General features: G+C 42.3%; 1 protein-coding gene across 1 annotated transcript; it reads right to left on the minus strand.

Moving 5' to 3' along the window:
• Window positions 1-990: 990 nt before the first annotated feature.
• Window positions 991-30,055, minus strand: C6 (complement C6). Its single transcript, XM_040540083.1, has 18 exons — window positions 29,949-30,055; window positions 28,510-28,667; window positions 27,612-27,768; window positions 25,030-25,174; window positions 24,206-24,347; window positions 23,152-23,290; window positions 20,314-20,514; window positions 16,189-16,429; window positions 15,021-15,143; window positions 13,919-14,085; window positions 13,472-13,697; window positions 11,045-11,216; window positions 10,009-10,120; window positions 9,333-9,465; window positions 8,178-8,369; window positions 7,726-7,816; window positions 6,560-6,801; window positions 991-4,662 (listed from the first exon to the last, which is right to left on the minus strand). The coding sequence occupies exons 1-18, from the start codon at window positions 29,952-29,954 to the stop codon at window positions 4,481-4,483; spliced, it is 2,829 nt and encodes a 942-aa protein (XP_040396017.1). The 5' UTR covers window positions 29,955-30,055; the 3' UTR covers window positions 991-4,480.
• Between the last annotated feature and the right edge of the window lie 20,883 nt (window positions 30,056-50,938).

Below are 50,938 nucleotides of genomic sequence, written 5' to 3' on the forward strand. Positions count from 1 at the left end.
CAGAAAATGAATCTCTCTTATCAGCTGCACTATTTACACCATGCTCACAGAAGGATCTACTAAAAGGGGAAGAATTTTTATTATTTTTTGTCAAGCTCTTGGCAGCACAGACCAGTAAAGGGAGAAAGTTCCCAGAAACTAGGTTTTGATCCCCCATACAGAAAACAGCACCAGAATTTTGCACTTGCTGACATGCTTATGACTTTGAGCTAAATGTGTCCGTATGTACTTTGGTGCCAGGGTGCAGTGAGGGCCAGGGGTTTCCTGGGGCCTGCCGAGGCTCCCTGGGGTAGCAGAGCAGGGCCTACCACCGACCAGGCCCTGGGCACCTCCGTGGGGACAGGGATGGCCAAGAACAAGTTGTCAACCCAAGGGTGGGGGTCCCAGTCAGCAAGGGACGTGGCCAGGCAGGGCAGGCACTGATGGTAGCCCTGTGAAGGCCAAAATGTGCTCCTGGGACAGGGGCAGGGTGGGGGAGGCCTGTGTGGGGCTGGCCTGGGACATAAGTGTTGTTGGTGCTCTCAGACCCTGACACCTGAGATGACCTTTATGCCCTCTTAGAGGATTTGATTTGTCACCTGAATATTATTCTAGGTGAAAGCCTGGAAGTTATGGAAGAAACAACTTCCAAAATCAAAATGGGAATGTTACAATATCTCTCTACAGTATCTTCTTGGTTTCCTATGAGCTCATTTGTGTCCTATTAAAGACTTCTTCACCCTCAACTTAGCACATAGCTGGGCTCTAGGAAGAAAAAAGTAAAGGCAATGAAGCTTCATGTAAAAAGTAATGTTCTTTATGTATCGAGCTCAAAGCATTTTCAATTATTCCTGAAAAGTGTCAATATGGATGGTTCTGATCTACAAGATCAAACAATGCAGTGCTAGAAATTAAATATTAGGATTTTATTTATATATATATATAAAATACACACACATGCAGAATTTTAAAAATAGAAGAGGTAGGTTTAATTTAGCCTGCTTTTAGACATCTATAACAACAACAACAACAAAATTGTATCTGGCCTAGTCACATCCCACTTCTTTACAGTCAGCTCAGGAAGACAGGCACCTTTAGGGCATGACTCACCTGGCCTGTTTTTAGGAGTCTGCTTAAGACAAAAGAAATCATGCCTTCTAAGGGTTGGTTTCTCTATTCCCCTGACTAAAAGGACAGTCAAATATGACTACCATAGAATCTGACATACACCTTTAGAGGCATCTCACTCCCAGAAATCAAGGAAGATCAGCTTACCCAAACCCCTCAACAACAGAAGTCTTCAGACCTACCCACACAAAAACCCTCAGAGCCATTAGAGCTGTCTGAAAGACCCTTTTTTAATAAACTCACCCCTCTGAGCAGAGAGTTTGTTAAATACACTTAAGTTTTAAGTGACAGACAATATTATTAGTAGCATCTTTATCCCATAAAATGTCATCAGAGCTGAATCAGTTCTGTCACAGATGCACCTGAAGCAGCTGTTTTCTGACACAGCTACCTAAAGCCTACTACTCAGGGCTCTCTAAGCAGAAAATGTAATGGATCTTTTCTCCCAAATATGTTGAACTGGAGCTATCATGAACACCACACCTCATGCTGCTGTTGGAGGTGCATCCCTGAGTGTCAGCTGAGGAGCATGTTGGATGGCAGTGAGGTCTGCAGGAACCCAGCAGGAACAAGCACCTGATGTCACCTCCTGTTTATCACTCAGTGGGAAAATGGCACTAGGAAAAGCATTGTTACTCAATCTACTGTGCTGGCTTCATGCGCTTAACTTTCCATGCACATGTATCTTGCATATGTGTTTGATAGTCACCATTTGTTTTGTACCAAATTCTTAAGAGATACCTACCTCTCATATAACAGCTGAAATAAAGACAGCAGGACTCAAACATTTAGTGCCTTTTTTTTTTTTTCTCTTGTAGCTGTAATAGGAAACTGAAACTGCAATAAATATGCAAAGGCTCTCTCTTAAAAGTTATCCAGGTACAACTGAAACCTGCACCTACCCCACCTTCAACTTCATGGAAGCAAACTCTGGATTACCCCTTTCTGGAGATGCATAAGGACAAACTTGAACAATATATATATATATATATATATATTCAGTTCTATTCTATATTTGGTCAAATTTTGCATTCTACATTACAATTGCAATGACTATTTATACAAAAGCACAGAACAGCAGCTGCTAATTGTCCAGCCATTGAATCATGCCTCAGCTGTTAAGCTGTGGTAAGTGTATTCTATGTACACTCCACATACTGTTGTGCTAGAGAAAAATTAGATATGCTGGGACGTTGTATGGAACTTCTTGCGTCAGTGAAAAGGCTCATTATATTCATTTTGGATAATGCCTCCCTCTTTGACATTAAGAACAAACAGGCAAGATTTTTCTGTGCAGTGGAGAAGTTGTATTACTGAAACAGCTGTCCTTTGAGAATTGGTAAGGTCCACGTGACCCTGGTTACCCTGACAGATTCAGTTCAGGTGTTGCTTCATCTTCTCCAATTATAATTTATGACCCAAGGCAACAATCCATCAAACCAGATAATGTTACTTGGAGCTTAAAATGGCAGAAGAGGGTAGGCATTTCCTACCACCAGTGAACAGGAAAGCTCTATCATTACTGAATATGTTATCACAGCAGCAGAAGAAAGCTTATTCCAATAAAAAAAGATGTATGTTACAGGAAACATTCAAAAACTGCAGTCTTTGATGTGAGGGTTGGGGACCCCGTCACAGAACATAGCAATGAGTCTCAAGTCATTGCAAGTGCCATCCTGACTGCACAGAAACCAACAGCAAAACTCCCACTAATTTCAGCAAGCTGAAAATTTCCTTTGGATTCAGGTTATGGCTGAATCACCACCTTATTAGTGATCAGCAGGTGATGTCTCCCTCTGTGCAATAATGCTCAGCTGTAAAACAGAAACTGTGGGAGTTATCCCCATCAGCAAGAGATAACAATGCAAGTCTTAATATGAACGCTCACACAGCACACAACCACTCTGAGACTAGAGGTGTCAGAGAAACAGGGGCAGTCAGGGAGCCATCATTTGCCTTCTGTTTGCCAGGAAATAATTTTATCTGGCAATTTGTTATGGTGAGAAGCATCAGGGAATAAAAATCCCCCCATTGCAGCAAACACTGCTAGACAGTCACACTGAAGTCATAGTCCTGTAATGAAAAGCCAGTACTGAGGTTAGAAGGCCATGAGCAAGAAATCTTCAGTGCTTGTTGAGGGTGAGGAAGTCATTCTGAGTGATTATTTCCCTACAAGATGTGAACAGCAATATGAAATAAGGGTACAAAAAACAGAAGCCAGGGACAATCAAATTTGCAACCCTCCCCCAGACCATTGCCATCATATTAGTATAAATCTTCCATTGGGAAAAAAAAAATGTACAGAACTACAAGAGCAAATCTATCTTTTTATTAAAATCATTTTTAGTACATTTTAAGCAAGAAAATATAATGCTTCATTGTATTTAGCTGAAGGATTCATTGCTTCTCTTCCTTGAGCTCCATCCAGTTGAAATTAGCTACTGTAGATTTAGGGAGATTGGCAGCATCCCAAATGCAGGGGTATAATACCTTCTTAAAGGGGAAATAATCGTTTCATATACAGCCCACTCCCTGCTTCCAAGTGACTCTGCCCGGCTTCTGGGTAGGTGTGACAGTTATGCATAAGGCACATTATTCATGGATGGACACTGGATGCTTCCCCCCCCCCCCCCCCCCGATTTTCATTGTTTTGCTGACTGCTGGTGGAAAAAAACTGACTTTCAGCTTTCCCCTGCTTGGAAGGCAGGTTTCTAATCCTCTGTTTTGTAAAATCCTGAGCCTAGGGCTCAAAACCAACAAACAAACCCAGAAAGCAAACCCTTCCTCCCTTCAGTTACACCGATTTAAAAAAAAAAAACTCACACTTTTGAAGAAGACTTCGCTCAATCACTGTGTATTTGTGGTTTTCAGTATTTTGTATTGCTCCCTGAATCTGCATGGTGAGTGCCCATACGTGTAGCCTCTGTCAAGAACCTGTTAGGTGTCAGAGGGAATGTGCAATGATGCTGAAGTGCCTGATTTGCCCAGCAGGCACTCAGCCAGCAAAATGACCAGGGTGCAGAGCAGTCACCAGTGCAGAGAGGGAGCAACAAATGGCTGAGGAAAGGAAAAGTCTAATCCAGCACCAGGGAAATGAGAGGCAGCACTCCCCTTCCTCTGTGCCCATCTCTCACTTGCCTCCCTCTGCACACGCAGAGTTACTGACAGTGAGAGCAGTATCCCCATATCTCAAACCCCACATCATCTTCTTGAAATAAAAAACCCACTGCCACCATTTTCCCACTAAATGAGCTCTATTTTTTTGCATCCTTTTTGATCCATTTGTCCTTTCATAACCAGTCAAGTTTTCCCCAACGTGGCTCAGCCCATGCGTAGTGGGATGTTGGTGGTGGCCACCAGGAGAGACATCGGTTTACCCCAGGCAGCGCCTCTCCTCCAGCACCTCCAGTTTGATGCCAGAACACTTCATGGCTGCCAGCATGCAATAACCAACTGTCCTCCTTCTCCCTGTTGACTCCATCTGGATGCAGTGAAGCCGTCTGTCTTCTTTGGGACACTGGTAAGGCATCAGGCAGGAGCACTGGGTCCGCGTCTCTGGGAATGAATGTGTTGGAGATTTAGCTGCAAACATCATAACTAAAAACATTTTGTAGTGTGACAACATTTCAAAAACAAACAGGAGGGCCTATAGTGCATGCACTAGGTGATAGGGTATTAGGAGTAGGGACAAGAAGTTTTAAATACCAGGTTTTGCAGCAGTGGCCTATACAGGAGCAGAAATATACTATCTAACTATTTTTATCCACTGGTTTTCCCTGACCTTTCTTCTAAACAAAAAGATATTAAGTTGACTTTCTGTTCCCAATTATCTTTGCACACAATGTTGCTGTGAAATGGAGTCTTAAGGTCCGTATTGTGTCAGCTCCTATTTCATTACAGCTCCCTTTATGAATGTTAAGCTACCTGCTGCTGGCCTGTGGTAAACTCAGTCCTGCCGGTTATTTCATTACCCATTTCTGATCTAATCAGATTCTGACTCTTTATATTCTTTCCCAGAAATTCCCTAGGCAGGAAACCACCTTTCTGCCTTTCCTCTCTGAAAACATATGAAAAACATGCATTTCCCTCAGTTTAGCTGCTTTCATATGGTACCACAGTATTTTCTGCCTCTATGTTGATACTAACTACTCATTCTCAGGAACCCCAAAACTTCCTTTTGCTAAATGTTTGTGCATATTCATGGGAAAGAAGACTTTTGTGAAGACAGTGAGGAGGAGAGTCCAATTCAAACCTCTTGAGTACCCCAATGAAAACTTATTTAATGTATTTTTTCTCCTGGTAGTCTTGCTCACCATCATTTTTGCTTGCTGAACTGGGCTTCTCTGTGAGTCTTTGGAAAAAAAACAAACAAAAAAAACTGAGGTAATGCCACAGGATCCAGCCTTAAGCCAATTTCACAGTGGGAACAGATCTAGACTTCTTACAGGCTCTGGAAGAAGTAAGCCCAATGCTTTTTTAAATTATAGCCACCTACCCAAGAGCCCAATGTGTCTGGAGGCTCCACCACACTGTGCCCCTTGAGTGGCATGCCTGGTCCTGACCCCTGCTTCAGCCCCACAAGGAGCAATACTTTGTGTAGTACCTTTAAGCCACCTACTTCAAATCCTGTGCTGCATAAATCATTTTGCAAAATGGGGTTTTAAGATTGCTTCCCACCGCTGTTGCTTGTTTTTTCTTGAGCAGCCAAGGTGTGATAGGGATCGTGTTTGTCTCTGGAAGCAAGTGGAGGAATGAGCGTGGCTGCCACTCAGACTTTTCCTGGCAAGTGTGTGATATGCGTGGAGCCAGCCAGCACCTCAGACATTTACAGGAAAACCCACTGCTCTTATCACCCGGTTACAAAGTAAATAGCCAAGTTGCACAACAGTGTTTATAAAATAATCCTCTTAGGGGTTTCACTAAACAGCTTAGCTAGTTCACTAAAACTCCTAATAAACACAGCTTTCATGTATGGGTATTCGTAATTTTTACCATTAAAAACGCATTAAGCCTGATGGCCCCTGTCTTGCTAAGTAGTTTTATGATTTAATTTTATAATTTAATTATATGGTATAGAGGGTGTGGCTCAGGTTTACTCCTGAAGCACAAGCTGATGATTTTAGTAGCCTCACAGGGAATAGGTGATAAAATTGCTGATTACATCTCTGTGATTGCAGATTAAGTTCCCTTAATCTTCAAGTTCCTTTTGTCCCTTACTGATAGGAAGTGGCAACACTACACCACTTGTGCCTAAGGCAAAAGGCACATACCTGAGTGTAACACACGTTAGCAGGGACATGGGACTGACCACACTTCCACACTCCTCTCACCATAAATTGCTGAAATAGACTGCAATGCCTGTAAATTCTGTTCTTAGAGCAGTGAAGGAGCCAACATGTTTTATTTTCAGTGCCTGAGAGCTGGGATAAATGCCATCATTCAGAAGCCATACCTGGACAGTACTCCCAGTCATAGCAGGTGTCATAGCCGCAGGGCACTTTCTTCATGCTATTTGTGGAGAGCTTTGCCCTTTCAATAGCCCAGTGTATGTTGGTATTACCGAGGCAAGGGCCAGCATGCAAGAAATGAAATGACTGCTCTCCAAGGCACATTTCAGCTGAATATTGGCAGCTGGACTTCGTCATGTTCTGTTCAGAAACAGCATGTAGTACACAGATGTCTTCTGAGTAGTGGCTACCCCAAGGAAAAAGAAAAATTATTTTAGTAGGCTATGGACCAAGTCCATGCTTCTAAATACTCCACCAACATAAGATGAAACACAGAAAAGACATGGCCAGGTTGGATATCTGTCTAAAGACCTAAGGCTGTCCTAGCTACTGCAGTAACTGGACCTTGGGAAGCCCCTGACACAGGACAGTGCTGCAAGCTGAGGAAGGTTTGGTCCCATCCAAGAGATAGGAAGTGAAAGACATTCCTGCGCAAGAAAACAGGAGATGCTGTTGCCTCCTCAAGGCACAGGATACCTGCACAGACCCTATGTTCTCAGCCTGATAGTAGCCCAGCTCATATTCAATACATGCTCTTCTTTCCATCTCCAGCCCCACACGACCTCCACTCTGGCCAGCCATTTACTAAAAATCCTCCAGGATAATCCTCTATTAACTTAAAGGCTCAAAAGTCTGTGCAGATTGTGTTCTGTGAGAGACAGTAAATCCAAGTCTTATGTGTTTTATATGATTTTGAAGTCTGAAATATGCAATGTATTTTGCAGCATGTTCACCTGAAAAATGTGAATTTAAAGCACAAGGAGTAAGACCCATTATAGGGAGGTGATGACAGTGCCTAGGAAATTGGAGGAAAAAAAGGAAGAAAAGAAAGAGTGGGGATTTCCAGTAGCAGGTGACAGTGGCAGCAGAGTAGAAGGACAGACTATGGTGTGCCATTTGGTTAATGTCATTGTTCATTTATTTCATAAACCTATAAAGAAGGCTGTAATTTGAATATAGAGGCATAACTGGCTAGTATCTGAACAGAGACCAGTAAACTTGAGTTTGCTGTTGCCTTTTGCTAGTTTTTGTTTTGTGCTCACAATGGACTCTCTGACTGTCACTGGGGAAACGGTGACTTTTATATTTCTAATGAAAGCAGTTAACTTACCCACAGTCCTCTTCTGGAGACATACAAACACATTCAGATCCAACCTGTTTTTGACCTGGATCGCAAAACCCTCTAATCTTAGTTTGTTCATCTGAAACAAGGGAGAGTTCTTGTAACTAGCAACAAAGTGAAACAAAGCTCTTTGCAAGAATCACTGCAAAAACTTGTACAAGAAGTTTCAACAGAATGAATTCTCCTACTTTACTTTCACAAAGCCATGTTAATACAGCTGTTTTTTTTCCCCAATAACAATGTCAGCATCTCAGCTCCACGATTAAAGTGTACAATACATTGCAACCAAGAATTTTGAAAAAAGTAAAAGCAAAATTAATGAACAGTTGCTATACATCTAAAGAAACAGTCAGTTGCTTCCTAGTTCTAGCTAGCTATAATACAACATTATGTGGATACCAGCACTATAGGAACAGTAATGCATTTGCAGAGATACTAACCTTTTTCACAGGTAATATGTCTCAAAACAGGTGGGATCCACGACAGGTCTTTTCCACAAGTGTACTGTTGTTGACCAGTGACTATAAACCCAGCCTGGCAGCTTAGCCTCATGGTTTCACCAATGTCATAGTGTTGCTTAAATGGGGAAATTGTGACACTGTCAGATATCGGTGGCCTGAGGCATACTGCGGCTATAATAAACAAGAAAAAAATATCTTGTTTTCATGGTGTAGGGATATTTACAGCAAGTCATAATGCCTCAGTTGAAGAGCCATGAAGGCACTCACAATAACACCTAACAGCTGACTGACATTCCAAACTAATATTTATCATAATTAAGTCTAGAAATTTTCAGTGCACTGTCATGTCAATGTATTTTGTAAAAATACTTTTCAATCAATTACTGAATAATTACAATGAACTTCTAATGTATGCCAGTAAGAGTAATTTAATTTTAAAGTTTGTTAAAAATAAGGCTGGCATTTACAGCGTATTTTAATCTTTCTTTTATAAATTAAGTTATAAACAAAATAATTAAAATGAATGGCATTAGAAAACTCAAAAGTATATTCAGGGAAATTATTTTGATAAAATGAACACTAAATAATCAAATTACACTGAGTTCCAGCAAGCTGTTGGAATCTTTTCATTTAACAAGATCAGCTCAGTTCTGATCCATAACTGTTGACTGGACTGTAAATACTTCAAGGCATTGATTTATTGTGGGGATTTTCAAGGCAGTGTAAGAAACATCATCCATTTAATATAAAAAGTGGTAGTAAGATTCCTCCAAGAACACTTTCTTCAGCATAACTGTCAAACTTAAAGATTATCTATGGAAGTCTGGAAACAAGAGATGAGTCCTCGCAAAGATACTTAAAGCTAGATGAGAGAAGGGCCTTGCAACATCTGAGTGTTTTCTGAAGCAGTTAACATTGCAATATTCTTACAAGGCACATAACAGCAACACTTTTGAAAGAGGAATGATGTAGTGACTCAGCAGGCTTTTGCCAAGTCTAGTGTGAATGATTAAAATACCTTCTTAAAATGCTACCTCTTCAGATATCATTACAGATTCTTTTGTTAAAACAAATTTTGTGTATTTTTCTTCCACCTGTTTTGTTGCAGGGCCAAATTACTTTTCTATTTCTTACGTTGGCATTCAACTACTTGTTGTGTCCAGGTTTGGTCAGGCAGACACCGAAGGAACTGATAGCCACTGAGGACATGACCACTCACACAGGCTATTTCAGCTTCTTCCCCGACATCATACTGGTTCTTTTCATTCTGCCAGAACAAACAAATGAAGTAAAAAGCCTACAGTAATTAAAAATAAAAAATAAAAATCTGCAGTAATAAAAACAGACATTAACAAAAGAAACAATGACAAAAGCCTGATATTATGCAATTGAAATAAGTGCTTGCTTTTCCCTCTCTCAAACAGGAGTCATCCATTCACCTAAAGAACGTTTGTCTGGCTACACTAATTAATGCCATGGTTACAAAAGAAGTATTCATAGACCACTGTTTGAAATTGATTTCGCCTTGCGTTTGGTTCAGTTGATAGTGGACCCTGGTGAACTGCAGTCCCACAACACACCATGTACACAACATGCTCACTAGCACACTATGTAGCTTGGGTATTGGCCATTCCTAGCAAAGAAACTATAAAACTATATATTAAAAACAAAACAAAACAAAACAAAACAAAACAAAACAAAACAAAACAAAAACTATAATAAATAAAATAAAGTAAAATAAATAAAATAAAAACTATAAAATTTGACAGCACTGCAACTACTGCATTTTCCTTCCATCTTTCATTCTTACCCTTATAAATCCATTTTCTGGTGCGTCTGGCCTGGAGCATCCAGACTCAGGTTCACCAGTTATGATATCCTCTTCTCTTCTTGCCTCATCATCATTAATACAGGGAGCCCCTCTGAAAAGTAAAAAATTGCTGTTAAGGATACATTTTAAGCAGTCACTAAGAAGCAATGGCAGAATGTCAGAAGCTTTGGACAGGAATGCTCAGAGTATTTTCCCTGTAAAAACAACAACTACAAAGCAGATAGCATGGTCATAACCCAGCTGCTGCTATCAGACAATGGTTAAAGGAGGCTGGTTTCTATCAGTGTGGAGCTGTAAAGCTTGGTGTCTGAGATGAGTTAAAAAGAATCACACGGTCCATTGCTTTTCATCCTCTCCTGTCTGCTCCAGAACCTCCTCTGTAGTCATTACAGCAAGAATGATGAAAAAACGTGAAAAACCTGACTCATTTTCTCATTCTGCTTTTTTTTTCCAAGTAGAGAAGATGAACCTGTATAAAGTCTTGTTCTTGAAGAGGTAAGAAATTCAGCAACTTTTGAGGCTAGTTATGATTTCAAGTAGAGAACTTGCAAAACTGGTACATCAGACACAATCAAAGCAGGAATATGAAAAGTTTGGTAGTTTCAGTGGAATTCTCTGAGGCATTGAGCTCAGACCTAAACTTCTAAGAGAAGAGGATGTGGTATTAAAAAAAAAAAAAAAAAAAAAAAAAAGAAACTGCAAACTCCTGTGAGTGGAAGTAGATGAATTCTCCATGACTTTGGACAGGAAGTCATACAAAACAGCTTAAGAGAGCTACAGTCATACTTTAGTATGTAATTCATCAGCCATTTTCTATGAATAAACAATTAATAAATCCAAACTTGAAGCAAATTGCAATGATTTTCAGACATTTCCTTTTCTCAGCTCCTTCCACAGATGTTCAGACAGAAGATCTGCCTGTCTCCTTTCTTCTTAGTAGTCACAAAGCTGCCCTGGAGGGCTCTGTAACTCTGCCTCATGACTACGGAGATCTTTTGATCTACCATCTCCTTACTTGTCCATGAACACAGAGACATGACAGTCCTCCTCTTCTTCTTGTTCACCCTTGCAGGGCTTTCCACCATTCATCGGGGATGGGTTATTACACTCCCGGGTCCTTCTTCTCTTGAAGGAAGTGTCACATGGGCTCCATTCAGACCAGCAACTCCAGCGGCCATCTACAGCAACTGCAAGAAATAAAAGAAAATCCCGTCTTTTGAGAAATCTGTATCATACTTCTTAGGTCACATATGAGAGGGTAAATTCATGACAGCCATTTCCAGAGGATTCAGCCAAATTCCAGGTGTTTCATAAGAGCCTAAAACACACCTTCCCTTTCAGTTGTGTGTGCAAATCACATTTAAACCCAGAAGCAGCTTGTTTTCTACTTCTATTGCACACAGAGATGTTTGAGTTTTAATGGTACCAACTACCATTTTAGATAACTCGTGAAATGATGAGCTATCAAATTAGATATGAGTTCTAACACCAAGTCTAAACCCCAAGTCTACCTCCCACACAAGCTAAATTAAAACACTACTGTCTTTTTTTACCCACCAGGGTATTTCGTCTGTGCCATCATGAAGGATTATATAAGGACTTTTATTTACATGTCATTTCATTTCTGCATAATATATATTATCTACATTCATATCTATAGCTGCATACCTTAAATTGTTCTTTTCTTTCTGAGGTCTATAGTTGCCTGAATCACTTTTCCTTCTGCCCTCTTTTGGTTCTGTATTACAATAACAATAATAACAGTAACAATAGTAGTAATAATATACTGAAAGTCTCTTCTCTTTTCTATATGTATGTCATTAGTGTCAAAATCATTCAAAAACTGCTTTTGTGTGAAATTGTTCTTTATTATTTTTGAGAATAATGATTATGATCCCTATCCTTAGGACATTTTAAACTGATTTTTCCTCCGACACTGTAATAAAAAATTCTTATATCCATCAGTTATTTTGTCTTAAGCATAATAGGCTATAGGAAAACTAAGGAATGAGTTTATTAATGTGTGCATCAATTATATTTGATCTCATTTTCATTCTTATTGCTAAACAACTAATTTCCTACTATCTTATTAATGTAGCTAAGGAATATTTTACCATGTCTTGTAATTTCTTCCATGAGCCGTGCCTATTCATTACGATTTTTTTTTTTTTCTAATTTAATTCTCCCTTTATTTTTATACTTTCTGATCATCACCATAGGACAAGAAATGCCATGGATTTAGTAAGGGAAGGTTATATCAGATTTATCTTTGACAAAATTGCCAGGGGATTTTCAGGTAAAAGGTATGATGGGAATTTATGATATCATGTGTGTTTTGGAAAAATATGATAAGGATATAAAAAGTTAACATCAAGGACCTGTCCCAGAGTGCAGCTGTGACCAGCTCTCCCCCACCTGGCTGATGCTTCCCTGGCCAAAGACTTCCTGGGGTTTTAGAGGGAAAATGAACAAACCAATGCTTATCCTAATATCTTGCTAAACTCCAGCTGTCTTCTGTGTGTGCTATCCAACAGATAACATCATTGTGGTTTTAGGTTGTGCATGCCCCGCCTACAGAGTCTGAGCACTGTGAAAAGAGCAGCCCAGAGAGGAGCAGGACAGGCTGTTTTAGGGCTAATCTTTCAGCATTTCTGCAATGGTCTCAGCTCTGTTGGCAAGAGCTTCTCAGTTATTCTAAATTCAGGACTACATAACATTGTATTAAGAAAAACAATTTTGATAGGTACTGGAAACATGTTTTGGAAATAACATGGGAGAGAAAGATTCAGGTATTAGACAGCTAATTGCATGAAACATTTATATGCTACATTTATTAATTTGTGCATCAATAGATGCATTTATTATTTTGCAAATAATTGCATGTATAAATTTATAAACACATTTCTAAAATCATTGAGGTTTTGATCACCTCCCTGGTCCTGCTGGCTACACTATTCCTGATAAAAGCCAGGATGCCGTTGGCCTTCTTGGCCACCTGGGCTCACTGCTGGCTCACGTTCAGATGAGCATCGACCAACACCCCCAGAGCCTTTTCCTCTGCTCAGCTTTCCAGACACTCTGCCCCAAGCCTGTAGCGCTGCATGGGGTTGTGGCCAAAGTTCAGGACCCGGCACTTAGCCATGTTGAACCTCATCCCACTGGCCTCTGCCCATCGACCCAACCTGTCCAGGTCCCTCTGCAGGGCCTTCCTTTCCTTCAGTAGATCGACACTTCCACCCAGCTTGGAGTTGTCTGCAAACTTACTGAGGGTACACTCAATTTCCTCACCCAAATCATCAATAAGGGTATTAAGGAGGATGGGCCCCAACACTGGCCCCTGGAGAATACCACTGGTGACTGGTTGCCAGCTGGATTTCACTCCATTCACCACCTCTCTCTGGGCCTGGCCAGACATGTATCATGACAGTATCACTCCACACACCTGAATCATAACCTGGAGCACGGATCTCACAGTTCTTGCCGTAGGTGCCAGCCTGGCACACACAGAGGCACTCCGTCCCAGAAAGCATGGGCTTGCCGTTGTTGGGGCATGGGGCACACTGGCACGGGTCAAACCTGGCTGCGTATTCCCTCAGGGCTCTCCTGAGGTTGCGACGCCTGGTCACGGCACACGGCACGTTCTTCACCAGGTCCACAATGGATGACACCTGTAAAACAGCTATCCAGTTAGCACTTACCTTCAGTTTAGCTATGTGCCATACCTTGTATTCTATACATGACAAAGGAAAGCACGCACTGTTTTTTATATCATGCTCAGGTGTGTGTGCACATATAATTTATATCACACACACCACCATCCTGATTTAAAAGACAGGAAACATCTGCATAGCTCTATGTAAAATCAATGTTTTTCTTACCCTTCTCTTACCTCAAAGTCAATCACTATGGGATTGTCCTTTGTTGATTCCAGCCATGTTGTGAAGACTGGATGCCCTGGAAAAGATCCCTTTTTCTCCCAGGCCAGAGCTGCAGCGAATTCTGACCTGCCACCTTTGACCAGAGAGATGGACTGTTCAGCTGACTCCAGAATGGAACCTGAAAGGAGATTTCAGCACAGAACTGTGAGAAAAAGGCCTTCAGAGACAGTGGATGTAACATCAACATTACAACAAAAAATGTTAGAAAAGATAGAAAGGAATATACTATCTTTAATTTTATAAAGTTATCCTTGGAAGAAAGGAGTCTAAGCTCACAAAAACAATCCTTATTCTGTTCAGTGGTGTGTCATAGTTTGCCAAAGAAGGATGTGCAAGACTCTCACCACAGAGATATAACTATACAGAAGACTTGTGGAAATTGCATGGGATACAGAACGCTCCTCTAGGCAGGCTCTTTAGTCCCAGAAGTAAATGTCTGAGTAACTGGACTTGATCATAGAAAGAGCGTAAAAGCAGTGGAGGTGAGGAAATCCCTGTTTTTAAGTGATGCAGAACATGACTCTTGCCATTTTTGCAGAAATTATACCAGCTGTCTGCAGTTTGAGACACGTTGTTGGGGGCTTTCTGCACCTAGATGTCTGCCTGGCATGAGGAGGGTGGGAGGGAAAGGTCAGGGAGCATTATTACTGCCCAACTCTCTCAGCAGCCCTGAGCAACCCCTAGAGAGGATCAGGGACTAGGCTGCGATCACGTTTCTAGTTGTGCCCATTTCCCACTTCGGCACGCCTGGCTCTGGGGCCATGGGGGATGTTTGTCAGATCCATGACCGCTGGGAAGAGCCAGTGACACTGGATCTCAAGTGACAGTGCTCCAGAGCAGAGGATGAGCACTCCTACATCATAATTTCTTTTGCTAGCATATAGATGTTTCTGATGCTTGCTTCAGGGAAACAGTGAAATGCTGGTTTCTCTGACCGTGGTAGAAGAGCATTGCTAATTCAAAGCTGGGAGGTCACCTGGGGTGCCTTGTTGAGGGGGGTGGTATCTCTCAGGGTAACTAACAGGATAACAGCCCTGTTATCAGCACAGTCACCTTCATGTTTCACAGTCATCTTGTTTGTGATGCATCTGGTATTGACTTTCTTCCTCCTTATGAAGAGCACACGCCACGATGTTTCTGTTCGGATACAGTCCATTGATTCATCCTCTGTCAGACCTAGAAATACCAGAGCAGCAGCTGCATCACCCTGTGTTACATGACCACATCATGCCCTAAGGCTCCTGCATCAAGGTGAGCCACCACAGGTCTCCCTGCTCACTGGTTTCTTTCTGACTTCTGTTCTTCACTCAAGCTCCTCAGCCACCACTGATCCCACTGCAGTGGCTTTTCTGCTCCTCATCTCCCTAGTCCCATCAGGCTCTGACCATGCTCACCCTCTTCCAAAGTCCTCCTCCCATTCCTGTCCGGGTATTTCTCCCATGTCACCTCTTCTGTGGTATCTGACATTCCTTCCTGCTACTGGTACACTGTGGAACAATCCTTTGTTGTTCACAGCCCAGTCGCACTCTCCCAAGGTGCTGCTTTGCAGAAGTCAGAGGTGGTGGGAACAACAAACCTTTCTCTGAGGTTATGGCAAAAGGCTGTACGTGTTCCTGCAGCACTTTGCGCATAGGGCACTAATCGGTCTAGAAGGAGACATCACTGCTGCAGGTACCCACTTCCTAGGTGCAAACAGCATTATACTGATTCATACCACATCGTTCAGGTATCCTCCCATATCTATAAAAGTTACAGTGATGGTGTTAAGTTTCACAGCTTTTAACCTTAGATTTCCACTTCTATAGCGTTCTTTTTTCATTTTGGCATGGGAACAGTTTCAGACTCATTTTTAATCAATATCAAAAATTTTACTGACTGCAGCTCAGAAGATAGTACTTATACCTCTTGGACCTCTGTCCCATACTGGGGTATGTTGGAATACCTCTTCCTAGTGTCACAGGACCTTGATCCGAAGGTCTTAAGAGGTGTCCCTGAACACAGTGATGTTTACCAAGTAAGGAAAATCTTGAACTTTTCAAAATAAAACATGGAATATGATTTTTTTCTTGCTTTGTATGTGGGCAGTGTGGATAATTCCTGTGTCTGTGAAAGCCCAAAGGATTTTTGTTGAGTTTACTATGTGGTGTAAGCCCTGAAACCAAGCAGTGATAAGAAAAACTGGTAAACATATCATGATATTTTTTTGTTGAGGATTACACACCTGAGTTCTTCAATTCATCTGAACTGTACTGGTAAAGAATGTCATAGGAACCACCCATCTTCCCAGCGGTGTAGTAATGAGTGCCAAAGTCATCAAATATTCTGCTGTATAAAGCATAGTTGTACTCCAGGGGCAGGTGGTTAAGTGCTTTTAGAAAGACATCTGAAAGCTGCAGATCTGACTCTTTCATTGTGAAGCTTGCAACAGAGATGACTTTATGGACTCTAACAAAGTTGGAACTCTAGAAATTTTAAAAAAAAAAAAAAGAGAGAGTCTTAATAGGTAGTTAACTGCAGAAAGTAGAGTGGCCAAGAGTATGTCCTGAACTACACTGAAAGAATTATTTCATCCTGTCTGTTGTGCTGCTTTAACCATGAGTAAATGAACACAAGCTAGCCATTGAGTTCCCAAGAGCCCTGTGAAGTTCTTGAAGACAATGCTCATTACTACTTTACGGTGTGGGAGTATATTGGATTCCAACATAAGAATTCCTAAGCACTAGAAGACATAACCTTCCAACATAAGAATTCTTAAGGACTAGAAAAACAGAAAGTAAAATGATTCCTGCTATAACAAATACACCTGAAATTGGTAAGACACCCATAAAGCTAGGAGGAAAGGCTGCAGCTCATAAACATCTGTGCGCTGTTTGAAACTAATCCTGAGTGGGTATTTTGTGTAGTGCCTCACTGTCATGAAGTCTCAGACACTATTTATCAGTCTGCTAAAACTACAACCGCAGGAATAAAGATCTCGTTCAGTTTAAGTGTCAGGCTGTTAACAGGCAAGGGCTGGAGAGTGATGAGAAGAAAAAAAGCAAAATCAAAAGTTCAGAAACTGGAAATGTCACCTCTTACATTGAGCAATCTCATGTTTAGAGACAGTTAATTCCTTTTTTTTTTTTTTTCTTCCAATGCTAAAAGTTGTCAATGTGGGAGTTTAACTAAAAAGAGAGGAGAGAAATAGAATACTCAATGAAGAAATTTATAAAGTAGCAAAGAGGACCAATAAAAAAAAAAAAAAAAAAAAAAAAAAAAAAGCTGAAGCAAAGAGATCAAGAGCAAAAGGAGTGATGGGAAACTGGAGCAAATGAGTAACATGCAGATAGAAAAAAATCATTACAAAAAAAAAGATACATGGGTTCTTCTGCTGAATTTTGCTGTGGATACATTGTTTCTGCTCCCCTTCAGTCTTCAAGCTGGCTTGGCTCAGAAGACACAAGGTAGCATCTAGATAGGGACTTTCTCCAGGCAGGACTCATCAACAAAACACGAGCTGGATCTCCGCTCTCAGCTGTGCACAGCTCTGCACTGTTCATTTCAGTGCTTTCATTTGCACACTGGAAGATAAGCTAAGGGTGCTCAGCTTTTTGCTGCAGTGAGAATAAGAATGGAAGAAATAGGGTATGTAACAGTCCCCAGGCTGTACTCAGCTCCTAAAATACCTTGTGGTAACACCATTTATAGAAAAAGGACTTCCTTTGGGTTCTGATCCTGATTTTTCAGCCATGGTGGCTAGCATTTCAATTATGATGAACAAAATTACAGGCCACTTTGGCAAATACTGATTCTAAATGCCCAGTTGGATAAAATGCTTCTGCATACCAAATAAGAATTTTTGCTTGACATACATCTCGCATTTATATTTTCTGCTACTAAAACTACCTTAAGCGCATTTCTTACTAGCAATTTACCTTATCCCATGATTTCTGTATTAAACCCTTGAGACTTGAACAAACTTGGAAGCTCTTACTTACAGAAGAAATTCAGGAAACTGGATTCCAATGTCTTCAGTTATTTCTGGGCACACATCTAAACATACTGGTAGCCCCTGGTGTCTGTGGCTATCTTGACCCATTAATACCAGCTCTTAAGACAAACTATAGCGCTGTAGATCAGAGCTGATCATTCCCAGAGATGGTCTGCCAAAAAAACTGATCTAAATCAAGTGTAAACACAAAGATAGTTCATTTATTCTATAAAAACTACTCCAATGACAAAAAAAAAAAAAAAAAAAAAAAAAAAAAAAAAAGCAGCCAAACACAAGCTGAGATGGGCTGGTGTTGAAATCAGTAGTTTTAATTAACTGGAAAATTTCTAACAAAGTAGAGTTTCACCAGAATATACTGGCTAATTAAGTGATGTTTAATTCCAAGTATTGTAAGCACAGTTGCCATGGAATTATGCCTGTCCATGCCTGACATCCCCAAGGATGGGGAAAACTTCACAGCTTTCAGCCCTCAGTTTTTGAATTGTGGTTCAAGCCATCCAACTCAATTAACTGCAGCCAAGAATACTAGGAACTTGAGCTAAGAGTCTGGGCACAAAGCCTGGTTCAAGGCCCATGGTGACTTTGACTGACTGCAGTGCACATGCTATCAGGCAGGTGCTGATGTGCCAGTTTCTGAGCTCTCTCCCCAATCTTGAAGCAACATGGAGTTCAACAAATTAGACAGCATAGGAATTCAGTAACAAAAAAGTGAAGAAAATAATGTATAAAAATAACAGCATGCAGCAGGAAGGGCAAGATTAATAAAGTGGTTCATAGTGAAGCATGTAACATAATATTCCAGCCTCACTGTAAGAGTCTTTCTGTACAGTAGGAAGTAGAGAAGAGTGAGAACTGGTCACCTGGGCTCCCTCCACAGCTCCATTAAGACACTATTCAGTGAACACACATTCATGTAGAAATCCACCGAGTTTCTCTTCATTGATACAAAAGGAGGGAAACTATCTGAGATGCAGATCTCTGTAGAACTGCTGTTGTCTACAGATATGCAAGACGGACCACCCTTGATGGTTACCTTAACATAAGCAGAAGACCTCAGAGAGATCACGGCAAAGTGGCATACTAGAGGAACTATAAAGGTCAGCTTAGCAAACGAATTATGGCAAACAAATATAAATTTTAAAGCACTGTTTTCATATTTCATCCATTCTAACATGGAAAAATTTAAGACCTTTCAAGTCACTTGGGCTTGAGACCCTGGGATGCTCATGTGAAGACCATATGCACACGGTTTAAAATATAGGTCTGAATTTGACTCCCAAAGCCCAAGTTCTCACTCCTTTTAAGTGGTTTATTTAATCTATTTAAGTGAACAATGTAAATTTATAAATTGGTCTCATATACATATAGATATCTACTGGTATATGCACCTATAAATAAACTGTATACAGACAGGTGCAGGTAAAAACAGAGGTTAAAACATACTGTACCCTGTATAATACAGTAGAGAACATGAGGAGTACCCAAGATAAAACTCTTGCCATGGACATACTAAGGTGGGATTTTAACCTGTTACATCTAGAGTCAACAGCTCTAAGCTATCAGATATTTCATGTGGGTCTCTGAAATTGCATGGCAATAATCAAAACCAACGTAAGTCCAAGAAACCTTCCTCATGAAAGTTTTATTGAAATGAACATCTGATAATTTCTGAACTCATCTAGTTCTGATGGGTTCTTCAATAAGAAGACACTACCAAAATAAACTTACCAGTTCTACAAAAGACCAGCTTGATCTGTATATAGGTATCTACGTGGGAATGAAAGCAAACAGGTTTCCAGTAGCCAGAACTTTAGTACAGATGAATTCAAACTAGAAATAATGAACTTTTTAAGCAGTCAGGTTTACTAATTAGGACAAGTTAGCAAGGTTCACAATAAAGCTTCTATCATAGGAAGAAAATTTAGACTGGTATTTTTGTAAAAGATGCATTCTAATTTTATTACAACTCTTGGGTTTCAACAGACCTTAATTGTGGTCTGTTCTATGGCCTCTGCCTGGCAGAATTGTAAACAAAATAATACTTGACCCTTTACTGACATTAAACTCTAGAAGTACGTGCATCTAATATGCCACAGTGTTCCTCTGCATTAAAGGGGCAGAATTTTATGGGAGAGGGTTGTCTATTCTTAGAAACTTTTATCTTGGTATGTTATTTCTGAGACTATTTTTTGTCATATTTTGTTTTCTGACCTTCCTTATGTTTTATTCTAGCAGTTTTGTAAAATGTAATGCCAGTGCCTTGATAATGGACAGTGACCTTTGGTAGCTCAGTTCTCCAAAACACGCAGGTGGAAACCCAAAGAAAGGAAAAAATTGAAGGCAACATTCAATTACCTTTTCTTGTGAGGCTTTTATGGCTTTCTTGAAGGAGGAAGATGATGTGACTTGAACCCGTTTCTTTCTTGAGAATAGTATTGGAATGCTAAATCTTTTTTGAGCATCATGAGAGAATGAACTACTTTGCTGATCACCATCACTCAGGTGAGTTAAATCTCTGTAGAAATGTGATTTTACATCATCCTCTTCATTTGTTACCTGGAGATTCAGTAAAGCAAACTGGATTTGCCCAAATAACAACTTGAAACAAACCAACCTACTAAACAATGAATTCTTGACATTTTCTGGAAGAAACATGCCTGATGTTTTTTAGACTTGCCAATAAACTAAAAGCTGTCCTTAAAGGAAAAAAAAAAAAAAAAGTTGAGTTAATAGGTGAGATACTTAAAGGATAAGTAGATTTATGAATAGGTACATTTTAAGGGGAAAAAAAAAATGGTAAGTGTGGATCACCTTCTTTCAAAAGATTTTTCACAAAATTCCCCAGCTTCCCTGATCTGAACCTTAGGAATAATTTTCAACAAATATTTCATCACACTTTTCAAAGACTCTCAGAGCTGCACATTACATTGATACTAGGAGTAAGTCCCATTCCCATGGCTTTTATATTGTACAGCACAAACAACTTGGTGCGTTTTTTTCCTTTCTTCTTCATTGCCTACTAGATGAATGAAAACATTTAATCCTAGGGGGAGTTCTAGAGCATACCTGCAGTGTGAGCACCCATATTGCATGATGAACTAGGGGTAGGGGAAGGTGAACAGGGGATGAACCTGCCTGATAAACTTGGTAAGTCTCAGTGGTAACGTTGTGCAAAGCAGTATTACGAAGATGACTTCAGCATCAGTTCAAAAGTAACTAATTTCCCAAAACTTGGGCAAATCCCTCCCAAGATCTGTGGGTGTTAGAAAGATTAAATTTTTCCCTTTTAGTCTCACCTAATAGGGCTGCAAAGGACCCTGAGCACTGATGTCCATCCCCCTGATCCAGTTCTGTTCTTCAAGAAGTCACATGCTTTTGCATGAAAATGCAACGGAGTTGAAAACCTGATCCAGTGACCTTTCTATACCAAAGACTATTCTAAATGTTCAAAAATAGAGGTGCAAACCTAGTGAGAGTCACAAACACTGAACATTTTTGCTGATGGACATTAATAACAACATAAACCACACAACTTTGAGGAGATGTGGGCCAATGTACAAGGTCTGGCTGCAGCGGACTTCAGTTTGCCTACAGCAGCCCGTACAGTGCTGTGCTCTGCACCTGTAGCTAGAACAGCACTGGTATCACACCAGTGTTGTGTCTATTGCTGAGAAGACCCTCCCCAAAACCCCAGAGCCAGCAGGCTAGGGTTGGGCAGGAGGTGGGGAGGGGACATCACCAGGACAGATGACCTGAACCGACCAAGGGATATTCCATAGTGTGTGATGGCACACTCAGCAATAAAAGCTGTAGAAAAATCAATAAACGCTGGGAAAGGAGAAGGAGAAGAGTGGGCTCTCATCAAAAAAGCATCTGTCCTCCTGAACAACCGTTATGTGTATTGAAGCCCTGCTTCCCAGTACGACTGAACATCGAATAGTTGTTTTCTCTCTCTTTGCTTCCACGTAGACTTTTCTTCTTTTTTTTTTTCTTTCTCTCTCTCTTTTTTTTTCCCCTCTTCCTTTTCACTTTATTTAAATTATCCTTATCTCAACCCATGAGGTTTTTTTTTTTTCATCATATTTTCAGCCTTCCCCCCACCCATTCTTTTGAGAAGGACGAGTAAGGGAGTCATGTGGTAAAGTCTAATTGGACATCCGTGTGAAACAACCACAGCAAAACAAGACTTGCTTTCCTGACTGAATATTTCTGCATGTAGTAATTTTTCATCATCACTGAACAAAACAGAAGAATAGCCAAACTCATTAAATTTTCCACTGAAGAAAATGAATAAAAAGGATTTCCTTTGTTAAATTGCTTCTTTTAAAGTAATTCTAAAATCTGAGAGCACTTGTGACAAAAATTAGCAGTTCAGATTTTCACACATTACTTGAGCCTTTTTTCGTATCCTGCATCTCTTCCTTCTCAATGCAGTAGCTACTTGTTTCAGAGAGCCTGTCATATGTATGCAGCCAGATGTTGTGCACTAACCACATTATTCACATTATTTTCTAAATATGCGTGTCTAAAAATCTAAAATATATTATCTAAAAATCAGATTCAGGGATTTTGGAAAAAATATAAGCCAGCACCTTTTTGTCCTTGGCTTTTCCTGCAAAACCCCTTCCCAGACCATGTGTTTCTTGTCTTTCTGCCTGCCAAATTCTGTATCTGCCTTCTCTTCTCTCTGCTTGTTGGAAGGGTTGGAAGGGCAACAGGCAGGATGGAGGGGCTGAAACAGCTCAAGGAGGAGCTTGTCCCAAGGCTGCAGATGACTGAAAGGGAAGCTGCAGCTGGGAGAGCTGTTGGTACAAGAAGGACACAGCAGTGATGCTGAAATGAGCTTTGGACTTGATCAGACCTCTGACTGGGTTATGTCCGGGTTGGGATCAAGACCCTTGGTATCAAGTCACAACAGAGGCATGGCCATGAGAAGCAGGAGAGAAGCTTAAATCCATCACGTTGACTCAAATATATGGCGCAGTCGGTAAAAGCAGACCAGAAAGGCACAAGTAAGCCACCCAACACCATTCAATTCATCCCATTTCCACACATCACCATAAACATGTTCAGGCCTTACCACATTGAGAAATCTTGCCTTAAAACATGCAGTACTTCTTAAGACTTCAGAACTTAACTTGGACTACAATTATGACAAGGGTTTTTCAGCTAGTATTTGCTGCTAGAGAGTACCTGAAAGCTGACATCCTTCAGGTTTGCAGGAATACGATATAATATCCTTGTCTCGTTATGCTTCACAGTTCTGCATTCTCCTCCATTGAATGAATTGCCAAGGACTTCCCCTCGGCTCTCTCCTGACAAAATGTGAAATCTAAAAAACAAAAACAAAACAAAAAACCAACAATTAAACAATGTCAGGAAGACATAAACTTGGATTCTTCATTGGAATACAGCTATGTTGAAGATACTGTATGTCTGAATAAGAGGATGTGAGTGTAAAGGCAATGTCACTGTTTTGAAAGAAATTTATCTACACGAATTTCTAATTCACACTGATTTCACCTGAAAAAAACACACATCCAGGCTACAGTAGCAATTATGTTTTATACTTTCCAGTAGTGCCTAACCTTCCAGATAACACCAATGTCAGTGTAAGACTTCCCTAGACAATTGCTCTTGCTCAAGTAAAGAGGTCAAAAATGGCCTAGAAAAATGAACAAGCAGTTCTGCTTCAAGTGATGCTTCCAGAGTGCACTAAGTTCATTCAAAACCAGAAGACCTGGGACATGGTCCATGGCATCCCTGCCCATGGCAGGGGGTTGGAAATAGATGATCTTTAAGGTCTCTTCCAACCGTTCTGTGATTCTATGTTTAAGTGTCCAACTGCTTTTTTTAGTAGGCTGGAAGATGTTATGGTTAGTGTTGTGAGAGGTGTGTCACGCACAGTCACACATCTGTAGAGGAACATCCACATTTCTGAAGTTCTTTGGCATAACTGAGCTGGAATTTGCCAACACGTGATGTTCTGGTGCTGTGAGGGCAGGCAAGGTCCCTCAGACAGCAACATTCTCTGATGGCTCCTCAGCAGCAGTGCAGAATAGGACTGACAAATGCAGCGGACAAGTCCTAGCCTAACAGTTTGGTTGCATTCTTGTAATCTCTTGCTAGTTTTAATTTGAGACATTATGTGTTTGGAGATACTCTCACATGCAAATTTGGGTATTATCTAGTTTATGTAAATTACTCAGCAACAATTTCATGTTTATGAAAAGCAAAGCTGGCTTACCCATTGCCTATTAACTGCACACTGGGGATGCTTTCAAACCTTCTGCCACACACTGTCTTTTTCCTCCCACAATTTCTTTCATCAGAGTTGTCCCCACAGTCATTTTCTCCATTGCATTCCAGTTTTTTTGCAATGCAGCGACCTGCATCAGAGAAAAAGCAGCAGCAATAATCCTTATGCAAAGATTCATTGCATCTGAATGCAAAGAAAGGCAGTTTCTTTCCCTAGTAAAGGTGTAAACTTGCAGCAGAAATTCACAGCAAGGCAGTATAAAGTCTGGATTACTCTTATAAATGTAGTAGTTTCTATTCTGCCAGTTTGACTTGCTTTGAAGCCGCAACAACTTAAGTTAAGTTTTAGCAAAAGGATATGAGGATAAAGTTATAGAACCTAGTCAGGTATACTTAAACTGAAGCAAGCAAGAAACACCAACAAAATGTTTTGCAGTTTCAATAAAAATAGTGCAATTTTGGGTTCAGACAAACTGTATGGATATGTTTGTGTAGGAAAAAAATGTGCAAAAAAAAAATCTCATTGGAACAGTGATACTTTCTAGCTGCCATGGTTTTGCTGACAACCCAAGCTAAAGATTACACTACCCTGAATTATTCCCTTTAGCTACAGAAGAAACTGCAAACATAAGCTCCTACTAACATATGTAAATACTCTAGTAAAGATTTCTCCCTGCCCCTTTCCCTGGAATTTGTGCAGGGAATACATAAGGAAAATCATGACCTTTTTTTTTTTTTTTTTCTTTTTTCCCCTCAAGCAGTGTTTATTTACTATTGAACAACGCAGCAGTTAAGCTGTGAAGCCATCATTACCACTTTCACACTGGAATTTATTCTTGCAGTTGACCTCCACTATGTTGCAGAGTTTGGCTGGAAAGCAGGGGCGGGAATCCACCAGTTGCTCGGAGCAGGCCTGACCCCCAAACTGAGATGGTCGCAAGAGTGTTCGAACACGAAACTGGATGGCAGAAGAAAAGAAAACTTTTTTGGAAGGCAGAAGAAATGAAACCTTTTTTGTTTTGTTTGTTTTGTTGTTTTTTAAATTTTTGAGCTCCTTTGTAGCTGATTGGCCCCTCAGGCAGAGCCACATGTCTCTGTGATGCTGAAGCTTCACTGAAATCAGAGACCTGGAGAAATTCATTGGTCGATTTTTCCCTTACATCCTACCACATCCTCATCCCAGGTAAGGCAAGTAGGCACCTGAAATCCAAGAGCCTCAATGGCAGAGCACAAGTAATGAAACTTTTGACAACATGAGCTACATCACAGCAGGAATCAAAAGTTCAATCCCAGCACATTCAGTCAAGGAGGTATGGTAGGAAGTGGGTGTGAACAGGCTAGTGGAGATTTTTTTCATGTTTTTATCATCTCTGTTGAAACAGAAATACCATGACAGTGGCATGTATCCCCATCCCAAAACTAGCTGGTTTGGCTCCCACTCATGGGACCTCTTGTCTGGGGAGAACTGGACAGGACAGAAACTGTTCTTGAGTTTCTATTGTTTCTATCTGGGAGCAAAATCTCAAGGTCATTTGGTTTTCTGTCCCCAAATCAGAACCCCACTTGCAGAATAATGATGCTGAAGGCTGCTAGAAAAATAATGACAGATACGTTTTCCATTTCACTTCAATGGACCACTGGTGAAACTGATCTGCATCTGACTGAACTGTTGTTTCTCTAAAAAAGGGTAGGACTTTTTTCCCCATTTGATAACCAGTTCCTTTTTTTTTCCCATTTGATAACCAGACTTATCAGACATTTGATAACCAGACTTAACATCTACAGACTGTTTCTGTAGATGGACCCTGAAGTTAATCAATGCAGAATGACCTCCAAGAAACAGCAGTAACTCAGTGACTATGAATGGAGGGTGCATGGAGCAGCACTAGACCGTCTAAAAGCAACATAACCACTCCTTGCCCTCCATTTGGGATCTATAGCACTCATTATATTCTTTGTGTGAGCTTTAACCACTTCACCCCTCCCATTCACTGTGAGCCTGCTTACACTGGTCTTCATATTCATCTTGAGGTCACATTCTCTATTCTGATGGCTGTTTATATTTATAAAGATCAGAAGCAGTGATCTTTATAGTTTGGATGAAAAAAACAGATTAGCTCATAAAAGCACCTTTTTTAAAAAAAAAAAAAAAAAAGGCAGCAAATACTTTGCATCAATATTTAAAGTTAATAAAAATGAACAATTCTTTCACATATGTGTAGGTAAGAAACTCAACAATTTAACAAGAGGATACTGATCACAAAAATCAGTTTGAATGAGAGCAATATCCATTTTCAGTAATTGTGGTTTATTTGCTGTTTCCCACCATTTCTCCCCATTCTGCTCTCACTCTCCATCCTGACTGCAGGATGGAAACCCCACAGGGTGGTCCACATCTCACATTTAGAACTGCTTCTTCATGAACATCCAACACCATGTCTTTCTTGTCCTCCACTGACACCAAGGTACATATATATATGTGTAAAGATACACTTATGATACCTAACAGGCATTTTGCTATTGCTTTGCAGGTGTGGATTTCTGAAGCTGGGCAGGACCTTCAGAAGAGATGTAGGCTATGTCTGCATGAACACTCAAAGCTACTCTTATGGTAAACCTCAAGGTCAGATCCACCAGCCACATAACCACCCCAAACAAAATGTGCTCCACTCCCTATAACCTTATATTTGACAGGGCTTGGTTTCTTTAGGTCAAACCTGCTTGAACCTGCCCTTTCACCCCTTCCCTCTCTGCCAGGGAAGACACTTAACTCCTAATTCTACCATCAGGGAATAAACGCAGGCCCAGGGAGTTGGTCACTGGAGTATTTTGTTCTACAGATATTAAGCACACCCCCCTGGGTTTTGTGTAGGCTATAAGGCTTGGAAAAATGGTACTCTGGATTTCTTGACAACAATCTCAGACAGATCCTGGCCATCAGTGTAAGATACAGCATTTCTAGCCGGTACTGGTTAGGATTTGCCAATTAACTCTTTTCAATGCATGATTTGATCCCGTTATTTTTCATCTTTAGAACATATAAAATGCTATGCTATATTAAAGATCCCATGACTTGGTCCTGCTTAAACAGACATGTAAACTTTATCTTAATTTATCCTTCATGTAGGAAACTCATCTTTAATAATGACAACGGCACTTTTGAAGGAATTTCACATAAATGGATTTACACTACTGAATTGCTCCTTTCTGTTTTGATCTACTTATTTTAACTTGTTCCCTCCAGCTCCTACTATTATAATTTGTAACCAATTACCCATATTAACTTAAACTGTCATTTTGCAGATCGAATTTCCTTGAAGTCGAATATCTGAAAGAAAGAAGGTTCTTAAGCATAATCTCTTGTAATTAGCCCACATAATGCATTTTCTACCTACTTGTTTTTTAATGCATGGGTCACATTCTGACCAAGGTCCAAAGTCTCCAAGCTGACAGTTGATAGGACATGTTTGCTGGTTACAAGCACGAGATTCCATCTTTGTACACAACCGGTCACAGAAGTTTTGGTTATAATATTCATCCACTCTTATTTGCCTAAAAAATGTAATTGAAAGAGTTACACCAGGAAGGAAACAGAATGTAGATGTTCTTGAACTGTGGATGAAGGCTGATAATGCTTTGAACCCAATAAAAACTTGAATGACAATAGGTAGTTGTGGAATGCTGATTGAAATAAAAAATTCAACAATGCCTTAAATTTGCAGAGCAGAAAACTTCAATTCATCCCATCAAGAGAACAGCAACAGAAAAAGCCAGGAATGAAAGAGGGGATTTCCAGTAAGTGTAGAGTATACCCCCGTACTGCATCTAGTTTGGTGCTGCTGAATATTTAGTCCAATTAACTGTCATTGCAAAATTGTTTGTACAAGGAGCAGCTTTCTGTAGGCTTGCCATGCTGGAGCTCTCTCCTCCCACAGCATTGCTCTGCACTGGACACCAGCACTGTTTGTTCACAGGGGCTGGTTGCTCAATGCCCACTGCTGGCAAGGCCATTGTAGGACCTGGCTGATCTCACCTTACTATGTGTCTTGGCAGAAGTAGGTACATTTGGAGGCCCCATAGGATTCTACAGGCAGTTTTGTAATTTTTAAGTCTTGCAGTTAAAATCCATTAATCTGCTAAACATTTAGATAAAACAACTTTTCTTTCCCAATATATTATGGAAGCTGGAGCTTCAGACACAGTCCCTTCTCCCCCAAAGTGTTTTTTTTTTTTTTTTTTTTTTTTTAAGACAAGAAGTAGAACCATAAAAGTAGTAAGACAATTTGGCCCTACCTGTGCCTTGTCTGTGTGCCATAATTGCAGGTTTTTGAACAGCTGGACCATGGCCCCCATGGGTAATGTTCACAGTAGCACCCTTGGCTGCTGCCAACCACCAGGCTCAGCAGGAACAGGTGCAATATCAAAGTCTTGTTCATTGTGGAGGTGTTCATCTACAGCACACGGACAGGTAACAAGAGCTCAGTAAACTGTAGCACTCACAGCTATGCCTGTATCTTAGTGACATGTCTCTTCTGACTTGCAGGGTCTATAAATCATATTCACAGTACAAAGTTACTAAGCAGTGTACAAGGAATGTGGTGATAATGCATGAGAGGGTATGAAATAAATTAGTGGTACGTGAAGAGACAAGATGTCAAAGGCTAATCTTATCAAGGGTTTTTCACTTATTGAGTACTAATCACGACTGCATGTTAATTCTATTTAAGAAGTTGTTTATCAATCATATTGAATGTGACAGAGATCTGCTACTGCTCTTCATTTTTTCCAAGTATTCTCAAAAATATTTTATAGGAATTCAAATAAAAGCATGAAACTGTTTTTCCTACAGAGCATGTAAAACAACAGAAACTTAAAACTAACAACCCCCAACCTATTGCCCATAAACAATTTGTTTTCATGTGTCCATGATCCCCCTTTGCCTAACTGCTTTGCTGCAGTGAATCCTTCCTTCAGCTTTTTTATTGTTCTTAGTTTAGAATAGCCTGTCGAAGCTGCAAACCATCACTATTCAAACCTCATCCAGATTCTTCACCAACAGCTGAAGAGAGACCAGCTAGCCAATTTCTCACTCCAGTGGTCAATCAAAATTTATTTGGTGAGACAGAAGGTTATAGACAGTCTCTGGGAAGGAATAACGTTTAGTAGACTTGGAAAATAGTCTTCCAGGCAAACCATTTATTCGCTGAAAAAATGCAAAAGCTTTTTCCCCTCATCCTGTCACTGAATCAACAGCATATTTTATAGGATGATACAGCAGAACATAATAACGTTGTTTTGTCTCAAAACAAACAAACAAACAAATAAAAATGGAACCATAAAAACCAAAATATTTATTTTAAAGCAATATTCTAAAAGATTTCATTTTGAAAATGTTGAAAAGAAACATGCACTCATTTTCTACTTTAGGTTTTTTTTTGTTTGTTTGTTTGTTTTTTTAACTGTATAACACATGCTCTTATGGCTTTTATACCTTGCTAAGAAAAATATTTTTTGTGAAGTAAAGACTTAGCTTCCTCCTTTAATAAAGAAAGCCAGTAAAACTCCACACAGCTGTAGCAGTGAAAACTCTGCACTTTTTATGCATTTTTCAATGAAAAAGCTTCTCAGAGATTTAAGTACAATCAGCACAGTATAATGGAACTGAAGACAGAGAAATCAACAGTCTTGCCAATGAACCAAGAGGAGAGCAGGTGGAAGATCTTTTTCCTTACCTGCATTCCTGACTCCTCACACCAACAGTGCCAACTTAGAAGAGAGATGAAGAAGCCCTACAAGACTCTCTCCAGCACTTTGTTCATTCCTTCACTGTGCTTTACATAAAAAACACTGTTTATTCTCATCTGTTAGCAAAGCTCCAGCCAATCAGTACATAAGAAATGTGTCAGCAACTATATAAAGGTAAGTGCATGCAGAGATGAATTTAACCTTTTAATGGAAACAAACAAATAAACAAAACAAATCAAAACCTCAGAAGCTTCTCCATACTTTAACCTGCATTCATTGAAGCCATTTAAAAGTTTCCTTATTAACTTACTGTGAGACTGCTGGCTGCAAAGCCAGACAACTTTGCAGACTGGTGCAACTTTGGTGTGGTTTGCTGCAGGCTCTAAAATGAAAGGTTGGAGGTTTTGTTTGATTTGGTTACTCGTTAATGAGGGCAGATGCAGTCTGGTGACGGGAATGGTTGGCACAAAGCAGCCTCTCCACCATCGAGCCCCTCAGCAGCAGGTGTTTTCTGGAGAATTGCAGGAACATCTCTCCTCACTCCTAGCTGCCCAACATGAGAAGAAATACAAATGTTTGCATTAGGCCACAATGGCTCAGTGCACTGCAGGTCTCCTTGCAGAGCCTGATAGAGGTGTACCACCTCTCTGCTCTCAGTTTGAAGGCAAAAGAGTGAGAATCTGTTAAGCTGGCACATGCTGGTAATTCATTATTGGTTTCACTAGGAAACGAGAGCCAGAATAGGCCAGGGTAAAAACACCTGTCTGATGCTGTACCCTCTCTTAGGGGGGAAAGCTGGTTTCTGAGGGAAAGCAAAAATCCAAATACATTTGTGGTTATTTATGGCTCCTTGTCTTTTGCCACCCACAGTTAGCTCTGTGCTGAGAGCCTCTGCTCGGCAACATGGGCACCACCCTGAGTCCCCTGCAGAGCAGACACAGCCATGACAAGCACAGAGGATGCAGTGTGCCTTGAAGAAACAAGCAAAGCCTGGAACAGAACCCAAAGCCTCCCAGATAACTGACATGTGACCCACCTTGGGGGGCAGTGCACTGAATCCCCCTTCATCTCAGCAGGCTGGCAGAAATGTGTCAAGAAGTCAGAGTCCTCAAAACACATTCCCCTGTTTCATAGAATCACAGAATGGCTCGGGTTGGAAGGGACCTTAAAGATATCTGGTTCCAACCCCCCTGCCATGGGCTGGGACACCTCCCACCAGACCAGGTTGCTCAAAGCCCCATCCAGCCTGGCCTTGAGCACTGCCAGGGATGGGGCATCCACAGCTTCTCTGGGCAGCCTGTGCCAGTGACTCCCCACCCTCTGAGTGAAGAATTTCCTCCTAACATCTAATCTAAATCTCCCCTCTTTTAGTTTAAAACCATTCCCCCTTGTCCTATCATTATCTGCCCAAGCAAAAAGTCACTCTCCATCCTCTTTATAAGACCCTCTTTAAGTTTTGAAAGACTGCAGAGAGATCTCCCCGGAGCCTTCTCTTCTGCAGGCTGAATATCCGCAGCTCTCTCAGCCTTTCTTCACATGAGAGGAGCTCCAGCCCTCTGATCATCTTCATGGAATGGGACCCAATGTTCTTTTTCTGGGACCCAACATCATATATATCCTTGAAAAGGAAAAACAGCTGAGCTGTTTTTCCAGTTGCCTTTGCATTTTTTGATTCTGGCCAAGAAATTGTTGTTGCACAACTTGAGGACAACTAGTGAACTTATGTTCAGCCAGATCCTTATTACATCAAGTAAACTTGTCATAAGAAATCAAAATAAATAATAGTCACTGGCTCCATGGATGATAGAGGGTGGAATTTGTAAAGTTGTGTGAAAAATACTGGCTTCTGCCTTCCAGAAAGCATCCTCTAACACCCAGCACCTCCAGCTCTCTGAGGGCAGTTCTTGCAGCACTGGTGGGCTCCCCCAACAGGAGCTGCCTGACTTCTCCAGGCTTACAGAAAAAAGCCAACTGTGAGCTGCAGGTCAGATTATAGAGCATATATAATATACTATACAATGTAAAATTATAATATATGATATCATAATATGCAGATGGCTAAACACTTCTAGCTGAAAAACTAACTGTGGTCTTCCGTAACAGAGAAAGAAGGAGTAACTCAAACTTCATATATTTAGAAGGGATTACAAGGAAATGGCACTTCACACAGTCCATAAGCAGACTGTGCCACTCATAGCTGGAGAACAAGCTAGTAGAGAAGCACCACAGTTGGCATTAATAGCATTAGGTGGTAGGTGGCACTGATAGACATCGAACTGAAGTCAGAGCTTGAGGACAGTACGACTACATTGGTATTGAAGCCATAGATAAGGATTTATGTGAACTTAACTGAGTTGACTGGAGATGATGGGCCACAGCAGTGAAGGACAGGTTGGGCTTGAGGAAGCCCAACCAGAGGAAGGAGCTTCTCCCAGGCATGGCAGCTCAGCTCATGGCACTGCAGGACTGCTCTTCGTATATAATGCTGATCTGTTCATCACAGGCCTTGTCTGTAGGATGTCCACCGACCAATCTCTCTCTGTTCTGCCCCATCTGGACATCAGCTCTTGCAAATATATATCCATCCTTCATAACACAGGACAAGCCAGGGCATCTGAACAGGAGGAGATACCTTAGTGTTGACACTCTACTGTCTACACAGTCAGCTACTCAGAAGGCTGTTCAAGAGTATAAGAAATCAAATAAATCTTAGAGAAACAAACACTGAGAAATATAATCGGCAACACAGGAAATAATGGTTCTTGCAAACAAGGTCAGCTTCTGGAGCTGAGTTTCATGGCGAAAAATATCACCACCAAAGTTACTTTCACCCTGGACTGCAGTCTTGCAATTTTTACATCCACCTGATGCTGCCCCTTACCAAGTCTCTGGTCTTAAGTGCTGATCCAGCAGTCCCTGAAGACCAAAGTACTGTAACTGGAAGAAAGCAGGCAGCACCCAGAGAGGTCAGTGTGTAGATCCATGACATTTTACAGCACGCAGACTTTGTGAGAGTGTACAGTAGCCTATGCATTTATCAATGACATCAATTTCATTATTCCTATAAGAAATACGTCCCATGCAAAACAAAGATAGCACGCCTTCATCTCCGCCACAGTGTGTTTACAAAAGATCATTTTTCAGAGAAAGGGAAAATGTTTCCTAAATGGAGCTGAGAAAGCCAGTGAGTATTCTGCCTGAGGTTGTCGTGTTTCTAGCTGAGTTTCACAGGGTCATACCTCATCCAGTTCATCCTCTAATTCCTCTTGCTCCAAAAAATACCAGATTATCCACCCACGTTAACCTCTAACTTGAACAAGAGCAGCTTACAGGCTCACCCCAAAGGTCTGCTCAAGGGGAAAACCTGAAACTGTAAAGGGGAAAGAGCAGAAGGAAGGAAGCAAGCACCACAACAGTTTCTGGGAGGTAAGCAAAGCAGAAGTCAAAACCTCACGAATTTAAATGTCATCTCCTGGTGCTCTCCAGATCCCTCAGATAAAGAGACAGGAAAAAATATTTATTTTGTCCCATAAAATTCACAACTGCAGGTGGTTACCACATAGCTCCAGCTCTTTGGGCGATGAACAACAGTTTACTGAGCAGCACACATCATCTCACACAGACATTGTAGATGTGTTTGCAGCTCTCTGCCCTCACCTTCACTGTTGACAAAGCCTGGAGTTTTAAGAGAATAAACTGGCACTTCACTGGACAAAAATCAAAATCTTCCTGAAAATGAAAAACAAAATAAATCTCTCATCCCTACGTGGCAGATTAAAGATTAATATCTGGCTGGACTTGGACGAAAACACTCCTAGCACTTCATTCAATAATTCAAGTAGGTATTTTTTCTCCTCTTTAAACTTTTATCACCCTATATGTCCCCCATGAGAAGGGACACTGAAACAGAAAAGTGAAGGCACCTTTAAGCAGAAAAGGCCATCTGAACATCTTCAATACTGAGCTGTTTTGACAGATCCTCTGGCAATAAGGAAAGTGAACTGTAAAATATCTCATTTATTCTGTCCGTTGCCGGCCCCCCGATGACAAGGGTGGCATTCCCCACAGCATGGTGCAGCGCACGGCATCGCCAGCAGCAGGGCACCCGTTGCTTGTGCCCTCCTTCAGGAACCCACTCCAACATAGCCACTGGAATAACAGCCCCACAGCTTTCCTTGGTACACCCTTATTTATCCAGAGAAGTTGTGCCACGGGTGGTTAAACACACTGAAGGTAGCTCCCTGCATCTCCATGAGTCTTGGTTCCATTTGTTTCTATGCCAAAATTAAACCTTTTTTTTTTTTTCTTTTTTTTTTCCCAGGTACTTCAAATTGAGAAGAAATGTCACAGTTCCGTCTGTTTTGCACAAGCTAAGCCAGTTCACTCTCATGCCCATCCTCCACTCTTCCCTTTGCATCCTTTCTTTTCTAAATAAAGGTGGCCAGAAACCTTCCAGATCTGTCACCAGTAAATTCTTATTTCTTCACTGACTTGCTTTCCAAATAAACCATAAGTCTTTTCCAATGGCTTCTAGTGCTTCTAGCTGAGCTGCCCTGCAGTGAAACACCATGTTTTTCTCTTCCCTGGAGCCCCAAGGTCAGGGGAGACACAGAAGTTTGCCCTCAGACCAAAGCTCATGACAGAATCACAGCATCATTTAGGTTGGAAAAGACCTCTAAGATCATCAAGCCCAGCTGTTACCCTGCCACTGCCAAGTCTACCCCTAAACCATGTCCCTAAGTACCACATCTACATGTCTTTTGAATACCTCCAGGGATGGTGACTCAACCAATTTCCTTTGCATCCTGTCCCAACTCCTCACAAGCTTTTCAATGAAGACATTTTTCCTAATATCCAACCCAAACCTTCCCTGGTGCAACTTGAGGCCATTTCCTCCCGTCCTACAAAGGACTACTAAGATGGTGAAGGGCCTAGAGGGGAAGACATATGAGGAGCGGCTGAGGTCACTTGGCCTGTTGAGCCTGGAAAAGAGGAGGCTGAGGGGAGACCTCATCGCAGCCTACAGCTTCCTCGCAAGGGGTAGTGGAGGGGCAGGCACTATCTATTCTCTTTAGTGACCAGTGATTGGAACCATGGGAATGGTGTCAAGCTGAGGCAGGGGAGGTTTAGGCTAGACATCAGGAAGAGGTTCTTCACTGAGAGGGTGGTCGCACACAAGAACAGGCTCCCCAGGGAAGTAGTCATGGCACCAAGCCTGTCAGAGTTTAAGAAGTGTTTGGACTGTGCACTTAGTCACATGGTCTGAATTTTTGGGTAGACCTGTGCGGTGCCAGGAGTTGCACTCGATGATCCTTATGGGTCCCATCCAACTCGGGACATTCTATGATTCTATGATTGCATCACTTGTTGCTTGGAAGAGACAACCCCCACCCCACTACAACCTCCTTTGAGGTAGTTGTAGGAAGCAATCAGGGATGATGCTGCGGGAGAACCCCAGCAGGGTCTCTCTGCATCGTCAGAAGCTCTGGACACATTTAGATGTTGGGAATCAGAGCTGCAAAACTTAAAATTGTCCTTCCAGATGTCTTGCTGTTGGGTTTTCTTCCTTTTCAAAATTTTGCCATGTAGTCATTCATCACCTCTGAAGCACAGAATAAGGAGGAGGATTTGGGGGAACTGGCACTGATTCCACCACAGAATGTGGCAAGAAAAGATTAAAATAAGGTCAGTGCTAGGAAAAGTTCAGCTGCTCACAGGGTTGGTGGCAGGGCCTCTGTCTCACAAGGTGCGGATGCCGGAGTGACGTTTTAACCGCCACCTTTCTTCCTCCCTGAGAGACAAGATAGCCAGCCCCTGGCACAGGTGGTGATCGGGAGGCTACAGAACATCCCCCACCCATTCAGTGCCTTTCCTCCAGCAGTGTTTCCACAGAAGCTGTCTGTGAACATCCCCCATCACAAAGCTCCTTTCAGCCTGGCAGTCGCAGTGACTGGCAGGGAGCTCCCACAGTACTAGCCTATCTTTCATCTCTGGTGCTGCCTCTATCCTCCGATCACTTCACAGTAATGAAAAGAACATGAATTTCATTTCTTTAGAGGAAAACTCAGCAGGATGTGTGAAGCAGAGCGGCACTTCCCTGCAGACATGGCGCACTGCAATGGGAGCACCAGTGGCTGCTGAGCATTTCACAGCTTATAACGCCAATAACATGACGTGTGCATGTGCTTCACTTGAAAGCACCCTAAACATGTGCTACGCATTTGAGATGCAGGCAGGTCATTTGTGTGCTGAGTTTTGATTTGATTTCAGTCGAGCTCCTATATAGCTAAGATCCAGTAATAAAATTTTCTAGCTTGAGCACTGCAGGACAAGTCAGTACAGAGCTGCACTATCAAGAAGTCTAAATACAATGTGATTACATGGGCAGAGAGATGTTTGTGGGCTTTTGCAGCAATTGATGGGATAGAAATATGTTTCTGTGCTTACCGTATCATAAATTGAGTTTCACTTTAAATGAGGCAAAAGAAGGAACTCAACTGCTGGCCTATTATTCCGTCAATTTGGAGAGGAAATATGGAGTGCTGCAGGAGAGCAAGCCATCCTGCCTGGAAAGGCAGGAGAGCAGAGAGAGAATAAGGCTGTGATTACTTTAAATTGTATTATATATAAATTAGTTACAGTACAGTTAATTAAAAGTGATCCTTATGAATCTCCCTTTGATAAATCTTCATTACTTTTGCCAAGCATTCCCAAGCAGAACTTTTATCTGCTACCATGTTTAATGTAACCTTTCTTCTCTTGGACAGCTTCAGAGCTCGTGCAGCTATGTTGGTTGGGAGCAATAGGACAGGTGTCACTGCAGTTTTAAGACCAGGCAGTGTCTATGTAAGGGCAGCACGACATTGAAACTGCTGTGGTGCTACCCACAGGTGAGCAGCAGAAATACCGAGCTGCTAAGAGGTAGCTTTCCATTCCAGCCTTGTCTGAGCAACAAGAAAATTACAATCTAAACAGCCACATCAGCTTTGCAACAGAAGTACATCTGCCCTAATGTCTGTCCTGCAGGCTGAGAGCTAATTTGCTAGATTGCTGTATGTTCCAAAATAGAGCTGAGGCATTCCTGGGAAACTTGGTCTGCATCTGTGGATAGATGAAGGAATCACAGCAGAAAACAGGATCCTTCCAAAGAGGCTCAGAAATGCAGCTTGGCTTAAGTAATAGAGCACTATCAGACCTATGTGCCTCCTTGTGTTCAGGCATGAGGCCGTGCTGACAGGGCAGCATCGCCCACCAACCCAGAAGGCACTCTGGGACAGGAGGGCTTCTTGTGGTACATCAGTTTTTAGGATAACAGGGGTGCTATCAGCCTTTTGCATTAAGGGAGACTAACGGACCACAGCCAATACCATTGCACTGTGCTTTAGTGTTTGAGAGTGGTGCTATTTGGTGTAATTTAAAAGGTATGTATGTCTTTATATATATATATATATATATATATATATAAAATGTACACCTATTTAAAAGGTACCAAATCTTGATTTACAGATTGCCCCAACTTCCTCTTTTGTTCCTTCATTGCTTTGTGTGGGTGTAAATCCCAGCATGTGCTGGGGAAACCCAAAGGCTTTAGGGTTTTCATGCTGGAGGAGATGTACATGGTGTGGATTTACCAGTTCAGCTAGGCTTTGTCCATGGGCTCAGGGTCAGAGCAATTCCTGCAGCACAGCTGGCAGTGGATGAGGGCAGAAGAAACCAAACCTTTTTTTGGCTAAACTTCTCTTGCTCAGGGGCAATGTGGTCATATTTGGCTCCTGCTACATGTATGCATCTGCACTTGGGACCTGCAATGCTGGGCTGCACGCAGGTATTTTGCAGGCAGGAGACTTGTGGCTGTTGGCCCTCCTCTCTCAGGCATTTCTCAATTTGGGATAGTTCACCCCAAGAGAAAGGCATCAAGGTCCTTTTGGGCAATGGCCTGTCCCCATTCTGTCACATTAATGGGCAAGGAGCCACCAAGCCCACCACAGGAGTGACCTCCCCACTGGCAACCCCACCGCTCGCTGCAGAAGTCCAACCCAGGGGATGTTTTAAGAGCAGAAACGTTCCCTGTGCCTCTGTGCTTGTGTGTCTGCCCGGCTGTGTTAGCGCCTGGCTTTTGTCTGATACAGAAAGAGGAAAGAAAAAAAGAGTCTCATCTCGTCTTATTGGGAAAGCTTTACGAGTCATGTCAATACTAAGGATAGAAAGGAACAAAGGTTTGGAAGGAAAAAGGATTTTCCTAGCTGGTGTGTACATTTTTCCAATTTTTATGCAGCACTGTGCTGCATAAGTGCTCAGTCTTTCAAGTACTGTATGTATGAATGACCTTGCAACCCCAAACAGGCTTTTTTGCAGGACTTTTATTTAAAGCAATTAGGATGTGGAATTGCATGATCATTAGCAAAATTTCTGTAGTTTTACTGCAGGCAAACCTCACCAGCAGGGAGCACCAACAGACAAATTATTTTAGAGATTTTCTGTGTTAAACTACAAGCATAAAATACAGATTGCATTTAACGCTGACACTGACAATAAACATTTTAAAACACTTTTATTTTTTTTAACTGCCCATTAAGAAAATAGATGAATCATGAGTAACAGGGCAAGAGATTTTAATTTATTTGACCACTGGTCAAGGTCGGTAAGTTGATACCCATCAAGCCCCCTTCTGATTCATCTCTGCAACTGGTGGCTATTTTTCCCCAGTTTCTGTATGACTGGTATCTTTATCACAACAAAAAGAGACAAATGACAGGTGCTGAAGGAGTCTTTCTCCATCAGATATGAAACCTCTAGGTCAAATCTGAAGTACATTGCAGAGCTGGGAGAACAAACAGCTTGTTTTTCTTTAGCAAATCAGGATCAGAGGCTCCTGACAGCACTTGGCAGTGACTCAGAGACAGACAGGTAACATTCAGAGCTGCAGCTCAGACCCTGGTGTATACAGCAGAACTGGCTGACCAGGCATGGCTGCTAACCCTTTGCCCCATACACCTTCAGTTCTTCTTCCTCCTTCTGCCCAAAGTGGAGACAAAACACCTGCACTGCTGTCACATCTGTACACGGTGGGGAGATGTTAATGGCAGTGTCAGGCTGTGCTGTGAAACTCTCTGGTCATCCTGATTTTAGCTGTACGTCATCAGCAAGGCTCCACGTGGACGTTCAGACACCTCAAGGCTTTGGAATGAATGCAAGGCTCAAGTCAATACAGCCTCGGCTCCTAAATGGCTTTGTGGATACAGAGCAGCATTTATAACAAACTGATCATTAATGTAAGATTTCACATCTCATCTTCCGCTCCTAACACTAGAAAATGGGATTAGCCTTGATTACCCAGTGAAGCAGGAACCACCTCAAGTCTCTGCTCTTCCCATTCTTCATTTTCCCCTGTGAACAGGACATGCACTCATGACAGCTTTAAAGTGCCATATGACGGAAAGCAGTCATAGAATCATTAAGTTTGGAAAAGACCTCTAAGATCACCTGGTCCAACCATCCCCCTACCACCAATATCTCCTACTAACGCATGTCCCTAAGCACCACGTCCAACCTTTCCTTAAACATCCCCAGGGACAGTGACTTCACCACTTCTCCAGGCAACCCGTTCCAATGAAACAGTCCTTGCATACCTCACAGTGATTCTTACAAAACAGAGGAGGTTTAACTGGAGACCAGTCTATGGCCCTGGCTCACAGGGCTCCTCCATGGGTGGAGCTGCTGCTGCCAGGAAGTTCTCAAATCAAACATCCATGTGCACTAGCCATCAGAAGAAACGAGATGCAAAGCTCTACAGACTGATTCAGTGGATGGAGGTATATATTTCATAAGACTTTTATGAAGACTTATGAACAGCCTTTTGGTTATTGTATGGAAACCAAACCGTACTGATTTGGTTCCAGTTGGATTACGCCCTACCACAACCAATGGTGTGTCACCTCACATCTTGTTTTTGCCAGTAATCATATTATATAAATATCAAGAAAATTATTATATAAATATCAAGAAAAGGTGCAACTGAATTCAGCAGGAAAGCTTCTGCTCACCTGTGCATTGCCCTGGCAATGAAGATGACATTCCTGACCACGTGCAGAGGGACAGCTTCTGTGGCACAGTGCTGCCAGGCTGGCAGGGACCCCAGTCCCCAGCTGGCCACCCCTCTGCTTGCTCTGGCACTATGTGTTTGAGGCCAAAGGGGATGGGAGCAGAAATAGGGCCACTGAGACAAGTGGGAGATACCTGAGATACGCTTGGTGTGTTCCACAACACTGGATATGAGAAATCATACAGAGGGCAAAAGCCTTCAGGGGTGTTGCATGGCCTGTACAACGTAGTACAGAAATAATACCTTATACTTTATACAGGTAGAAGCTGCTTCCCCTTTAGTATCAGAGAAACCATTCTAAATATGATAGCTCAGAGACCCTGTTTCTCTCCTCCCCTTGTAGTCATATCACCCTTCTAAAGGTTGGCTCTCCAAAACAGTCTGCAAGCAATGTGGTCAGTGGAAGAGCCAAGCTCTGAGTGACCAGGGGTCCATGCTGCCACTGCCGTACTTTGAGCAGTGGTATTTCTGTGCAGATCCAAAAATCAAACCTGACCTTTCTGAGGACACAGACTCCCCTTTCCTGCAACCGCTCCCATGGGAAGCAGGGAGATGGGCTCAGCCCTCCCTGCTGGAGCAGGAGCACGAGCTGGTCCTGGTGGCACACAGTGCTCAGAGATGTCCCTACGAGGGGACACCAGCTGCAGCAGGATGGTTACATCTGCCTGGGCTGCAGCACTGCAGAACCTGCATTTCTGGAAAGGCACAAGGCATCCTTGTCCTGGTGCTAATGAACTCAGTCACGACCGCATTGCTATGGAACAGTTTTAACACCATTCAGTTCAGCGGAGTTATTTTTGATTAATGCTGATGCAAGTGGGAAATGTTGAACTTTAATGTGTGTTCAGTGATTGACAGGCTCACGAGGCGATCTGAAGATATCCCACTATCTGCCTAAGACAACTCTTAAAACCAAGCTTGCTGTAGTCAGTCCTGCTTCAGTAACTTAATGAGTTTAACAGTCATCCCGGTAGGCCAATGCTCCCTTTACAAAAATAAATCTGGAGGACAGAAAGTGAAACGAGGTAGGTTTTAGCCCCTTAAGCCAGGCCCACTGAAGACAAAAGATGATTTATGGTGTAACTGAGCTGCAGATAAACAGGAGAGTTGAGGAACTTCTGTAATTACTCCTGTTGCCTCCTCTGCAAGCAGTGGCTATTTTCATACCACAGCCCAATAAGGGAAATGCGAGAGGCATCTGTGCTTTGTTTATAGCTCCATTAGCCTTTCTTGAACTGTAAATTACTTGGCAGTGGCTGACATAGAAGGGAAAGACAGGGCTGGATGCCAAAGGAAAAGTTTGAAGTTCACGGCTAATTCAAGTCTTTCAGATTTTACTGCCTCAAGTTATAGTCCTTTTGAATAGTTAGCCCATAATTATAAAACTCATTAGTGAAAATTGGCACATTTAGTACATACTTAATTGTAGAACAGACTACTGTAAAATACACTTTTTTACATATAAGTGCTGTATCAGATTCTAGCTATGACCATTTTCCAGGGCACTCCTCACCCGATGTCTCCTCCTTGTCTCACCCTTATTCTCCACCAGTCAGTAAACAGACAAGAGAATAGAAAAATGAATTTAGGGTCAGTCTGGAAATCTCAAGTCTGCCAGGCAAAGGGGAATTGAGAACAATAAAACATACTTTTCTCCCATTTCCAGCCCCCTGGTTCAACCACAAGGACGACATTAGGGGAACATAAAGGCGCAGCCTGCAGGGCTGGTGGCAGAAGCGTGGTGCCGCAACGGCATCTGGAGCATTATCAGCAGCACAGTTGTGAGTAATTGCATTAATTGCCTTTAATTACACTCTGTGACCCGAAACAGGCTGCTTCCAAGAAACATGACATGCCACCCATCACGATGGATTTAGAAAGTAACTTGAATAAGTACATGGTTAGATCTTTGTAATCAAAGCTGCAGCTGGAATGGCAGGCGTGTGTGTGCACATTGGTGTGCTTGTTTCACAGGTCACCACCACAGCAGTGGAGGAACACGTAGCTGGTCCTTCTTCACACAGAAAACCCTGCACAAAGTGTTCCCAGAAAAAGGACAAGTCTGGAAACAGTGCTTTGCTTTCCTTTCCCTGTGTCACTAAACATCACTTCTGTCTTCTGCTGTTAGTGCCCCTAACCACATGGAAAGGCTTCAGAGACATCAAGGTGCACCACAGCTCCTGCTGGGTGGTAACTTCCTTGTCGTGGGTGTCGTGGGTGTCACAGCTTTTCACACACCCTGAAAGGATGTTTTTTCTCAAACACAGCTGTAAACCCCTTTTAGCTACAGCTCTGCAAACAGGAATGAACATTTACCTGCATGTCTTTTTGTGGTGATGCAATCCTGATACTGGACAGCATTTACTGGTGAAATTGTTTGGGCAAAAGTCAACAGAGGAGCTGCATCAGAAAGGCATGCTCTCAGCTCTCCACCAAGCCTTGGGATGGTCACTGCGAGGAGATGTGGCAGTGTATGTATATATATATATAAAACGATGCTTTGCAGGTGCACACACACCTGTGGCAGGCACCAGAGATGGCTCTGCAGAGGGAACTGAGATGACTATTTCTCTGTCGCTCCCCATGTCCCGCAGTGGGATGGAGCTGATGGTGTTGCCATGCCATCTCTACATCCCTCACCTGCAGTTACGGGAACTGTGCTCTTCTCCATGACAGAGCATTTTATTCATCACCCATTTATGGTAAGGCAGAGCACAGGGGACTCTGATGGTACCAAAGCTGCTCTGCATGCTAATGGCTGGGAGTTTGGCTGTGGGTCTCTATTTCTCACACCTTACATTGACATTTGTGCATGTGAAGGAGAGTCGCATGCCAAACACGCTGCATGTGCATTTACTGGCATGTGATCTGCATGCAGAGCACCGCTGGCTGTGCAAATGTAATGTGTGTGCCTCTGCATCCAAGGATAATGGTGTGTGCATGACTCCTCGAGCATCTGCATGAAGATGAGATGTGCAATATGGCTCAGGCAGTCATGCTGCCAGACACCCTCCTCCTCACCCATCCCACAGCTTTGGGTCTGCTCCGACTGACCCAGCTACCAGTGTGGCCGCATCTCCTGAGCTGCACTGTAAATCCTGGCAGACCCAGGGAAACACAGGGGGATCTCTGTGATGGCTGCACAACCTACTCATGCTGCTTGGTCCTCTGCAGCAGAGGTGGCTGGAAACCCCCAGAGTTTTACTGGTGATGAGGGGAACTCACTGCTCCTGCGCTCCCCACTGTGGATGTCCATGTGGTCACAGGCTGTCCCGTCCCCTGCCCCAGGTGCTCAGCAAGTCAAAGCTGCTCTGTGAAATAACATCCCGTCATGTTCCTCCCCGCAGCCAGCAGTGCTGCCAAGAGCAGGGTTACCGGTGTTTCGGAGACAGAGACACTTTGACAGTGAAAGCCGTAAAATTTATTGATTTAGACAGAGAAAAACACCCTTTTTGGAGGAGTTTATGATCCTCAGCCTTTCCTCCAAAACATGTGTATTAATATATCATGGAGGCATTCGAGAGGTGGGTCCAGAGCATCATGCTGTAATTTTGTTGTTGCAAGACCATCTGTCACACCACTCTTTAGTTTTACATTTCTTTGGAATTTTCTTAAACGCTTACAGTACAAAGCATGCCTGTATGCCTACCTGTCAGGAAAGCCAACGGCTACATGCATTAGCCAACAAATACAGCAATTAACTGTTAGCTCTGCCAGGGTCCACATAATTCTTCTGAACTCCTGATTTGCAGAAAGAAGGTGGGGAAAACTCCACATTCCCTAGGCCACAGTTTAAAAGATCTTGGTTTACAGATCTTGGCCACAGTTTAAAAGATCTTTGAATAGGTTTCAAAGATAACAAAATCCCTCTAGAAAACAGCAGTGAGTGTCTGACTCCCTCAACTGTCCTTGAAAATCCTAGCCTAAGGTCTTGCTCCTTCTCCCATTGAAGTAATTAAATTAATGAAATTCAAGATAGGGCACCAGAGGGAGGCGTAGCCCAGACAACCAAACAGAAGGTTGGGAACTAGAAATTACAGCACCCAGTCCCATGACTTCTGTGGATTTTGCCAAGTTGCTTACTTTTCTGGCTTTTTTCATCATCTATTTCTATACCCAGTGGTTTCACTTATTTTTATTTTTTTTTAAAGGAAAAGAAAAAGAGATTTGTGCACCTCTAAACAGGAGGGAGCAGCATACCAAGGCGGGTTTTGTCCTGTGCCTGTGAGCCTCAAGGAGGCAGGATGCTGATGGAGGAAGCTGGTGAAGATGCAAGCTCACATTGCCCTCCAGGACTTAACTCCACAGGAGGGAGGTCTCATGACTAACTCACCACACTTGGGCCTCTGGCACGTCAAAACTCTCTGCAGGCATGATGAGGCTTGCTTTCCTGCTCACACTTTCTCCACTAAGCCTTCCTGTTCCCAGCCCTTGGCGTGCAGCTTCTGTGTACATTCACGGTGCATAACCACCCCAGCGCTGACTCTTGTCTTTGCTTGTCCCATTTGCAGTGCAGCTGTGACCTGCTGCTGCTGCTGTTCTCCACTGGTCCCATTCCCCCCATCCACCCACCCTCTCTGCCTGGAAGCCTGGCAGCACTTCAGGATGCCCTGGTCATGGTTTCACCTCCACAGACTTCCCCAGAGTGCCACAGCATCTCTCCCGCCTCAGGCAGCACAAGCTACTTCACAGCCAGTAGGTGTCCATGAAAGAGATATCCCAGGCTCATCTTTTTGGCTATATAATTTCCCACCTGGATGTTTTGAGTCAGACCTGTTGGAAGAACCTGGAAGGAGTTAAACAGTGCATATTGCAATTGAGAAACCCACTGTACCCTACTTGTGACACTTGCCTAACACCAGCTTTGCCACGTAAAGAAGTCCTAAAGAAGTCTTTCAGCACTGCTGATGATGGTGGGCCTTGAGAAGAAAGCTGAGTGTACCGCTGCAGTAATTTAGCCTAAAGGAATCCGCAGAAACAAATTCAGCAACATATATCAGAGATCTGCCTTCTTTTTTTTTTTTTTTTCCTCCTATTCACCCCGGCCAAGAAGGTCATGCAAAACACCTTTCATTTCATTAAAGGCAATTTAAGTCATTAATGTCTGGCTGATGCTGTGGTGCTAATTTTGCTCTGCAGAGGTGAGAAAATGGCCAGTGACATGAATTTTCTAATCTGTGTAGAAACAGCACGGTGCAATTATGGTGCTGCAGCCACGGTTAGCTCCATCTCTAGGCATAATCAGGCCATTTCTTCAGACAAAAATTAAGAAAAGGTCAAGCTTAAAAGCAAGGTCACAAACAGAGCATTGGGAAGAACAGCAAAGGATTCTTCATTTTGAAATTCTTTTGATGTTTGTGATGATAGTGGCCAGAGCTTTTTTTAATAAAAAAATCGTTAAGGTCAAGTCAGGTAAGAAGCTTCTCTCAGAATAAACATCAGGGAGCCTCAGCAAGTTCAACAGAAGGTGAACTTGCACGGGAGGGATGAGTACAGTGATTAGAGTTGGAAGTTTGGAGAAGATGATAGCAAAGCGGATCATGATCTGTATGACCAAACCAATGAAGGAATTTTAACTGATTTTTAACAAGATACATGAATTAAAAAAAAAAAAAAAAAGTTTTGAAGTCACCACATTAACTCAGCTTTATTTTTCTTATAAATATGTGAGGTGAGTTTCAGATTTATTTTGAGGAATTTGGTTTTATTGTTTTACTGGAAAAGTCTCCTGGAAGAATTAGAGCAACTAAGGAAAAGATGGACCAATTGCCAAAAAAAAAATTAAAAAAATAATTATCCAGTGTTATCCAGAGTGTGTGCCACCTAATTAGACTTAACCCAGCTGATATCTTACAGCTGCTGTGCATAAATATTTCTCATTTCTAGAATCCTCACAGTCTGACCAAAATGAAAGGTGATGTGATCCAGAGGCAGTTTTTAGGGCTATGATATTAAATAAAGCAAAATAGCACTGAAATTATACCCCGTGGGTTACTAGGGCATATTCAGCTACAGGTGAAGCAGGAGAAAAGCGGTGCAGTACAACAGGGAGCTTGTTCTGAGTATTCCCCCAAGAGACATCACAACAGATCGAATACCAGCACTGCTTGGTGCACATGTGCATGCACGTGTGTTCATTGTAGCTGGGCGTGCTGTTTTCTGCCTGACACAAGGCAAAAATGCTGAAGAGGTGCTACTGAAACATTGCTCTAATATTTCAAATATTATTTGAAGCCTAATTGTACTATTCACTTGAGAATTTATAAATGTGAGCAATAACTGAACTTTTTCCAGTCCTCGGGAATAACCAAGAAAACTGAATCTTTATTAATTAAGTCACAGCAGATACTCTCTATCTGTATCCAGATGAGGGAATTGCAGCTGCTCCATCACCCTTTGTACATGTAAGGGGGGAGAGGAAAGGAAAAATACATTGTCATGAAAGTATGTTTTCTTTTAAACTTCAAACAAGATGGTGGTGGGAAAGTCCATGCGAGGCTTTTGGGTTTAAAAACAGACAGACCAGTAGCAGTGCCTGGGACAGCCAGGACAATTAGCCATTGCAAGGCTGCTGTAAAATCCCCAACACCAGTGAGACACTCTTTGCATCGGACTTGCAGGTCAGCTTGAGTATTTTGAACCCCTGTTGGTTCCCAGAGGGATGGATTCAGTGTGATTAAACACAGATGAGACAATAACAGAGAGGAGAGCCATGCATTAAGCAGGTATATATGCTGCTTTAGTGACTGCAGTGGGACCACACACGTTTACATCAGCCAAGAACCAGGTCTTCGACGGCTGAGACTGACCCAAACCCCAGGTTCAGTCTGCAGGAACTCATTTCAGAGCCAGATCCCTCTCCTGACTTTCCTGACAATTCTTAATTTCTTTCAGCAACACACAAACATGCTCAGAATCGCACAGTTCATCACCTTGAAAGCAGCAGGATGAGTGGAGCTTGCAGACAGGGTTTTGCAGAAAAGAGCTCTGCCTGCTGTCTAGACACAGCTGCAGCACAGAGGCACCAGGACATCTCAGGGAGCCCTGGCTGCATCATGCTGTGCCTGGGACCGTAAGGGAGGTGTTACCCATATGGGAGAGCATGATGCACCTTAGAAGGGAAAATTTCAATATATAGTAAGGAAATGGAGAAGCCATTTCCACCCCTCTCTTTCTCAGAAAAACAAAAACAAAAACAATTAATGTGATTTCGAATGACAAAGCTTAGATGCAAAAGCAAAATCGCCAGCACCAGCCAGCCAAAGAAAATGCTGCTGTTTAAGAATAGCTTGAAGGTATAGAAACTGGCAGTCACACTGCAGTTAAAAAATAATCCTTTGGCACCTCATTTTGGTGTAGCAGAGGTTGTTTTGCACAGCATGTGGGACCCCTGTATCTCCTTACCGTGGGCAGCCAGGTCCGTGCTGGACCCTGAGCCTGCCATCACTACTGTCCCCAGCTGCTGCAAAATCCAGAGAAATTTCCCTTCCCCAAAGCTTTACATTTTTGCCAAGTGAAAGCTAGCAGATTAGAGCACCAATATTTTTTTTACCCTCTCTTTGCAGAGGTATGAATGTCAGGCCAGCCCTGAGGGCAGCAATTAAACTCAGAGCAGGCATAACAGAGCAAAACCTGGACACATCCTCACACCAGAGGTGCTGTGAGAGGCAAAGCACAAGGCAATCCCATGTGAAAAGATGGCACCTGACCTTCAAACAAACAGCTGCACTGATTCAAATGCATGTAACAGACAGGGAGAACTAGCGCCACTTTTTCCTCAGAAAGGAAAAGCGTTTTCTATTTGTAAGGTCAAAGTGCTCTGAACTGTCCCCCACACAGGGTTTGTGCAGTAATTTGAGAAAAAGATACATGAGGACCAGGAGGATGTAAACATGTTTTGTCTTCTTTACTCTTTCAAAGCTACCCATACTCCTTATAATCATAAAAACAGAGACAGAAAGGTCCTCAAGTCCTTTTATTCCCTTCCATCCTGGCCAGTTTTTAGGTGGGTATGGGTACAGACTCAAATCAAGATACTCTGTTTTGCACATCCCTTGGTAGTGAAGTACTCAATGCAGTGTAAAAGGGCTCCATGAGAAGAGAACAGAAGAGCTGCACACCAACTCTCTGTGCATCACTGCAGGTACCTTGCTTTGCTGGTTTACAAAGCCTGCCCAAAATATTTGGCTAACAAAGCAGAGACTAGCAGTTTTGTGCTGCAAAACAGCACTTTGCAGGAAGCAAACTATTCAAAAAGGAAACAAATAAACAAGCAAACAAAAGCAGTAGGCAATCTTGTAAAATATAAAAGCACAGGACAATTCTTCTTTGAAAATCATCCTTTGTCCCACATAAATGCATGCTCACATGCAAATGCTCACACATGCACATACATGTGATGTTTACAAGGCACAATCACTCTTTCTTTTTTTCTTTGAGGAGAAAAAGATTCAGATTTACTGGCAAATCTTTGCAAATGTAGTTTGGCCCAGGTCAATTAAATGGCTTTTAGGAAAGACTGGCAAGGGTTTTGCACTCAGTATTATAAATTCTCAGTGCATCAGAATAGCACTCAGAACATCAATGCTGCAATATTTACCACATACAGCACTTGAATCCACTTGCTTTGAAGTAAGAGAGAGCTTGTGCAGACCTGTAAATAGATCACATTTATATTTATCAACAAACTATTTCCGTGCATGCACTGGGTCCCACAAGACGCACAAGACCAGAAGTTACATGAATGTTCTGCTCCCACAAAGGTTCAACTCTCACCTGATCCAATCGAAGCAGCGAAGGTTTTAAGAGGAGCTGCAGGACACTAGCATTAAACAACACTGGTTAAGAGTAGCAGTTAACAGCTTTATGTCCTGTTCCCATCCCCGTCCCCCATCCCACTACCTTCTACTATGCCTAAGAAAAAGAAAAATAAAAAGAAAGAAAAAGAAAGAGCACCTTCTGCCAGCAGCAGGTCTCTGGAAGAGATGGTCTGGTAGGAGCAGGCGTTAAACTCCAGCCCCAGTTTCCACAACCTACATGCTTTGGATAACACCACATGGCCCCTACACTGGCCTCGTTGGCTCTGCTTTCAAGAGGGCCACTCCAGCCCCCAGCCTGTGGTGACACCTTGGTGGTGGTGCAGCCCCACCATCTCTGTGAAGTCAAGGAGATGGTACCCAGCTCATGGTGGGTGCTGTGCAGGGCTCTGGCCAGGTCTGACAGCTGTATGTGACAGCAAGGATCCCACCTGGAGTCAAACAGGTTTTGAATCAGGTTCTAACCAGCTGTTGAAGAGGATTGTAACAGGTATATGTCACTTTCAGTTTCAGTTCACAGCCAAAACCCAACCAACCAACCTCAGCCACCACCCAAGGACCCTCTTCCCTCCTCCCTCCCCAGAAAGCATTGACCACCTTAGGTTTGAGGTGAGACATGAGACTTTCCTATCCAAGTCTCTAGCCTCTGCACAACACCAGGTAACTAAGAGTTACAGCACAACAGTTCTCCAAGTTATTTAACCTTTTTTTTTTTTTTTTTTCAAAAGTTCCTTTTAGTTTCTTAAAATTGGAAGGGGTTCGGTGAGCATTTAATTTAATAACATGCCAAAATTCTCACATCGGCAACTTGGTCATTTAAACTGAGTTACTTTTTTTTTTTTTTTACTTTAAAAGTTGTATTTCTTTAATCCAAAATCTAATCATAGCTGCACAAAGAAAGTAGACGAGAGAGAACATCAGCGAAAAAGCTCCTTGGAGCTCTATTGTGTTAAACATTATGATTACAGGCAAATTAACACACTTTACACGTATTTGTTAACTGCAGCCTTTGCACAACTGACACTTTCAGCGTTCAGAAAAAGCAGCTCTGAAAGATGGAAAAACAGCTTCATCATAAATTATTAATTTACATTTCTCTTTGTCAAGTCATTTTAGCAATCTCTAATTTAGGACTCAAGCTTTATTAAAAAGAACGACAAGGGAAGATGACAAACATTTGAGAGCAGGAACAGCTCCTTTCACCAGCAAACTTACCCCTCTTGTGTGACTCCAGGAAAGCTGGGGCTGCATTTGTTTTCAGCTGTTTCTTTCCCTGGTTTTAAGTAGACAATTTGTCAACATCAGGATAAATTACGGCCAAATTTTACATAGCCAAAAGTATTTATCTGAGCCCTTAGGAAGCCGAGGTCCTACCTGACATGCTTGCTCCTGGACAGAGTGGTGGATTGCCCAGAGCACCAGCTCTTAATGACTTACTACAAATAAATACATGAATTTCTCATATCTTAAGTACTCCATAATGACTGTGTGGGTGGTCTGTGCTCTCTTCCAGCAGTAAATGCAGGCCTCTCAGCTTGACCTTGGTGCCAGGGAAGGTGATGGAACAAATCATCTTGAGTGCAATCACACAGCATGTGCGGAACAGCCAGGGGAACAGGCCGTCAGCATGGGTTCATGGAAGGCAAGTCCTGCCTGACCAACCTCATCTCCTTCTGTGACCAGGTGACCCGCATGATGGATGAGGGAAAGGCTGTTGATGTAGTCTACCTAGATTTCAGCAAGGCATTTGACACAGTCTCCCCCAGTATTCTCCGAGAGAATCTGGCAGCCCATGCAAGGCAAACCTGGTGTGGCTCAAGGCTGGTGAGAATAGGGTATGTGTATGGCTCCTCAATGAGGAGGCAGCTAAATGCCCCAACCCTTCACTCACACTCTCAACTTTGATTTTGCCAGACCCAAGCAAAGATCCCAGCATTCAGGCTGTGTAGTCGCTGCTTACAGTGCTGCTGCCAGTTCTTGCAAGTGACTGCTGAAGACGTTCCACCTCCTGCCCCCTTTCCCACAGGCTGATTATGCACACAGACAACAAGGTTCAGCC

The sequence above is a fragment of the Cygnus olor genome, chromosome Z, assembly GCF_009769625.2.
Source record: "Cygnus olor isolate bCygOlo1 chromosome Z, bCygOlo1.pri.v2, whole genome shotgun sequence".
Classification (NCBI taxonomy): domain Eukaryota; kingdom Metazoa; phylum Chordata; class Aves; order Anseriformes; family Anatidae; genus Cygnus; species Cygnus olor.

What these genes read in the sequence shown, in the direction of transcription:
- C6 (XM_040540083.1), bottom strand. An exon ending in GGCACACAGACAAGGCACAG is followed by an intron (nt 27,769 to 28,509) that starts GTAGGGCCAAAT and finishes TACATTTTTTAG; the next exon opens with GCAAATAAGAGTGGATGAAT. An exon ending in ACAAGTAGTTGAATGCCAAC is followed by an intron (nt 8,370 to 9,332) that starts GTAAGAAATAGA and finishes TGTTTATTATAG; the next exon opens with CCGCAGTATGCCTCAGGCCA.